The 60948-nt window shown below is 39.3% G+C and overlaps 1 protein-coding gene and 4 long non-coding RNA genes across 15 annotated transcripts; all 5 read left to right on the forward strand.

Annotated features, from left to right (window-relative positions):
• Positions 1-7126: 7126 nt before the first annotated feature.
• On the forward strand, positions 7127-10258 carry LOC133745798 (uncharacterized). 2 transcript variants are annotated; one of them, XR_009863790.1, is made up of 4 exons: positions 7127-7300; positions 7423-9283; positions 9532-9784; positions 9864-10258. It is a non-coding gene; the product is annotated as an uncharacterized LOC133745798 (long non-coding RNA). The 2 variants fall into 2 exon arrangements; XR_009863789.1 differs by having other exon boundaries at positions 9532-10258.
• A 10282-nt stretch (positions 10259-20540) lies between these two features.
• On the forward strand, positions 20541-23273 carry LOC133706948 (uncharacterized). Its single transcript, XR_009844818.1, has 5 exons — positions 20541-20810; positions 21427-21501; positions 22364-22471; positions 22662-22764; positions 23102-23273. It is a non-coding gene; the product is annotated as an uncharacterized LOC133706948 (long non-coding RNA).
• A 15641-nt stretch (positions 23274-38914) lies between these two features.
• LOC133742541 (uncharacterized) lies at positions 38915-39373 on the forward strand. Its single transcript, XR_009862613.1, has 2 exons — positions 38915-39222; positions 39314-39373. It is a non-coding gene; the product is annotated as an uncharacterized LOC133742541 (long non-coding RNA).
• A 3585-nt stretch (positions 39374-42958) lies between these two features.
• On the forward strand, positions 42959-47704 carry LOC133706892 (uncharacterized). Of its 10 annotated transcripts, XR_009844786.1 has the most exons (5): positions 42959-44638; positions 44958-45003; positions 45532-46050; positions 46990-47126; positions 47427-47704. It is a non-coding gene; the product is annotated as an uncharacterized LOC133706892 (long non-coding RNA). The 10 variants fall into 10 exon arrangements; XR_009844781.1 differs by having other exon boundaries at positions 42959-45003; XR_009844782.1 differs by having other exon boundaries at positions 44958-46050.
• Positions 47705-50885: 3181 nt separating this feature from the next.
• Positions 50886-53290, forward strand: LOC133745785 (receptor-like protein 2). The gene has a single exon (XM_062173915.1). The coding sequence runs from the start codon at positions 50891-50893 to the stop codon at positions 53126-53128; it is 2238 nt and encodes a 745-aa protein (XP_062029899.1). The 5' UTR covers positions 50886-50890; the 3' UTR covers positions 53129-53290.
• The last annotated feature ends 7658 nt before the right edge of the window (positions 53291-60948 follow it).

The following is a 60948-nucleotide window of genomic DNA, read 5'->3' on the forward strand; positions in this document are numbered from 1 at the left end:
GAAAAACGTGGTTACCTTTACCGATCTTTTTTCCTTTTAGGGGGTTGTCTCTATTTATGGTATTTTTGAATGATTATGGTCCAAAGATTCCACATTTGTTTATGGAAGTCAATATCACATTGTCTAGGGTTTGGGGGTATTGTGTATAATCAATACTTTTCTCTATTGTCGCTTTTCGCTTTTTCAAATAAACCCCAATTTCATACTATTAGGGTTGGTTGGGAAATGAAATTGAATGTGATTAGGGTTTTGAAACCTGCTATTGGTGATGGTTTAGGTGTATTGTTCAGTTGGTATGGAGGTTTGGGGGTTAATAAGTAGGATGCAGTTGATTTGCTATTTATCCACCAGAAACAGGTAGGTGAAGTGAAATCAGAAGAATTGAATGAAAAAGGGATGAAAAATTAATAATTGACATAGAAAGTAGGGGAAGTAAATGATTACTGTTTTTTTCCTTTTTGGATGGATATGGCTTTTGGGGTTGGATGCTTTGTTGACATTCAATTTTTCTATCCGTCTTTGCAGGACCAGGCGTTTTTACAGTTGCCATCCATCGTGGTGGTAAGTTTCACAGTAATGGTTGCATGAATAGGGGTACAGGGGTGGTTTCCCAGTTGTATATGTGGATGGTGTAGACCCGGATAAGTTGTCACTAACTGGGTTTAATTACTGGGCCGATGATCTGGGCTACACTGGAGGCCCAATAGGCTATTGGTTTAGGATCCCTGGCTCGGAGGAAGGCACTGGGTACTTGCTAGTGACAACTGATGTAGATGCACTAGATATGATCTAGTTTATTCCTGCAAATGGGAGGATCCTGGATGTCTACATTGTCTGTTTGGCGTCAAGGAGAGAGTTCCAAGAGTGGGAGTTGGAACATTTGATGATGTGGTGGACCATATCAGTTTTTTTGGACATTTTATTGAGGACCTCCCTCTAACAAATGATGAGGATGTGCAAGTGGAGGAACCAGTGGCTGAAGAAATGCCAATTCCAAAACAAGAGCCCATCCAGTCAGAAGACCCAATAGGAATGGAGCAGTCTATGCCTACAGCACATCCCACAGTGGTTATGGATGGTGTCTTGGAAAATGAGGACTTGATGGACCAGATTTTTGGTGGAAGAAATTGGCCTTATGGTCATGGGAGGAATCCAAGGTCAGGCCCACAAAATGGCCCAAGGACAAGGTTAAGGGCTGGAATACACATTAATGAGCCAAGTGATGGGCCAGCTCAACCAAGTCAATCTTCTCAAGTGACAAAGGATAAAGGGAAAGGGAAGGAAAGCAAAAGGTCGTGGAGAAACCAAAGAGACAGGTTAGGAGATCAAAGAAGCATGGGCCATATAATACCAGGAGTAGGGGTGACTGTTCTAGGTCTATGCCTGTAGCAGCCTCGGAGGAATCAAGTGATGAGGACTATGATGGAATTGTGGACAGTGACTATAAATTGGCTAAAGAAGATGATGATGCAATTTTTAAACTTTCTTAATTTATTACACATTTCATTATTCAATTTTTATTTTAATAAATTAATAAAGTTTAAAACAAATAAAAAAATAAAATAGAAAAAAGCCTTATTTTGGAAATAAAAATTGAATACTGCAAATGAATTCGTAAATGACACTATTTTGGTGGAAATTGAAGTGAAGAATTTAAATAATGAATTCCTTCGTTTTTTTTTTTTTTCGCAAAGAAATTTAAAGGATTAAATTCAGTTTACCCCCCCTGAACTTTGGGCCTAAAATAAGACTGGTCCTCAAACTTTTTTTTTAATCAGACTGGTCCTTGTACTCTCAAACAACATCACCCAAGTCCAAAATTTGAATCCGGATCCAAAAATGACGTCAGCTGCTGAGTTGGAGCCGACAAGGGGGCCCACACTTCAGATTTTTAAACCCTGAAGGAGGCTAGAATGGACATTTCCTATTTAATATAATTTTTTATTTTTATTTTTATTTTTTCTTTATACGCTCTCTCTCTCTCTCTCTCCCCCCCCCTTTCTCTCTCTCCACTGCGCAGTCCTCATGGCGGAGGCTGCAAAGAGAGACCTACAAACACCTAAGAGATCCTCCAACTCCCGATCCGATCCCAAATCCTCATCGCCTTCTCTCTCCCCTCCTCGTACTCCACTCTCCGCCACTCCTCACCGATCCACGCGCCGCACCTCCCTACACTTCGACGCCCTCCCTCCTCCTCCTCTGACCATGTCAACACCCCCAAATCTGTTGCGCAACACAAGAAATCAAAGAAATCGAAGCACAAGGAGAAGAGCAAGTGGAGTAGATCTGAAGTCGATTTCTCGTCGGTGTCGCCGGAGCGATCAAAGAAGAAGAAAAGGAAGAAAGGCCATGAGAGGAAGGTGGCTACGTGTGGTGGTATGGCTAGCAAGAAGAGGCAGGTCATTTACAAGAAGGTTGTGTATAATGGAGGTGAGTTTGAGGTTGGTGATGATGTGTATGTGAAGAGGAGAGAAGATGCGAGCTCCGACGAGGAAGTGGTTCTGGTGGAGGAATGTAGTTTGAAATTTACTTTTTTTTTTATCTGGGAATTTTTTATTTTGGATCTTGAAATTGCAGATCCAGAGTTGCTTGAATTTGTTGATTTGGGAGGGAGTTTGGGAGTAGATTACTTCGCCGCGGCGTGAAGATCGGCTACGGTGAGGGCGTTGGTGAGGGGTGAGGTCGTTTGTTAAGCTGGTTAAGACTGTGGAGGCGAAAGTTTTGGTTGGGATGAGTTTTGGGGACATGGATACGTGTATGTCGAGATTGAGAGGGAGTGAGAGTGTTGGAGAGCTGGAGTTTGGTTTGGGTGATGAGATGAGAGTGGTGATTTTTTTCGAAGACGAATTCAGATGCAAATGTAGGGATGAGGAGAATGGGAATTGAGTGAGAGAGTGAGTGAGGGAGAAGATGGGCTGGTTGGGCTTCTAGTGAAAAGAGTCTTTGGAGGCAGAATCAAAGAGAGGATTTGCTTCCGGCGGTGGCGGGGAGGGAGGGAGAGAGAGAGAGAGAGTATAGAGAAAAAAATAAAAATTAGAAATTATATTAAATAGGAAATGTCCATTCTGCCCTTCTTCAGGGTTTAAAAATCTGAAGTGTGGGCCCCCTTGTCGGCTCCAACTCAGCAGCGCGCTGACGTCATTTTTGGACCCGGATTCAAATTTTGGACTTGGGTGATGTTGTTTGAGAGTACAAGGACCAGTCTGATTAAAAAAAAAGTTTGAGGACCAGTCTGATTTTAGGCCTAAAGTTCAGGGGGGTAAACTGAATTTTTTCCAAATTTAAAATTTTCAATCTGATAATGCCAAACGAGAGAATTGGCTTTTAGGAATTATGAAATCCTCATTTTCAATTAAATTCCATCATTTTTTTCCCTCATCCAAACACACTCTTAGTTTGTACATTTCTTATAAAAGATTTGATTTGATGTAGTTGGCTTGATTGTTTTGTAATACCTCGGAAATTAGTTATTAATTTTCGAGTATCTTTCGAAATTTATTTTGTTGATTGTGGTGCGATTAGTTGGTTCGAGGGTGAAGTAGAAGTATTTTGGACGAATAAATGCTCGTAACGTTTTTATTTCGAGGGGTCAAAATGTTGACTTTTTATTCATTGGGTTTCTCTTAATACTTCCTTCACGAAATTTGTAGAGCACGTCGTCACGAGTTCGTGGATATGTGGAATGCGAAAATCGGAAATCCTATGAAGAAGTTATGGCCATATGAAAGAGTTTCCATTTTAGTATATATATTGTTTTTCCGGAAATTGGGTCATAATTCCCAAATTTCCATTTTTGGAAACTCTCTCCCTCCATTCTCTCTCCTTCAGGAAACCCTAGACCCGGCTGTTTTTCCCTCCACCTGACCCGGCTTTTTCTCCCAGCTTCGGCGTCCTCCGACCGAGCCACCTGCACAAACGTGCTCGCTACCACCTCCCTGTCCTCCCTCTGGTGCTCACCGTTGACGACAACCATCGGAAGCGGCGGATCGGAGCAGCGTTTTCGACCCAGTCGGACTTTCCAATTTCGGCAGCGGCTGGGCTCAATCCTTTCATTTTTGGAATCTCCTCCTCCTCTAGATCATATCCATACCAGCGTTGAAGGACGATTTTGAGTGTGGTAGTCGAGATCGTGATTTGAAGTTCAACGGTAGAGGATTCTCTGATTTGTACATGTGATTCCGGTCGATCTAGGCTGAATCTGACTTAGCTCCTGGTATGAAAGTTGTTCCTCTCTTCATTGTGCAAGTTTTGGACAGTTTGATTAGGGTGGTTTTGAGTTTGACCGACGGCGGTGTGCCACCGGCTGTGGAGGCACTTGGTGGCGTTTTCGGCCATGTCAGGGGCAGTTTATGGTTTTATTTATCATCTACTCCTCGATACGAGCATTTTGATATTTAATACATAATTTTCGGAGTTCGTATGAAATTGTTAGGGCTTTTACTGTTTTCGATTGTCTCGGTTTTCGATCCGTGAGGATCCGACCCGTGGATTGTCCTTTTGTTTGGGCAGTTTGATCCTAGTAGTGTTTTGGAGCCCTTAGGTGGTCTCTGATGGGGTTTAGTCTAAATTGATGTATCCTTCGGTTTATAGTTCACGTGTTTCGAACTTTAAAATGATTGTGTATTTTGTGTTGTATTGAGTGTGACCTTGATGTGATTAGGTGATTGGCAGAATTGTATGAGCGAAGTTTGGATGATTTTGTGCTTGTCTTGGTTTGTGTGAAGACGCAGCAGGATACTGAGGTGAGTAAATCTCACATTGTTTTGGGTGGTAAATTAGTTGAGTGATAGTAAGTAGAATGAATGGTTAGCTGTAAACTCATACCTGTCGCAAAACAAATATTTGTTTTAAATTATATGAACTAGATCGTCAACGGTTCATGGGTAAGTAAAAATAAGGATTTGTTACAAATGATTTTCGGTTTGAGTAGACTGTGAAATATAGTTGGAATTGTTTGGTGAAGTGAAAAACATTGTGTTGTGTGATTTTATCACTATTGGGTTGAGAGGTGATTTCGAAGAAAATAAATGAATTTTGAAAAGGGAAAATGACGTGTTGTTAGATTTATGTTTTGAAAGGAATATGTACGATTTGTGAAAATGTTGAGGTGTGAAAACAATATTTGGAAAATATTTTGTTATGGTGTAGTAGGACCTGTGTGGCGGAACCAGTGTGGCAATTATTATGAAAAGGATATGGATTATTGTTGAGTGATTGATGTTTGAAATTGTTGATGTGGTGTTTGGTGTTATCAGTAGATGAACGTGTATTGATTTTTTTGTTTATTCTTATTAATGAATTGCTTGTTTTTCTTTCGTAATCTCCTGAATTACACTATATGCAGGGATTACTGTTTTCTGAATTGATTGGTTTTAATGTAATCTCCTGAACTAAACGATATGCAGAGATTACGATGATGTGCTTTTGATGTGATATCCTGAACTAATTCACATGCAGGGATTACTTTTTACTTGATTTTAAATTATCAGTGCTATACATTTTCGAGAAGTGGTTATTGAAATTTCAATGTTTTTGAAAGGTCACTGAGGTGACAATTGTTCAGTTGAGATAAATAGAGGATAATTTTGGATTATTGGAGTTTTTAATGTTTTAAAACGTTACTTGTGTTGATTTGTTAGTTGAACCTTAGTAAAATTAAATGCATCAGTTGAGAGTCAGAGCATGTGGCTTTAGATTTTGAGTTAACGTACGTGAGCGTGATATGATATGATATGATATGAACTTGATGTTTTTGTTATGATAATTGTATAACGATTTTGTTAGGTTGAGATGATTTAAGCATGTGCTTCATCCTTGTTGTTTTGAGTTTACTCACACGAGCTTTCATAAGCTTACCGGGTTTGTTATTTCAATCCGGTGCACTATTCAATGGTGTAGGGGTCTATCATGCAGGTTAGGGTGAACGTGATGGAGCTGTGGTCCCTTGTCGTTGCAGTCATGAGTTTAGGAACTTAATTGTTATACGCACTTGTTAGTTTTCCGCTGTGTAGTGAGTGAGATGGGGATGTTTACTTATTGAATTGCTATTCAATTTAGTTTGTAAACTTAGTGTAATGTAATATAAGACTCTAAAGAATGAGCATGTATTGACATTGTGGGTTCAGGACATCTTTACTTGTTGTTCTTTAAAGAATTTTTTTCCTAGTATTTTGTATTGATGTCTAAACCATCACGCCCGGAGTATTTGTAATTGTTATTTGTTTATAAATTGTGCTTGAAAATCGGGGCGTGACATGTTTAATGAAAATCAACCATGGTTGAATATCTAATAAACAGTTATGCTTCTAGGTTAATTTATTACCTATCGTTAACTTTACTCAGGACCTCATTGCTCTTTCATATTTTGTTAGTAAAAGTGGTTTATTACCTCTTTTTTTTTTTTTGAAAGGGGTTTGGAACCCATCATAGCTGGGAGGCTCAGCCCCACGCTCGGTCCCATTTATTATATTAATAGTAAAATTTTGCATCGGGGGGGACATAACACCTAAACCCCGAGCTACAGATAAACAATGACAATAATCCTCATAGAGAACATCCTGTATAATAGCAGGTGTCTCCCCTAACCAAACATCATCAACTGAACAACTACTAGCAAGATGTGCAAGCCTATTTGCAACACCATTTGCTTCACTGTAAATATGTCGGATTCGAATGGATCGGAAAGCGTCAAAATTCTCTTTACAATCATCCAAAACCCGACTTACCTCCGAGAAATTCTTAACAACATGATTTTTCATTGTTTTTTAAAGTGGCGACATGGTTTATTCCTTTTATTTTCAAAATTGTCGGTCTAAAATCATCCACTAATAAACAAGTAGATTGGACCACAAAATAAAAAAGGAAACAACATCTGTCTAAATTATGTAAGGGCCTAACATGAAATGTTTTAATTTTTAAATTTTATTTTAAGGAATTAATTGATTAAGACCAAAATTCATGTGTGAAAACAATTTATTGTTTCTAAAACCACGTGAGCTCCCACTGTTTTTCAAAACCGCGGCATAATCCATTGTTTTTGCTTTCAAAACTATCAATCTAGAACTATCCACTGGTCTATAAAAAGAGGCTCAAGATGACTGGGTTATGCACTCAAGTATTCATTTCTCACTCTCTAGCTAATTACTTGGTTAAGTTTTATTTTCACAACAAGAATGATGATAGTCGATGTTTTTGAAACCGCTGGATGTCAAGATGAAGATGAAGATTATACAATCGAGAAGGTTTATTATTGTAGCTAAATCAATTATCGAATCAATGATTTACCAGGTTAAAGAGAGAGGTATAGTACATATCTTATTTGAACATAGTTATATACATCTTATTTACAAGAAAAAAAAAAACTAGAAAATAGCTAAAATCTTAATCTTATATACATCTTACTTTGGTTCATCTTTCCTCCAGGCATGTGCCTTTCCTAACCTCCACTATCCATCCGGGTTCCAGCCATTCGTAGTACTCGCTGGTGTTGTTTCCAAAATAGATTCTGTGCCAGGAGTGCTCAGGGTGGTCCAATGCTTGCCCTACCGCACATTGCTGTGTCTAGGGTAGCCTTCGAGAGTGAATCTTTCAGAGGCTCTTGGTGTTCCATGTTGATTTATGGTGATGAAAGAAAATCAACATGCTTTGGGGTTGGTTTGAAGGTTAGAGGCCAGAGAGCTATAGCAGCTAATTAAACTGTCTGGTACTCTTTGTCTTGATATGTTTAATCCTCCCTATATTTCTTCCGCAAATGTCTAGTCTGCCTTAAATGGGGTAATCATTGATTCTCAATTGAAGATTTAGAAATTGATTGCAGTGTATTGGCCTCCCTAAAAAAATAATATAAGGAAGGCATAATTATTATTTTTTCTAGTAAAGAATATAATATTACGAGGAAAACACTTTAATAAGGAAGGCATAATTGTTGATATCTTAAGAATATGTATATTTGTTACTCAAAGTTATTTTTTTCGAGCTAAAATTCATTTTACCTGCTTGAACTTTACAGTTAAAATTGTTTGTTCCACCGAACTTCTAATTTGATCCAATGTGCCTTTACACTCTCCAATATGATCGATTATAGCCTATCCTTAACTATTTCATCAATTTCTACATATAATGTTATGCACTTAAAAACTAACTTTTGGTCTTCAATCATGTAAGAAAACACTATTTACATGACTAAGGCTAAAAATTGACCCTAAGTGAACTCACATCGTCAACAATTTATGAAGAATTTGATGAATTAGTTTACTATCAATCTGTCACACAATCAATTATCGACTTAATCTCAGTTTACAGTTTTTTCTAGTAAAAACATTGGGTTCCTCGAGCACTGATATTCAAGTCATTTGATAATAGTCAACCTAATTGCTAAAGAAAGCATTATATAATCGGATTCGGCTTCTCTGCTAGAATTCATTTTGCTAGGATCTGCTTGGATAACACTCTCAGCTCGCCACGTGTTACTGGTTCAATCTAAGGGCTATAATGCTTACAACACAGAAAGCCTGAACTTGACTAACGATCTCCAAATAGGTCTTTAACGTCAGTGTTGAATCGAACAAGATCTCTACCCCTGGACTCCTCGCATCTCCCTCTCTCTCTTCGCCCAATTTCCTCCTTCCCCTCATCATCTAGTCGTGAACTGAAGCCGAGTCCGATCTCTCGACTCCTCACTTAACTCTCAAGATTTTCCAGATGATGGGGAAGACTCACACCGTGGTGATGAATGATTTGACCTCAGAGTTCAATTTCTTCTTCTTTTTGCCATCTGTGGTGAAGCATATCACAGAATCGTGTAGATATTAGGCTTTGTACAGCTTGCTGTCTTCTTCTGCAGTTTGGGAGTTTCATCAGTTTGTGGAACTGTTTTTTCTGTTCATCAGTTTGTGGAACAAAGATGCTTGTTTGTGGAACTGTTATTTAACTATGTGCTTTTATAGTTTAAGCATTACCTATTTGATAATGAACTGTACAAGTTTTAGTTTTCTGCAGAAAGTTGCAGAACTTGAGTAATTTGACCATCAGTTTGGACTGCAGCGCACGACGGAACTGAGGCACCAGTGGAGGGAACCAAAGCAGCTGCAAGAGTAGTTGCAGGAGCAGCAGGGTATGCTGGTCATGAGGCTGTGGATATTGTGTCCAAGCCTTTTGAGTGATGCTAAAGATGCTCCGCTGTGGTGACTGGTGAGAAAGCTGAGGAGTTCACTGCTCGGAAGAAGGTATAGAGGCGAAGAGAGAATATGAGGCCAAGAAAGCAGCTGAAGCAAATAGGCCCAAGGTAGATATGTCATGTCGCCTATAATATGCTTACTGTTATTCATTCTGCAGTTAAACTTTCTGAAAGAGATGGAGCAAGTAGGGTTTTATCTGAAAATATACGAGTAAAATTCTCAAATATATTGAATAAAATGGTTATCTTCTCTTTTCAAAAAAAAAAAAAAGGTTATCTTCAGAGGCCACCAATTACTTATTTACTGATGATTAATTAGTATAAAACTAATTAGTTTATTGCTTGATGTGAACAAGGGTTCTGAGACTACTTATCAAGGAGGAGAATCCAAATGCTGGGAGCAAGAGGAGACATGGACGAAACCAGTTCAGAGGGAATCTCAGCATATGCAGAGTGGCAGACCAACTGAAAAAACCAACCAGAAACTGCACAGTTAGAGAGGGAGCGCGAGAGGGCAGTACCTGGGTGCTGGGAACAATCGGCAGGACTTGAGGTGTGATACCGAGAGCTGTTAGTGAGACAGGAGATTGAACGAGATGTATGATATAGGTTTGAATCCTGACCACGCCTTGTACATTGCTTTGATTGATGGATTCTTGAAAGAAAATAACGTGGATAAGGCCCTCAGGATCAAAGAAGAGATGGTCGCTCGAGGAGTTAAGTTGTGTGGTGTCACATATAATGTGATTTTTGCAGGGATCTGTAAAATAGGTAAGATGGAGAAGGCAGAATCTCTTTTGAATGAGATGAATGCTATGGGAATTGAACCTAATACCCAGACATATAACTATTCAATTGATGGGTACTGTCGGGAGCAAAATGTAAACAAGGTTTATGCATTACTTAATGAGATGAAGCAAAGGTTGTAAGTTATGGAGTGAGGAGTCTATTAATAACATCATCTTGTAGTTTCTATGTATGAAAAGGTTGTGCAGGACTCCAATTTGGAGTGAATTAATATGAAAAGTTTCTATGTATGAAGAATTTCTGCAGAGTATATGAGAATTTCATTTTTTATCTTAACTTGGTGAATGACCAGCCATGTTATTCAAAGTTCTCAAGCTTCTTTAAGTAAAGTAAGTAGCTTTGTCAATTGGTGTACCAAAGAAGCAGGTTTGAAGAACAAAAATTCCAGTTTTAAGTGATTGTCTCCTTGTTAAGCTACTGATGGTCAAATTACACAACAAATTGAGCAGAAAAGTGGCTAACCAAATTACACAACAGAGTGATTGCCTCCTTCCACTTTGAAACTCAAAAGTGGCTAACCAAAACTCCCATACATACACAACAAATTGAGCAGAAAACTAAAAACTGATGGTCAAATTACTCAAGTTCTGCAACTTTCTGCAGAAAACTAAAACTTGTACAGTTCATTATCAAATAGAGCAGAAAACTAAAAACTGATGGTCAAATTACTCAAGTTCTGCACCTTTCTGCAGAAAACTAAAACTTGTACAGTTCATTATCAAATAGGTAATGCTTAAACTATAAAAGCACAGAGTTAAATAACAGTTCCACAAACAAGCATCTTAATTTGTTCCACAAACTGATGAACAGAAAAAACAGTTCCACAAACTGATGAAACTCCCAAACTGCAGAAGAAGACAGCAAGCTGTACAAAGCCTAATATCTACACGATTCTGTGATATGCTTCACCACAGATGGCAAAAAGAAGAAGAAATTGAACTCTGAGGTCAAATCATTCATCACCACGGTGTGAGTCTTCCCCATCATCTGGAAAATCTTGAGAGTTAAGTGAGGAGTCGAGAGATCGGACTCGGCTTCAGTTCACGACTAGATGATGAGGGGAAGGAGGAAATTGGGCGAAGAGAGAGAGGGAGATGCGAGGAGTCCAGGGGTAGAGATCTTGTTCGATTCAACACTGACGTTAAAGACCTATTTGGAGATCGTTAGTCAAGTTCAGGCTTTCTGTGTTGTAAGCATTATAGCCCTTAGATTGAACCAGTAACACGTGGCGAGCTGAGAGTGTTATCCAAGCAGATCCTAGCAAAATGAATTCTAGCAGAGAAGCCGAATCCTATATAACCAACATAAATATAACCGTCGCTCTAGGAAAATGGATATAATAATAGCATCTATGACACATTCATAGCCTTATAGGTACCAACACATAGAATCAAAACAGATGGTTGAAAAACAATGTCAAGAACTTACTAAGCGGTTTTATCTGCAAAACCAAGTGTCTGACATAATTCTAGAGCCTCTTTATACTGAGAAATCATCCTAAGAAGCTTTAAAATTTCATCAACATTTAGAGTATAAATCAATTCAGATGTAGCTATGAATTTGTGCAAAAACCTCAGAATTTGCAAGGAATTCTCTGTCTCAGCTCTCATATTTGATTTTTATTGAACTGCCAACTTTATTGCACCCTCTTTCACCTGAACTCCAGCATGTGGTGAGAGTCCCATTGGCTGCTCTAATAGAGAAATATGGTTTTGATGGAAGTTACTTTGAAACCAACATCAGCTTTTGTCAAAAATTGTGAGAGATAAGTTTGAATCCAATCCAATACAAGCTTTGCAGGGTCCAACGAGCTTTGTACATTTGAAAAAAAAATTGGTTCACCAGCAAATCATTCCCACTCACAGTCCCCTACAAATTTCTTGCATCTAAGTAGTCACTTAATTGAGGATTTGAAGTGTTGGGTATATTGATGAAATAGGAAAATGGAGAAAAAGAAAATAAAAGAAATAAAACAACAACCTTGAGGTACGACTTGAGTCATTTCTTTAAAATTTGCCCCCACTCAATGAGTTTGCTAAAGAATTTTTGGCAAATGACTTTCAGGACACAACAAAGTTTGGAATCTTTTTTGTTTTTAATTTTTTGTTTTTATTTTTTTATATTTTAAATACACACCTCTACTTTATTAATACACATCCCCTAACTTTTTATATCAATGTCATTTTTCCTTTTATACCATTTCACCGTCACTCTCTTTGCAATTGACGTTGTTCATCATCATTGATGTGCTTTAAAAATACTTGAGGGCCACCCTAAAATTTTCAAGTTCTAAGTCATTCCTCTAATCGATTATTTCCAATCTCTTATTCGATCTTTAATTTTCATTTGAAACTCTTGTTGTTGTATTTGTAATTGATTTTCAATATTTTTATTTGGATTTCTAATCAATCCCCTCCCTTGCCATCACATGCCTCTTGCCCTCCTCCTTGCTGTCAATTTTTTTTCTTGCAAAAATAGCTGCTCCTCATATTGCTTTCTACTATCACAAAATTCAACCATAATAGAAATCCCAAGTTCATAAGGTGGAACATGATTTCAGGATGTATTCTATATATAGCTAGGTATAAAGACGTACCATAGGATGATTTCTTTAATTTTTAGTGTTGGACCGTATTGTGAGGGAAGATCTTATATCTACTATTGCTAATTTGTCTGCTCCCAACTTGATGGCCTCTTTGTTTGATCTGATGAATCTTGAAACATCACCCTTTAGTCCTTTACATACTCATGAGCTTCCTTCGCACTCATCTTCTTGCTCATTCCATAAGGGAAGCTGCTCAAGAAATTCGAAGGAGATTGAACATCTTCTTTATTATGGCAAGGATTGAAGAATGCTCAAACTTAGAATTTGGAGTAGGTCCTTGTGGACCACTTATTACGGTCCCTTTCTTGATCTATATGGAGAGGCCATATTCGTCGATTCGTTGGCACGCGAAACTCAAGCCGATCACACTTGAATGAAGAGTAGGGCCGCCCTTTTTTTTCGAATTTATTTTATTATTTTTTATTCTAGAATGAATGATTCATTTATTCAAAGGAAGACCAGATTACAAAACGTGGGAATGACCAGTGGTGAACATGGAGTCCCACATATATACCTCCCTACTTGGAATAGAAAATAATCATGAATCGGAGACAACTGGAATGAGAGAAGAAATGAATCAGTCTTGATTCCGGAGGTTTTGATTCCTAAACTCATCTCTCCCCTTCGTAATTACAATCCTGAGTATTCAGGAATCGAATCCTAGCTAACAAGGATGTGAGACTTACACTCATTCTGATTCCTTCATGTCTAGTTTCAAATATCCTCATGCTTTGTATTCGTTGTTTCGTTGAATAAAGGTTTCTATATATTCTACTGAATGACTGATATAAAAGAACATTAATTAGATGACGGTCTAACACTTTGGGATTAATCTGAGTGATGATGTTGGGTGGAGTATCGAGTTACGATTAGGCTAGTTATTCTCTTTCAATATTGAGAAGAGAGGATTATCAACCAAACTAAGAATTTAAAATGACTAGCTAGTATGACGTAATAGGGTAACATTTTTCATATTATTGAAAAGCTAGCTAGTAGCTACCATCAAAGTTCATTTTAACGCATTCAGAAGAACATGGTTTGCCAGCGCTCCTCCCTCTTTTCTTTGTACCACCACCGCTCAATGTTCATCTATTTTCATTATCTTTGAAAGGATATTATTGTCTCACTGACCTGCATCCGTACATGCAATTGATGCAAAGTTACGCCAACTAGGTTTTCTCTTATGGTATGCATTTTGATCCAATATTTATCCATCATTTTAATTAGTCTTGAACAATAATGACATTAAATTGGTTCATCATGCAATTTACATGATGAACAATAGGACATTCAGTAAATGACATCTCTAAACTTTACAAGCAATTAAGCATTCAATCTGGAAAAAATTAAAAAAAAAATGAAAAGAAAAAGAAAAAGAGATATTAGGCATTCAAACTACTGGACCCATTTCCTATAAACAGTCGGAAAAACTTTTTCCCTCCATGGTTAGGATTTGGATTTGTATCTTTCGGCTTTCCTTCCACAGTTAGGATTTGGATTTCTTTCATTCGGCATTTGGGCAGTGCAGTCCTCTCTCACAATTATCCTTCAAGTACTCTCTCTCTTCTCAGTTCTTCAATTTGGCTCAGTTTCGCCCCATTCCTTACCACACCCTCTAACTATCTTCCATTGATCGATCTAGCTAGGGTTTTCACTGCTGCCATGGATTCGCAGGATGTGGTGGTCACTTCCCGGCGGGAGGAGCGGTTCAGCGCCTCCGTGGAACAAGTCGAACCCATCTATCCACCAGGTCTGGAACAAGCACCTTCACCCGCTCGACTTCAAGTCCACTTTGTCTACATTACCCAGCACCAAATCTTCTTCAGCTCATGGTCTACCCGGAGCATATACTCCCTCCCATCATCACCGGAAGAAGACTGCCCAACCCTGATCCACCATTATGAGGACCCCGTGATGAAACTGTGCGGTGAATTCGATCTGCAAGTGCTACCATTTCTTTCGCAATTTGAAATCACGCAAGGCAGCGAGGAGCACACCCGAATATTGGGTGAGGTTAAGCGTGTGGGCAGGGAATTTGGCCCGGAGAGGAAGAATCAAGGGTTATTTGCCTTGCAAGTTTCGATTTTAAGAGTATACACGACATATCGTTGCGAGAGTAATCCTAAGCGGGATGTAGAGGGGGAAGAGATGTCGGATTGGGATGTTATAGAGGGGGAAGAGATAACCGACGTACGTCATAGAGGGGGGAGAGATGCCGGTTTGGGACGTTATAGAGGGGGAAGAGATGAGGGTTAGAGTTCCAGGGGAAGAGATCTGTAGTGTGTGCTTGGAAGAGTTTAGGAGTTGCCCGCCTTGCATTGCCATGCCTTGCTCACATGTGTTTCATAGCGAATGCATTCGGACATGGCTGGGACGGAATGAACGCTCTTGTCCTCTTTGCGGATTTCAGATGCCTACTATAGTTGAACCATCCTTCACATATATGTTCTATCTTGGGCTTAATATCCTTGCTTAATTGGATACAAATGATCCGGAGGAGGACGTACTGATGCCGATCGGTCGACTCAGACAATGCAAAAAGCAAAACAAAAGAGCTGAAGATGACCTGCATGCAACTTTAATTTGCTGCATATGCCATGTCAATGCCAGCTCCCATTTCTTATCGCAAGAAAGAAAAAGAGAAAAATAAATAAATAAATAAAAAACTAAGTCAGAAATGCAAAATCAAATGATGATCACTCATTTTATTCATGAAGAAAAGTACCCAAAAAAAAAAAAAAAGATTGGCAAAACGAACATCATATGATGGTTCTATCTGTGAGTTTTTCTCACTCCCAACAAATGGCAGTAGAAGCAAAAATATATTTTAAAAAATGAGAAAAAAATTGATTACGGAGTGCTACTTATGAGCTTATCCTGATAGGTACTCATGCGCATGAACTTGTGGTTAAAAGAGACTTCGGTCGTCGAGCTTAGAATCGAGCTGTAGTTAATTCCATAGAATGATATAAAGATCTGGAGCTTGCATGTGATGATCTGGAGCTTGTGATGATCCTATATGGCTATATGATTACAAAACAGTCTACAAACCATTAAAAACAAGGGGCCGTGACCACTTACCCAATTTCAGCATGAACATTGCCCACTTGCTCCACCATGAGTTTTTTAACCTCATTTACCCAATCTAACATCTATTGACAGTTTTGACCTTATTTTTATTATTAAATTACAATCATCATCATCTCTCTCTTTCTCTCCCTCTCTCTCTCCTCTTACCCCCATGAACCGAGTCCACCTCCATCTCCAAACGGAGGCTTGCTGTCTCAGTCACCGTCGAGCTCTAGGATCACTCTTACGTACCCCCATGAACCGAGACCACCTCCATCTCCGATCGGCGGCTTGCTGGCTCAGTCGCCGTCGAGCGATCTAGGATCATGGATCAGAGCTCGTCCTCCATCGCCGGAAATCTCTTCCTCGAAGCTCTCCATGGATTGCCGGAACACGAATCATCGTCTCTGAGTCACAAACCGGTATACCACCTTCGCTGCGACGAAGATCACGGCCTTGCTGGTCATCAAGTGCAAACCGGAAGGATCCGACCCGGTCATATTGGCCAACGCCTTCGATACCTCCCACTTCGGCTACTTCCAGAGGCCCAGCGTCAATGAGATCATCGTCTTCGTCGGCCGCACAGTTACCAGACGCACCCCTCCCGATCAACACTAGCTAGTCCGTCACCCTAAAACATGCTCCGACGACTCCTGCATCTGCCTCACAGTCCGGTGGGTGCCCATATCAATTCCTGGGTGCCCAGAGAATTTTTTTTTTTTTTTTTGGTATACTGGGTTTTTTTATTTATTTAATTTTTTTGGTATCTGTAATGTATTCATTTTGGTTCATTTGAGGGCTATAATATGATTATTGGAGGGTAATAATATGATTATTGGGGCAATAATGTGATTATTATGAGGCAATAATATGATTATTGGGAGGCAATAATATGATTATTGGGAGACAATAATATGATTAGAAATTGATCAATTGTGCCTGTAGTGTATTCATTTTGGTTTTGGGAGTTCATACAATTCACTGGACGGCAATAATATGATTATTGGAGGCAATAATATGATTATTGGGGGGCCGTAATATGATTACTGGGGGGCAATAATATAGTTACTGGGTATTATTAGGGACCGATCGCCGGATTCCGGTCACTGGTTGCCGGATTCCCGTCACCGATCTCCGGATTTCCGTCACCGGTCGCCGGATTCTCGTCACCGGAGTCCTCTGCCGGCCACTAGTCACCGGAGTCCGGCAAGGTATCCAACAACTTCTCTCTCTAAGTGAGAAAGAAGGAGAGGGCAAAAAAGTCCCAAAAATAAATAAAAAGAATAAAAAAAGAATTAATTGGGTAATAGGGAAATAATCCCTTAGAGTGTTTTGGGTAAATGGGGTTTTTAAACTCTTCGTTGTGCAAGTGGGCAATTGTTAAGTTGAAATTGGGTAAATGATCATTTCCCCTAAAAACAATTGAGTAGTACGTACAAGTGAAACAAAACAAAGACTTTTCCCAAGACTACGATTAAAGTATACTTTGGGGTTACTAACTAAACTTTACTTCTTGAATTAGGAGAAACGAGAATGCCTTTGCATTTATCATTGAAGGAATGTTATAAAAAAGCCAATCACAAGCTGTAAATAAGCCCCAAAAGTAGTAGAGTAACCTTACATTTCAACTCCTAATTAAAACCCAAGACCCTAGGAAAATTATAACATGGTCTCAGATCATGGTACACGTGGTGGTCAGAGTTGATGTTGGCTCATATGACTTGTAGTTATATATTTATGATTAGTCTCTTAATATAATTTTTTTTTTCACTCCCCTGCATGGTCTCCACGAAATTCGAGTGATATTATTGGCTTTAACCACCATATGACAATACCACTTAGTAGTCTGGAACCATAGAATAATTCCTCAAGACCGCAAGTGCACAAAGCAATTAAGTAGGGTGAGTCGAAATACAACCATAATAAAAAAATCATCTATCCCCTACCTAACTAATTAGAACAAAGTAGCCAAACCAGCAACAACCATAGTAACCCCGCCTTCAACCTGTCACCACTAGAGGAAATGAACCATGATCGCTCTCTGTTAAAATTATACATATGGGTGTGTTTGGTATGGTTGTGCTTTTAAAAAAAGTTGGTTTCTGCTTATTTCTGAGAATAAGTGGGTGAAAAGCAAAGCAGCTGAATGTTTGGTAATTAAACTGGTTTTTTATAAGTGTTGTCAGTGGCAAAAGCAATGGCAAAGTGTTTGGTAAACTCAAAGCTGGCTTGTGCTTTTTGTTTGTGGAATGACCAATTTAGACATTAAATATTATTTTACCTTGATTGTTTGGTAATATAATGTTGTTCAAATGCTCTTGTTATCATTTTTAATCTTTATTATGTCGGGAAAAATCATTTTGTTATCTTATTTCAAATGAACGCTTACCTAGCCGCATCTCTTTGCTAGGGTTTCTCGTGGGAGTTTCTTCTATGACAAAACTTCCAAAACTCAACGTAGGAGATCATGGCGAACTCCTCTTCCTGTATCATGGCCGGATCTAATGGATCTGCTCGGGTTTCTTTTGGCCCGGCTGGATCGGCGGCACTGCATGATGACCACTGGTACATGGTGGGTCGTCTTCTCGGACCAAAAGCTCGCTTTCCTGGTTTTAAAGGCACAATCTCTTCCATTTAGAGAATCAAATCGGGGCTGACGATCCAAGATGCAGGTGATCGTTTCCTTTTCCAGTTTGAGCGCGAAGCTGACAGAAATCGTGCTCTCCATGGTGGACCGTGATTCTATAGGAATACGATGCTTATGTTGGGTGGTTATGATGGGGTTGGACCGGTGGAGGCAGTTCCACTGTGGAGTCTGGAGATGTGGGTGGCGGTGAAGGGTTTACCGGTAGGCCTGCGCAATAAGGCTGCTCTAACCCTAATCGGCTCAACCATTGGTCAGGCTATTCGTTTTGATCAAACGGCTCTCCGTCGTAGGGAGGAGGAGCAAAGGATCCGGGTGATATTGGATACTCGTCGCTGGATCCGTTCATGGATGATGGTTGAATTTTCGTCCACTGTTGAACTCGAGATCATCCTGATTTTCAAGAAAGTGAAGGGTTTATGTAGGGACTGTGGCTTGTTTGAACATGATGTCATGGGCTGTGATGGTTTCCTAGCAAAAGAGAACGAGGAGTTGCTGCAGAAGCCGCCGGCTACGGCGATGGCCGGGTTATCGCTGGAGGCTCTGGGGACGGACGCGGGCTCTGCTACTGCTTCGGGTGCGAACTTGATGCAGAAGGGCGTGATTGGTGCTGGTTTGACAGTGGTGATGGCTCCGGAGTTGGGTGGGCTGCAGGTGACCAAATTGCATGGGATGCAGGGGGTCGTGGATGTCCATGCATCTTTGCATGAGGAGGAGTTCAACCCACCTATGAATTTCGATGTACCTATATGCGTTGGGAAGGTCATGGCAGGGTTGACTGAGGTTAATTGTTTTAAGAATTGGGCATCTATGATACCATCCACTCTACCTAAGATGATATCATTGCAGCAAGTGTAGGTTCCTAAGAAGACTGAAAAGAAAATGGAGATGAAGATGGGGTGGGCGGATTCGAGTTTGGTTTCTGTGGGCTCGAAACGTAAGGCCATCTTTGAACTCCCTAAGGTTGGGAAAAGGTATTTGGCTATTCCCTCCACTAAGTTGCAGGTGGATGAGAATACTACTTTGATGCTGCAGCACAAAAATGGCAAAATCATTGTTTCTCCTAAGAAAAAGAAACCTGGGTGTCCCCGGGGAAGCAAGAATAAACCCAAATCTGCTCGAGCTATTGGGATGGAGGAGCATGTGAAGAAGCCTCGTAAATGGAAGAGTCAGAGGGATAAAGCTGGCGAGTTTGATGCTGCAGAGAAAGCCATTGGCACGGTGATCCCTGAATTGGATGGGGTGGAACTGGAAGGCGTTATGGAAGGGGAGTCTCCCCTTCTAACTCCAAATGTTATTTAATTTTATTTACAGGTCGCAAGGATCAACTCCTCTGAGGATTCATTTTACTATTTTGCTTCGGAGGTTTCTGATCTTTGTTTAGAAAAATGGTGCGTACTTTTCCTAAAAAGGTGGGTGTACTAGGGGTTTCCTGGGTCTTATTCTAGTTTTAGAATAGGTTTTTTAGGGTTCCTTAAGGAACGATTCTTTCTGTCAACCCCATAGGGGTGTTTCGTTTTTGTACTGCTTGCTGAATTAATATAATGGGCTGACCTCTTTCTGTCAAAAGAAAAAAAATCTTTATTATGTCCTTATAAATTTTTGTTAACTTTCAATTTTTATAAATCATGGTGATCATATGATTATTGGACAATTTTAAAAATAACTTATACAAATATATTAGTAACATTAATGACAATTGGTTTCTGATTGGCATCAAGTAACCAGAAAAAATATGATCCTCGTAAATGATTCAAACCACTTTCTTCAATCAAATTGAAATATTCGCTGTCTTCGCTGTCAAATGTAGCCCAAACTTCATAGCAATTGAATCGATCTGTACAATATATGCAGAATGCAACAACTTATATGCCTGTACTTATATACATTTCATGCATCACTACTAAAAAGAATTGCAATTGCTTCGTTTTTTTGCTTCAGCAACAGTTGCCGTCGCAATAGAGGCCCTATTGCTACGGAAACTGTTCCGTCGCGATTAAGCCTTGTTATTTGCGACGGAAAATATTTGCCGTAGTAACTTTGTAATCAATTGCGACGGATTTTTATCTTGCCGTCATAAAAATACATTTGTATGATTACTGTACAAAAAAAAAAAAAAAAAAAAAAAAGAGGAAAGAAGACTTGGCAACAAATAAACGTCACCGTTTTACTTTTGGCGCTAATCCAAATAATCTTCCCTCTATTTTTCCCTCTGATTTTTTGGGCAAAATTTCCTACCAACAAAACAGCCCTAATTCTTTTTCCCTCTTTTTGCCCAACCGCTCTGTCTCTCGCCCAGTGGTGCTCTCTCTCGACCAGTACCTCACCACACTCTCTCTCGCCGCCTCCTTCAGCATCAACTGCCGAATCTCTGTCTGCAGTCCAGGTAATTAAGAAATCCCCCAAACACAACCGCTCTCTCTCACCACTCTCTCTCGCCCAGTACCTCACCACTCTCTCTCTCGCTGCCTCCTTCAGCATCAACTGCCGAATCTCTGTCTGCAGTCCAGGTAATTAAGAAATCCTTTTAATATATATCGAATTGTTACTGTTGTTTGTCCTAGTCTGATGATCTATCTAGCCCAGATGGTTTACATAGCGATAAATTAGAATCCAAAACCAGAATTTGAACAAGACCCACAACGGAGAGCTCAGCTTTCCAAGAACTAATCAAAGCCAAGGAATCGAACGAATGATTTTTTTTTTTTTTTTTGGAATATCAGAATTGGGTGTTCAAGTGTGGATGAGAAGGGAATTGAAGATGAAGAGAATTGGGAAAGAAGAGGGTCATAGTTGAAGGGAAGGGGTGAGGAGATAGAGAAGTGGGTGTGGGATAGTTGTTGTCTGTTCATAAACATGTTTGGCTGTTGGAGTTGGCGGAGTGAGCAAATTTGTTTGTTGCTGGTGAAGATGGGGGGTTTGGTAGCGGCAACTTGAAATCACATTCTTCTCCATTTAATTTAGATTGCTTTTTTTAGCATGCTCATTTTAGAGAGTAATGTTCCTTATTGCTACACATAGAGGTTTCTGCAGCAATTTATTTCAGTCCTTCCCTTCCTGTTTCCTTCATTTTGTTTTGGTATTTGGAGAAATTGTGGTGCTAATGCTCTGGCTCTGATTGTGCAGATGCGCTCAGTTTCTCTGGAGCTTGAGATTCTTGGCAGGCATCAGCACCCTGAATTAACGATTCCCTTTTTAAAGGTAATCTTATCATTAGTTTTCATTGTGTTACTGGGAAAGCCGGAGGAAAGAAGAGGATATTAATTACATTTTAGATATTTTTTTCCCTATCTTTGATTTGATCAAAATGATATTCTTTATTGGTACATTCATATTTTTATTATTCTAATTTCATGTAAGCAGATTTCTGATATTCTGATTCATTAATCGGAGACATGAAAAGTTAGGAACTCATTGGAAAAAAATTGAATAGTTTTGCACAAAGTGGGCATCTGTAATGCTATTGTAGTCTTTCTCTTTCCATTTATTTGATGCAGTGCTTTTGTTCCTGGGACCCAAATCCAGCTAGCTAAATAGGGGGTTATAAAGCCATTTGAGAATGGGTGAGATGGGAGTGTAATGAATTGGAAGATGATATTTTGGTCCAATTTCTTCAATTAAGTAAAACGTAGTATAGAAGCACTGCATGAGCATAAGTATTGCAAAATGTGTTGAGCTATAGTTATTTTTCTCCATGTATTTGTTTATTCATTCAGGCAGAAATTTTTCTCTTACTGGGTATTGTTCTGTGAAGCTCTAGCAGCCTTTATACAAGGTGACAAGGTTGGGGTTGGACTTGTATCTTAGTTTGGGTGCATGATGAAAGCTAATATGAATGTAATTGTTTATTGCAAATATGAATGTAATTGTTATAGAGATACCTTCTCTGACCAAACTACATATATGTTGATGAGATCATAGATTTCATTGCATTCGCAACTTCATTTATACATTCAATCTAAGATGCATTTTTGTCGTTCTGATATTTTGTTCATATATTAGTTATTATTCAATAGTCTTATGTTGTACCTGACATTCAGTTCTTGTGGTTCAATGTTGATAGGCACGCAGCAGCAGCGTTTCTAGTTTGAAATCGGTTTCTTTTTCCATTACTGGGAATCGCTTCCCATCTCTAACTTCAAGACCTGGACCCTTTCAAGTTTCCTAGTCGGTAGGTTATATCATTGTAATACTACTGTGACTCTTCTTCTTTGTTATGTTTGCCTCAACAATCTCATAGATAAATTTTTACATTATTGGATTTTAATCAATAGGTCCAGTTTAATGGTATGGGCAGTAGCTTTTTGTTCATTGTGCTTCTCTAATCACAAGAAACACTCATATTTTAGTTTCTGCTGCAGAGAACACCATCCATTATTTGAAAAGACTACTCATCTTCAAGTCAGCAGTGACGGATTTGGAGTTAATTTTGGAAATCCAAAGCCAAGAGCTTGATATTACCGGGTTAGTACTTCTTCCCCATTTTTATATTTCTGTTGTTTTCATTTATTATGGAAGAAGTACTAAGTTTGTCTGTGGCAATGGTGATTTTTTATATTTTTTATTTTTGATGTACATTAGTCTTTTAGAGTCTCCACTTGTTTATTTTAAATAAAATAACATTATATAATTTACGTAAAATATAACTTGCACAAGACATACATATTCTGATGTAGCTTAGTGAAACCAAGACAAACTTCTAACTAATGGAAAACTCAATTAACACAAACATGTAGCTTTGATAAACCTTTAGCCTTTGACATACATAATCTTGACTCAATGTTTTGTTTGATTGATCTAGAAAACTTGCATCTCACAATGGATAAGAGTTGGATAAACTTAGGCAACAGATGGTCAAAGAGGGTTATTGATGGTTATGAAGACTTTTTGAAGTTTGCATACACCAATAAGAATGAAAGTGAACTAATAAGCTGTCCATGTAGAAAATGTTGCAATCGGCCCATTTATTTGCCCGAAGAAACTGTGTGAAAACATCTCAAAGATAATGGGTTCTTGAGAAAATATACGAATTGGATTTACCATGGAGAACCTCCAGTAAACTACAGTTTTTGAGGCTATATATATATATATATATATATATATATATATATATATATATTAGATTCTGTTAGAGAGATTTGTGTAACTGAAGATCTGTGCAATCAAAACTGATCATCAGTTTGGAATCTTTGTATTTATAAAATTGAATAGTGTTTATAGCTGATTGTAACAGTAGCATAACAGTCAATTAGCTTAGCTATATAATTGTACATTGTAATCGATTGAGAATATAGAAAACACATTTTCTACATGGTATCATAGTTTAGGTTGCTTACCTCTTTTCGATCCAATATCTCTTCCTTAGTCGTTCTTCCTCCTCTGCGCCTCCCCTCCCTCCCTCATGGCCAACCCCACTGCTTCTTCCTCCTCTCCAAACACTTCTAGCTTTATCAAACTCACTGAAACCAACTATCTCGTTTGGCTTCGGCAAATCAAACCTTACCTCAATGGCAATGATCTCTGGTGCTATGTTGACGGTTCCAAACCTGCTCCCCCATCTACCATCCTGTCCACCCCCTCTGAGGGCCAACCTGATGTTCCTATCCCCAACCCAGCCTACACCAAATGGTTCAAAGAAGACCAAATCATCGTCAGCACTCTCACCACCACCCTCACTGAAAATATTGCTCAACTGACAATTGGTTTCGAAACCTCTAAGGACATTTGGGATTGTCTTCAGCGCCATTTTTCCCAAAAATCTGTTGCCAGTGCCTCTACCCTCAAAATGCAGCTTCTGGATCTCCAGAAAGGAAACCAATCTGTTGATGCCTATCTCCGCCAAGCCAAGGTCATTGCCGATTCTTTAATCTCCATCAACAAGCCTGTTTCTGACGAAGACTTGGTCATTGCTACTCTCCACGGCCTTGGACCGGATTATGGCATGCTCCGCACTGCACTCACCCAAAACCCACCTCTCCCTGACTTCTCTGAGCTCCGAGCTCGCATCCTATCCTTTGAAGCACAGCAGCTTGGTACATCTGCCACTGGAATGGCCACTGCGCTCTTCAATCATACCGCTCCTTCCCCACGCCGTGACCACCGCTCCTCGGCCCCTCGTCCTTCTCACTCCGGCGGCCGGTACTCCACAGGCCGGCATCGTCGCAGCGGTGCGCGTCCGCCCTTTTTCCAGCAGCAGCAGTATGCGTCTTTTCCACAGCACCAGCAGCAATTCGCGTCCCCGCCTGGCCCCTTTTCTTCCCCTGCCTGGGCCGCACATCCTGGGCCTCCTGGGCTTCTTGGCCTGGCACCTCAGTGGTGCCCTAATTGCCACTCCAACCAACATGGGCTTCCTCAATGCCCACACCGATTCCCTGGCCCAAGCACTGCTGCTCCGTTTGCTGGAGTCCACTATGCACCTGACCCCACTTGGTACCCAGATACAGGCGCCACTCACCACATGACATCCATGCCTGTTACTAATCCTCTATATTATGGGGGGCCTCATAATGTTTATATGGGTAATGGGGACTCAATGCCCGTTTCCCATACTGGTAATCTTCCCTTGTCATTAGGGTCTTCCAAATTCTCTTTACAAAATGTTTTTCAAATTCCATCCATCCGTAAAAATCTCCTTTCTGTTGCTCGTTTCACTAAAGACAACCTAGTGTTCTTTCTTTTTGCTCCGGATTTTTATCAAATCTATTGCTTACGTACCGGTCATCTCTTGTTTCAGGGCCCTTGTAAAGATGGTCTCTATCCGCTTACTCTGTCCAGCGTCTCCACTCCTCCACAAGCCCTTGCCTCCATTCACTCCTCCATTTGGCACAATCGTTTGGGCCATCCCTCTTCAACTGTCTTAGCTCGTCTAGGTTCAATAATTGGTTCAAAATTATCTTTTCATTCCTTCTGTAGAGATTGTGCACTTAGCAAATCTCATCAATTACCTTTTAATTCCAATAAAGAGTCTGTTCCTTTTCCATTTCACATTATTCATAGTGATGTTTGGGCTTCATCTACTCTTTCTGTTAGTGGCTTCAGGTATTATGTTCTTTTCACAGATGAATTCTCCCGTTACACTTGGATTTATCCCATGCGTCGCAAAAATGAAGTACTCACTCATTTTCAAACCTTGGTAGCCATGATTCAAAATCTTTTTCACCATACCATAAAGATTCTTCAAAGTGACAATGGGACTGAGTATGTTAATCATGCCTTCTCTCTTTATTGTAAATCCTTGGGAATTCAACAGAGATTTTCTTGCCCACATACACCACAACAGAATGGACTTGCCGAGCGCAAACATCGCCATATTGCCACGATGACTCGTAGTCTTCTCCTCAGCTTTGGTGCTCCCCATAATCTTTGGGTTGAAGCAGTCTTGACCTCGGTTTATCTTATTAATCTCCTTCCCACTCCCATTCTCAATTGGGATACCCCTCACACCCGTCTTTATGGTAGTCCTCCTTCCTACTCGTCTCTTCGAGTTTTTGGTTGCTCTTGTTTTCCTCATCTTGGGTCTTATGTTTCTGATAAACTCTCCAGTCGTAGTATCGAGTGTGTGTTTTTGGGTTACAGTCCTCAACACAAAGGTTACCGTTGCCTAGATCCAACGAGCGGTCGTGTCTATGTCTCTCGGCATGTTATTTTTAATGAAACAATTTTTCCCTACAAGACTTTGCAGGTACCATCAGTTTCGGACCCTAGCTCATTGGAATTCACCCTCTTGACCAGCCCAGGTATTCATCACTCTCAGCCCAATACACCTGGCCCAAATCCAATTGATGAGCTGATCCCTTCTTCTGCTGTCATCCACGACACCTCGGCTTCCCAACACCCAGCGCCCGACATCGCTCCACCACCGAGCTCCCCTCCGCCATCTTCACCGCCTCCAGCGCCCAGCGCAGCTCCGGCGCCTGCCTCCGCCCCCATCCGGACCTACCAGCGCCGCCGACCCGTTGTCCCAGCTTCACCTCCTTCTGCTCCACCGTCCTCTCGGCCAGCCGCTCCTTCCCCGGCGTCCCCACCTGCTTCGGCGGCTTCCCTTTCACCACCAGATCACCCAACTCCACCACCGGATCCTCCCAGGCGAACCCGTCTTCAAAATGACATTGTTCAGCCTCGCATACGAACAGATGGTACAGTTAAGTATCCCATCTCTCGTGCACTCCTCACTGCTGTTGCATCTGCCGAACCTACATGCTACACTCAGGCCTCCAAACACGAGGTATGGCGTGCAGCAATGGTTGAAGAGATAAATGCTTTGCTGAAGAACAATACCTGGACTCTCGTTCCCCCATCTCCATCCCAGAACCTAGTTGGCTGTAAATGGGTGTTTCGTGTGAAGCACAATCCGGATGGCACAGTTGAACGTCACAAAGCTAGGCTTGTGGCCAAAGGATTTCATCAGCACCAAGGTATTGACTACGATGAAACTTTTAGTCCTGTGATTAAACCTGCCACTATTCGTGTTGTGCTCTGCCTTGCTGTGTCTAGAGGCTGGTCCCTCCGTCAATTGGACGTTAAAAATGCATTTCTTCATGGCTTTCTTAAAGAAGATGTGTATATGACTCAACCACCAGGCTTCATTGATCCTACTCAGCCGTCCTCTGTTTGCAAGCTTAACAAGGCACTCTACGGTCTCAAGCAAGCTCCGCGTGCGTGGTTTCACCGTATGACCTCCTTCTTGCTCTCGGTTGGGTTTGTCCAGAGTTTGGCTGATTCTTCTCTGTTCATTTTCTGTTTTGGACAGCATACTATTTATTTCCTACTGTATGTTGATGATATTGTGGTCACCGGTAGTGATGATAGACTTCTACAGAGCTTTATTGATGCATTGGGACGTGGCTTTGACATCAAAGACCTTGGTACTCTACACTACTTTCTCGGTTTACAGGTTACATCTCAAAACCGCGGCATTCATGTTAGTCAATTCAAATATGCTTATGATCTCCTTGTGAAGCATGATATGTTGCTTAGTCAACCTGTTAGCACACCGATGTCAGCCAAGTCCATTCTCACTACTCATGAAGGCGATCCCCTTCACAATCCCTCGGCCTTCCGGGAAATTGTTAGCTCTTTACAGTATTTGACCATCACTAGACCTGACATTGCCTTTCCTGTCAATTCTATCTCCCAGTTCATGAGTCAACCACGCACCCCACATTTGGTTGCTGCCAAGCGCATCCTTCGCTACATCAAGGGCACCCTTGATCATGGCCTTGTATTTCGGTCCTCAACGACAACCTGCTTCCCTCGCTGCCTATGCTGATGCTGATTGGGCTGGTTGTCCAGATTCTCGTCGTTCTACTTCTGGCTACCTTGTATATCTTGGCACCAACTTGGTCTCTTGGTGTTCTAAAAAGCAGCCCACTATTGCTCGTTCCAGCGCCGAGTTTGAGTATCGTTCCCTTTCCCATGCCAGTGCTGAGTCCACGTGGTTAGCTTTCTTACTCTATGAACTTGGTGCTCGCATTCAATTCCCCATTCTCCTGCATTGTGATAACCTTAGTGCTACATACATGGCCTCTAATCCGGTATTTCATGCCCGCACTAAGCACATCGAACTTGATTATCACTTTGTTCGTGAGAAAGTCGCCCTTGGTAGCCATCGTGTTTGCTTTATCCCATCCGTTGATCAGCCGGCCGATCTTCTAACCAAACCTCTTCATAAGAGTCGTCATGCTTATCTTACTAGCAAACTTGTTCGTGCAGGCCCGTCCAGTTTGAGGGAGGGTGTTAGAGAGATTTGTGTAACTGAAGATCTGTGCAATCAAAACTGATCATCAGTTTTGAATCTTTGTATTTATAAAATTGAATAGTGTTTATAGCTGATTGTAACAGTAGCATAACAGTCAATTAGCTTAGCTATATAATTGTACATTGTAATCGATTGAGAATATAGAAAACACATTTTCTACAGATTCATTGTGATTATTATTAGTTTTAGTTTGTCAGTTCAGTTCAGTTACTTACTTATATTCAAATGTAATGCAGAAATCATATGAAGAGAAACTGAGAAAGGAGTCGGAGGAGGATCAGAACTTGACAAGTGTTAAAGACCGAATTTTCCACTCTTTGATGGGAAATGATGGTCATGGGTATTGTCGTACTTTTGGAGCTGGTGTACCTCGTAGTCTAGTATATCCAAAGGAGTCAAATATATCTCAAAGCACAGATGATCTCGTACAAAGAATCACTGAACAAGTGCGTCAAGAGTTTCAAGTGCAGCTTTAGCAACTGCATTCTCGAATTGATTTTCTGCAGAATAAGGACACTAGTACAGAGTCTCCTAGACAGGTTGAGTACAAACTTCATATGCAAACTAGTGGTTTATAAATTGGACTTTTGTTAATTGTATGTATTACTACTTACACTAACTTAAGTTTATTATGTGTATATATGTATTATATATTTCCTAGATTGCTGATGCAACTAGTGGGCATGAAATTTTGAGGGAGTCTATAGGAGATGAAGTAACTCCGAATGCAAATCATGACCAGCCCTCATTGGAGCAGAATTCTCCAGTAATATCCCCTTCACAAAATGGAACTCAAAGGGTAATTCTCCAGACTTTTGTGACTTTGCGCTTTGTGTTGCTAATGTTTGATTATTGATGATGTATTTGTGACTTTGAACTTTGTGATTTGTTCTGGTTTTAATTGAAGGATATTAATGAACTTGTATTTGCCGTAAGGTTTTAACAATTGCATTTTGTAGTTTTTGACCTAGTTGCCTTCTTACTAAAAACTGTACATTTTGGCTGGGTATTTGAACTTGGTGTCTTCATGAAATTTTCAGTAGCCATCTAGAAGATCATGTCAAAATTGAAATCTCATGAAAATGAGTTTTCTAGAGTAAGTTATGATTTTTCGAAGTTGAGGGTCTGCATCAGGAAATTCTTCAATTGATACTATGTTTCTGTTTGTACCCAGGGAAGTTGGGACTTCGTGTTTCTATGTTTTGTTCATGTATTGATGCATATTGTGTAAGGTGTTTACTGACTAAGCCTTTCAAAAAGTTTATTGTATGAATTAGTCGAACCTTGTTCAATTGCCTAGGCCTTTTGGCTGGTAAATAACAGTTGAATTTGTAAATGGAAAACCGGTTAAACTTTCTGCTTTAGACATTCGTGTTGAAAGCTTATATTTTAGGCCTAATATCTATATAGTTTCATACAGTTTCATTTAAGATTCAATGGTTAATTTCGAGGCTAAATGACAGAAGTCTGCATTTTGTAGTTTTTGACCCAGTTTCCTTCTTACTAAAAACTGTACATTTTGGCTGGATATTTGAACTTGGTGTCTTCATGAAATTTTCAGTAGCCATCTAGAAGATCATGTCAAAATTGAAATCTCATGAAAATGAGTTTTCTAGAGTAAGTTATGATTTTTCGAAGTTGAGGGTCTGCATCAGGAAATTCTTCAATTGATACTATGTTTCTGTTTGTACCCAGGGAAGTTGGGACTTCGTGTTTCTATGTTTTGTTCATGTATTGATGCATATTGTGTAAGGTGTTTACTGACTAAGCCTTTCAAAAAGTTTATTGTATGAATTAGTCGAACCTTGTTCAATTGCCTAGGCCTTTTGGCTGGTAAATAACAGTTGAATTTGTAAATGGAAAACCGGTTAAACTTTCTGCTTTAGATATTCGTGTTGAAAGCTTATACTTTAGGCCTAATATCTATATAGTTTCATACAGTTTCATTTAAGATTCAATGGTTAATTTCGAGGCTAAATGACAGAAGTCTGCATTTTGTAGTTTTTGACCCAGTTTCCTTCTTACTAAAAACTGTACATTTTGGCTGGGTATTTGAACTTGGTGTCTTCATGAAATTTTCAGTAGCCATCTAGAAGATCATGTCAAAATTGAAATCTCATGAAAATGAGTTTTCTAGAGTAAGTTATGATTTTTCGAAGTTGAGGGTCTGCATCAGGAAATTCTTCAATTGATACTATGTTTCTGTTTGTTTCATTTGATTTTAATAATTTCCCTTATTCAGACTTGTTCACGAACTGAACATAAACATTCTTAACTTCCCTACAAAAGTATACCAACATTTCAGACTTTATTTTCAGATAGTTGTGTCATTGTGAAAGTAGCTAGCCATATCGGTTCGCACGTAAGAACTGATTTATAACCTTAAGGCTAGTTATCGAGGTCTATACGTATGATTTTTTATGTTCTTTTACATGGAATTTGGTTATCTGTGTGTTGCAAATGTTTGATTATGTATTTGTTTGTGACTTTGCGTTTTGTGATTTGTTCTAGTTTTAATTGAAGGATATTGATGAACTTGTATTTGCCGTAAGGTTTTGACAATTGCACTAATGGCTTTCAAACAAAGATAGAGCTCCAGCCATTAATTACACTAACAATTCCAAAAATTTTATTGGAAATTAGTATGTATTGTTACTATTGATTGAGGTCCATCAATGTCTTAATGTTTTTTTTTTGTTTGTATAGACACCATCACGAAATAATATGTGCATTTTGTTGTCTATCTTGCTTACTGGACATTAAGGTAACATTGGTTTTTCTATGTTTATATTACAGGTTCTCATGGCAAAAAGAGCAAAGCAAATGAAAGCAAGTGCAAAGCTCACAAAATGACAAAGTAAAATGGTGCACTTGTGATTGTTGTTTTATTTCAAGTGTGGTTATAATTTTCAATACTTGAAAATGACAACACATTTATTTTCATTTTAGTGTTTGTGTTTGAATATGGTATGATGACTCAATAGATATGTTTAACTATATTTTTCATGAATTAATGTTAATTTCTGAAGATATTTAATTGCTTAATTATTATTATTATTATTATTATTTATTTGTTTAATTTTGTGGAAATAGGAAAAAATAATAATAAAACAAAATTAGTGTTTGCGACGGCCATTTCAGCGTCGCAATTGGTATAAAATTATATAGTTTTATTTATTTATCAAAATATTTTAATAAAAATTTATAAATATATTTGCGACGGTAAACTAACCGTAGCATCAATTTTGGCGGCAAGGTTTGGCGGTTCAATTTTGGCGGCAAGGTTTAGCGGTTATTTTGTAAATATTACACTTTGCGACGGCAACATAACCATAGCAAATACCTCCACCTGGGCTACCCTAATGGATATTTTGCGACAGAAGCCTGCGTAGCAAATAGCCGTCGCAAAACAATAACTGATGCGACGGCAAAAGAATACCGTCGCAATTATCTTTTGCGACGGCATTTTACAGTCGCAAATGGATTTTGTGACGCCACCTATTGCAACGCCAATATTTTCGTCGCAAAAGGCTCATTTTTCCGTCGCAAAATAGGCGTCGCAAAAGCAATTTTTTTTAGTAGTGTGTGTATATATATATATATATATATATATATATATCATTAACATTATTTAATAGGCATGAACCTTATAAAATGCAAGCATATATGACACATATTTTGAACTCTAGAAGAGAATCATAGGCAACATATTCGGAATTCCAGTTCAATACTGCATTTACAACATTTGAAGTAGTTAATAAATGTCAGCACCAAAATTGAACCACACACAGAGTTCATGAGTCTAAATTCAACAGATGTCCACCCATTCATAATATCCTCCACTTCTCTCAGCAGCTTCAATTGAGATCACATCTCCAATTCCCATAGATCCTCCACTTCTGGGAGAGTCGGGCATGTTTGAACTGAGTGAACAGAGAGAGGAAGAAGAAGAAGAAATTGAAGCTACTGGAAGAAAACTGCTCGATGTGGTTCCCATTTTCCTAAATCAACCTAAACCCACATTGATTCAGTACCCAAGCATAATTGATCTAAACGAATTATACTCAAGCATAATTGATCTCATATCCGTCAAACCCAGAACAATATTATCTCAAACATTCATCAAATTCAAAGAAATTAAAACTAAAATAGATACAAGACTAACCCTGAATCAAATTGCCAAGCAGCCTGCAATCAAGGATTGAGGCTTCGATTTCGAACACGGATGAGAGGCAAGATAAAGGCAGTCAGAGAGAGAGATCAAACCACAGTCATTGTAACGTCCCGTATCTTAATTTACCCGTTTACTAGTCATTTGGACGGTAAATGACAACTATTTTCACTTTTTACTTTGTTTCGATACTTTTAGTGGCCCTAAAAATTGACTTTTTTGTTCGAGTCAAAATTTGAGAAAATGTTCTTCATGAAAGTCGTAGAGGACGTTAAACCAAGCGCGTATGTGGTACGTAAAAATCGGAGTTCGTATGCGAAAGTTATAAGCAAAATACTAAAGTTACTGTTTGGGGTAAATGGTATAAATTTGAATTTTTTACTGTAGAGCTTGGTAACTCTCATTTTTCTCTCTCTCTCTCTCCTCCTTCCCCGCGTCTCTTCTCTCTCTCTCTCTCTTCTACAACTCTCTCTCTCTCTCCGGCGTTTCTTCGCCGTTCTACCACCAACAAGCTAGCTACCGGCCCCCACAGACGTGTCTCCTCCTCCCCTTGAAGCCTGTGACGGTTGCCTGTGACGATTTGGCCGGAAAACGGAGAACTAACAACGAGAAGCTTACGGTTACTGTAGCAGAAGTGGTCAACGCCGGTTTCTCTCTATTCCGGCCACCTACGGCCATAAACCCAGGTCCATTAGAAGCACCTTGAGCCACTATTCATGCTCTACAAACCTCTTGCGCTCAGCGATTCGAAGAGTGGAGGAAGAAAGCATAATTGGAAAATTTCACTGTACAATTGGGTTGCTTAATTGTTCGACCGCTTCGAGGTATTTTCTGACTTTGTCACAGTTGAGAAAGTTGTTAGGCTTGTTGAGTAGGTATTGCTGCCAAAATTTGGTGGCCATAGGAGGTGATGGCAGGCAGCTCGTGGGCCCATGTGCCGCCACTGTGGGTGGCGAGTAAAGCATGTTTCTTGCTTCGATTTTTGGCTAGTTAAATCCTATAATTGTTGTAGAGGTTGAATAAGTGATTTTGGTGAATTTTGGAGAAGTTTGACATTGATTATGAATGTACATACTAGGGAAGTCTCCACTAGGTTTGGCACTATCGATTAAGACCCTTCGGTACTCCTCAGTACTATACCATGGGCCGGGTTCACGACCCACCATGGCGGGACTCGTATGGGATGTCACCCCGACCACCGAGGGCCCGGGGCAAGGCTGGCACAGCCCACCTAATTACACAAACAAGAGAGCTGATATGGCATCAGAAGAACAACCTGTGTCCCACATCGAAGATAGGGGAGACTCCTTTCCCATGCTCGAGTATAAGGCCATTAGCACAACTACCTTTTACGGGTAATAACTCATTTGTCCACTATTTACTTGATACACTTATATATTAGTTTCTTACTCAGGCATCGGAGAGGCGTAAACCGTCCGGTACAGTTTACCCCTCTAACGCTGTGTTCTTGATTCAGGATCTAGGAGTTGGATCGGTACCCCAGACGGTATAGCATTCTGTGTGAGGTACCCAGAGAAAGCCACTAGAAACAATGAATTTATGAAGTTTGGAGTTTCGGTTGTCGATTTGTGGGAATCCGACCTTCGGATTTCCCTTGTTCCGCTATGGGATACTTTAATCGATTGATTGATATTAGTAGTGAAGTTTTGCTTGAATCCGAAAAGAAATGGAGATGTTGGTTTACGTGGGGTTTTCGGGTTTCGTTTTAGAATCGTATTTATTTGTCGAATTGTTGTTTACGGAATATAATTGTGTACAGGACGAGGTACCGACCCATCGCTTGACGAGGATCCTTACGCTTGGGTACCACGTTAGCCGTATACTGTAAGTGGACTTTTGTTTTAAATAATGATGCATGCATTTATTTCTCGAATTAATGTTTTACTTATTTATCATATTACTTTTCGAGCATATGATTTGATTTCGTTTTATCTCGTGGAATTGCTTTCAATGATGATTTTCAAAGATTGATTATGATTTATCCCGGTTATGAATTTCGGATATGAATTTGTTATGCTCTGTTTTGGATTTATGATTTATAATGATATTCGACGAATTATTTTCCGATGTGATTTCCGGAATTATATACTATATTTTTATTCGTTGATTTTGAGATTTCTAAAAGATTTTCGAAAATGAGATTTTTCGTTGGAAATATTATTTATTTATTATTTCTCGCCTATTTGTTTATGGATTCGAGATTATTCTTTTTGACGTGTGGGACACGTCGTTGTTGCATTTGAATTATTATGAGATTCTCCGAGCGCGGTTGGGAACCGTACTCGCGCCTTTATTTTGAGAGTCGGGGAAGCTTTACTGATTTTGGTTTTCTCATGTTTTCCTATGCCGTACCTAGGGTGATTATTTATCATGCTAGCATGTAGTCCGCCTTTGTGGTGACATGATGGGATCACGGAAGCCTGTCCGCCTTTGTGGCGCTGGGTTGCTTCCTTGTGGGGGTAACTCTGAAGCCCAGTACCTTATTCACCGCACTTAGTGGTGTAAGAGTATATACGGGAGTATGGGAGTACTTTAGGCTGGGAGGCAATCACCCGAGTCTGGGAGGCTCACTCGTATGGCCATCATCTTCCCCTACTTATTATATTATTTTTGACTAGCGGGGCTAGTCTGATTTCCCTTAACCAGCGGGGCTGACTTGTCTTTACGAGGTTCTCGATTTTAAAGATAAATGTTTTACCATTGTTGCATGCATCGAGTTTTTTTTTTAAGGAATAAATGTGGGAAAGCATAAAGTCTCTTTTTCTTTACAATTACTTATTTTTGTCCACTCACGTTAACGTTTTTATATACTTTCCCCCTGGGCCCTTCAGTTTCATTTGCCCAGTCTGCAGAGTAGCTGGTTCGGCATAGTAGGGTTCGGGGCATAGCATATGCTGCTGTTATTTTCATATTGTAGGTTAATCGTTGAACCTACTTGTATTATGAATTATTTTTCTCTTTTAGATTGCTCTGATAACCTGTGGGACGAATGTTGTAAAGTTTGGGAGTTACCCTTGTGTAATTGGATTATGTTGTATTGTTCATATTTTAGTTGTTAATTGTGGAGTTGTTGTGATTTGGGGAGCAGGGCGGCTCCAGAAGAATAATGATGGCTTATTAGAAGTGTGAATGTGTTTCTACAGGTTTTGGGTAGTCCATTTTAGAGGTGACTTTGCCGAATTTTTGGTAGAGTTATTCCTAAGGTGGGCCCCACAAGGCCACCTGGGATTTCAGGGTGAAATTTGGGGCGGGTCCTGTCAGTCATGAAGCGGTATTTCCGAAATGAAGAGAGGTGAACACGGAAGAGAAGAGTTTCATGGCATTGTGTAATTGCTGAAACGAAGAGAGGATAGAAATCGGTATTTCTGAAAGTTCATTAAACTACAGTAATCACCGCCACAATGACAAAAGCCATCTCTTGCTTCTAAAAGCAGGGAATTGGCGGCTTTGGCTTTTCCAATAAAGAAGCTCTGGCTTCTGGAAAAAGTAGAGGAGAAGCTGGTTTACCAAACGCGAGATGTCGAGGCGCTTATAAGCCGGTAACAGTAGCGGCTCGAGGCGAGCCGATTATCGAATTACGGTTCTGTCCTTATTTTGTAAAAATTTACATCGTTACCATTCGTCCTGGGTCTTTGCGTCTGGAAGCCTCTATCTACACTTCTACGCAGGACGAAACAAAAAGAGAGAGGGGGGGGGGGGGGGGAGAGAACGGGGGAAGAAAGAAAAGAAGGAGAAGAGAGAGACGGGAAGCTCTTGCTTAAAAGACAGGTTTGGCCCCTTCTTTCTTTGTCTGTAACTCTTCAAAGTTCAAAGCTTCATTGTTCATTCTTCCTTCATAAACCTTTTTAGCTGAAACACGAATTTGTGGTGAACTTGAAAAGGATCTCTTTTAGCCGGTGTACGTATTGTGAAGAACTCTTGAATATCCTGTCATAGTCACATACAATAATTGGAGATAATTACAAATCGGCATCATCTGAAGCACCGAGGCATCTCAGAGAATTCCAATCCTCCTTCAAAAGGTAAGAGTTTTCCTCCCATGATCCATGTATTATTAATATTATTAATGTTTAAGTGGGTATAACATGATTATGAAATTTGAAGATAAAATTTTATTTAAAGGGATAAAAGATAAAGTTAAATCTTGATAGGTTATGGGTTATTCATATGTTTCTGATTCTGCAATTTCTCTATGTCTATGGTAACAGCAAGACAGGCTATCAAGTCCTAGTACCAAATTTAAATGAATGGGCGTGCCTTTGTTGAAACAGTAGCTCTACTACTTGGTTTCCTCAGGTACTTTCTTCTTCCTCAAAATTGATTCTCGGGTTGTTTTTCTTTCTCTGGGTGTTTGACGTTTTAGTTGTGCTAAATTCTGGGTTTTGGGCAGTGAATTATTTGTCAATTATAGAATCAATCATTGGGTTATTTTAGATTGAAGTTGTCTGCATTTTGTAGTTGTCTGCCCTTGAAATTGATGCTTTGAACTGTGATTTTGTGGGGAACAAGACGGAAGTAGGTTAGTTTGTTTGTTCTCAAAAGAAGGAACTTTTTTGTTGTTCAAGAGAATTAGGATTTTGGGTGAGTTGCTATTTGATAGTGAGCTTCCAGAGTTTGGAGAGGTATATTGGTTTTCTTTTAGCTGAAATGCTGAGTATTTAGAGATGTGTTGATTGTTCATGGCTTCCTCGAGTGTGCTTATTCGGCTTTGTTTATTTGTGTTCTGATTAATTTGGCAACTGTTCAGTTGAATGTATCATTTGGTGGCTCTACAGGGTGACATGGTACAGAAGCTGATATATCAGATATACAAGAAACCTCATCCAAATATTGTTGTTTTAACAGTTGGAGCAGGTATTTCGTAGTTCTCTAATTAATGTCGTCTTATCATATTCCATATACAAAGGGACAATTCTGAATAAAAATTAGAATCATTGATGATTTGAACTACTCAGGTGATGGAACACATATACAAGGGTAAAGAGAATGTAAAAACACATATACAAGGGTGGAACCCAAGGAATAAAGATCAAAACCATATCCATATGAATGAAATCCAATCACAAATCGTATAGTTGATTTTCTATGTCATGAGAACTAAGTTGACCATGTGAAACGTTAATAAGCAAACGATTTCCCATTTTTTACTTTCCTTCAATATTTAATCTAAGTGAAAGCATCTAAATTAAATCTATTGAACATGCAATCATAGTCTAGAAAGCTAGCTACTCAAGAACACATTCAATGCATGAAGAACAAAGAAAGGATGTCAACCAAAGTGTACAACCTAGTATGAAAAAGTTCATCTATTTGCAATCCTCCTTAATTGATTTCGACTTTTGTCCAAAGCCTTTACTACTTAAATCTAGCTTCAATTACATGCATATATCCTAAGTTGGCCACCAAAGAACACATACATATAAAAGTTTTCTGTAATCCAAAATCAATTAAGCAATCTCACATAAGCAACATAAAAATCAACATATAGAAATTACAAATTTATTTCAAAACATAAAAATGGGCTTTAAACTTTGCCCTTAACGTCATGTTAACTAGAATTCATAACTCTACGAATCAAACAAAGGAAAACAAAAGAAAGTTTGAAATACACCGTGAAAGATGAATGACGAAGCCTTGAGACGAAGAACTTGAAGATCCTTGAAAGCAAGCAATCTTCTAGGGACGACACAAGGGTGGATGGTGGCTAGGATCTTGATGTATTGCATGACTTCTTCTCCTCCTTGGTTGAGACGCAGAGCTTCTGAAGACTAGAGAATGGAGAGAATTTTTCTGATGTTTATTTTCTGAGGGAGAGAGGTGTTGTGGTGTGAATGATGCTCCTATTTATAGGAGGATGGCAACTTAGTCTCCAAGTCTTCAAGATTGATCCACACAGCATCAGCCAATCAGATAATGCCACGTCAGCTCTGCCATGTCACTCAACCAATCAAAAAGCTCCAAAATAAATCCCTAATATATTGTTGCTGATTTTCCCAAGATTTTATCTGATTTTTCTCTTAATTTTCGGGCAAAATAATCTTGAGTGAAAATATGAATGAATCTGGACCTTTTTTTCCCTTAAATCTCTCCATGGCATCATCCTTAACATCCTCCCCTTGATTTTCTCCTGATTTTCACATTAAAATTGCAGATTTTATTCTCTAATTTCAGCCAACATATCTGGAGGGAATTAAGGAACGAATCTGGACTTGTTTTGAGCCTTATCTTGTTGCACAATCCCTTGAAACTCTCCCTTGATATTCTCAACGTAATCTCCTTGATTCTTCACATTATCTCCATTATTTCCCATGCAAAAATCAGATTTAATCTCCCATAATATCTTCAAGACATGTGGTCTCCTAATGCCTTCAGGTTTCCTAGCCTCATCAGGATTCCTGCGTTGACTGGGATTCCTAGTCGGACCAGGAAAACTCTATTTCTTCATTTCAGCTCATTTCTGCATCCCTTCTGCCTTTAAGCTCATTTCTTCTCCATTTATTTGATGTACCTAGAAAATAGAAACTAAATTAAAAATGATTAAGTAAAGGAAATAACTAAGCAAAATATGGGGAAATAACTATTAAAACATCGCATTAAAATGCTCCTATCAATGGAACAAAAATATGCTCAAAGCTGCCCAAACTGGAGATAGAAAATATGGTAACCCCATCAATGACCAAGTCTTTGCATGACGTAAATTCGGTTGGATAGAAATGTCAACTAGAACAAAAGAAGGCAGTTTTGGAAGTGGTTTGGGGGAAACAAAAGGTTCATCTTGACTGCAAAACATTGCCATCTAATGAGAATATATTGTCAAGCTTCTATACAAAAAGATAAAGTTTATAACAGATGGACTTCAAGTCATTGATTCCCGCCACAAAAATTTTTGTGCACAGATGAGGAAAGACGATGACTAAATTCGAAATGACTGGGTAGAAAGTTACAAGTTCATTTGGTTGCAAATGCATATGAGGTAAATATCTTTTAATTTGTAGATATATTGTCTTTAGATTGCTGTGAATTCCTATTACAAAACTAATAAACTTTGTATTGAACTTCCATAGATTAACAGGTATAAGCATAAAAAGCCAAATTCATCAAATGGTACAACAAAGATCAGGCAACTAAAAATCAACATATCGTTTCTTGGTTAATATCTTTAAGCAAAAGGATGGAACTGTTTATTTGTAATTCAAATCAGTTGCTAACATATTACATTGTACAATCTTAATCTGCAGTTGGGTTCTGGAATGGGACGTCTAAGACGGTCAAGATCAGATTGGAGGTACAGGCCATACTAGAGATATATTTCTCAATTTGTAATAGATCTTTTGTAATGTCAAGAAACTGCCATGCTTTATTAATAGAATTGTATAAGATTAAAAGATCGATCCTATCCTTCGGTTAATAATATTTTCAAGGGCTAAATACTAGTTAGTACCCTGTGGTTTAGGTCCAAAATCAATTCAGTCCCTGGACTTCTAATTTCATCAAAAACACCCCTGCACTTTCAATTTTGATCTAATAGGTCCAATTCGTTAATATTATGTTATGGGTTCAAGTTGTAGTTGAATTATTTGTTGAAAAACTAATTATTTTTAATAGTAGGACTCACTCCTAAATTGACTATGCAGACCACCTCGACACCACATCATAAAACATAGGCTATATATGAGCCACATTAACAAGTTAAATAACTCAATTGTCGGAAAACTAACAAATTGGACCTATTAGATCAAAATTGAAAGTGCAGGGGTGTTTTTGATGAAATTAGAAGTTCGGGGACTGAATTGATTTTGGACCTAAACCACAAGGTAGTAATTTGTATTTAGCCCTATTTTCAACTTAGACCCATCAGTCTTTGCAACGTAATTTACAAAATCGGCTCTAAAGTTTTGGCCAACAAAGTAAAGTCGTTCATGGATTCTTTAATCTCTTCTTCGCAGAGTGCTTTCGTCCCGGGTAGGTTGATTTCAGATAACTCACTCATTGCCTTTGAGATTTCTCATTTTTTGAAGCGACGTAGAAGTGGGAAGAAAGGCTATTGTGCTCTTAAGTTAGATATGAGTAAGGCGTACGACAGAGTCGAATGGAATTTTCTGGAAGCTGTGTTGGTGAAAATGGGATTTTGCAGTAGATGGGTGGAGTGGATCATGTGTTGCATTCGATCTGTATCCTACTCTTTTTTGCTGCGGGGGGAACCTCGAGGGAGGATCAGGCCTTCTAGGGGGTTACGGCAAGGTGACTCAATCTCACCATACTTGTTTCTATTCTGTGCGGAAGTTTTCTCTTGGCTGCTCATAAAGGCAGAAGCTCAAGCTCTTATCCATGGGGTGGAGATTTGTTCCGGTGCACCAAGTGTCAGCCATTTGTTATTCGCGGATGACTCCTTTGTCTTCTGTAAAGCGGAGATGGAAGAATGCATGGCCTTAAAAGATATCTTGGGTAATTATGAGAGGGTCTCGGGGCAACAAATTAACCTTCAGAAGAGTCGCATTTCTTTTAGCCGGAATGTTCCAAGAGTGTTTCAAGATGAGCTTGCTTCGGTTTTGGGGGTTGTTAGAGTTGAAAAGCATGACAAATACTTGGGTTTGCCTACAGAGTTATGCTACTCTAAGGAGGAGGCGTTTAGTTACTTGGTTGAGAAAGTTCGCAATAGAACTCATGGGTGGAGGGAGAAAACACTTAGCTTGGCTGGAAAAGAGGTGTTGGTGAAGACGGTTGCCCAATCAATACCCACCTATATAATGAGTTGCTTCGAATTGCCTCTACATTTATGTTACTCCATGCAACAATTGATGGCACAGTTTTGGTGGGGAGGATCGGAGGATGTGAGGAAATGTCATTGGCTTTCTTGGGATAAGCTTTGTCTTTCTAAGAAGGAGGGAGGGTTAGGATTCCGTAATATGCATGATTTTAACCTTGCCTTACTTGCGAAACAAGGGTGGAGATTTATTTGCTTTCCAAACTCTCTGATTAGCCGTATGTTGAAAGCAAAGTATTATCCTCGTACTTCTTTCATGGAGGCAAAGGTTGGTGGTGGGGCCTCTTATACTTGGAGGAGCATTATTGCTGGAAGAACAGTGTTAGAGAGAGGATTACGGTTCCAAGTAGGCAGGGGTGATAAGATTTCAATTTGGAAGGATCCATGGTTGCCTGTTCCATATTCTTTTCGTCCCTTTTCGGTGCCTATTGTGGGAACGGAGGACTGGAGAGTTGAGGACCTGATCGATGTTGAGGAGATGGAGTGGTAAACTCACCTGTTAGAAGAGTTGTTCACAGTTGATGAAGTGAAGACTATTGCAAGTATACCACTGAGTTTGAGACAGGCCGACGATCGTTTGATATGTCATTTTGATAAGAAGGGGTGGTACTCTGTGAAGAGCAGGTACCATGCACTGAGGTCTTGGAGAGGGGCTAGTAATATTGCGTCTACATCGAGTACGATAATTGGTGGACCGCTGGGAAAGTATTGGAACATTGTATGGAAGACTAGGGTACCACCCAAAGTTAGGGTGTTTATGTGGCGCTTGCTTCGAGGTGTGCTACCTACACGTACAGCTTTAGCTGCAAGAAGAGTAGAGTTACTTGATTTAAGGTGTGTATTCTGCATGGAGAGCTTTGAGACAGGTATTCACCTATTTAAACATTGCCCAGCTTTAATTATGTTTTGGTCTTCTTCTTCCTTAAGTTTGAATGTTGTTGACCACCATGCAAGTACGTTAAATGCATGGGTCTTTGATATGTTGGATAAGTTTAGGGGGGAGCAGGTTTGTATGTTCTTCATGTTGTTATGGGCTCTGTGGTCCGAGTGTAACAATATTATTTGGAAAAAGGCTTCGTTTAGCCCTCTATTCATAGTGGATTGGGTGAAGAGGTATTTGGAGGAGTTCCTAAAGGTACAGGCTAAAACGAGCTGCAAAAAGAAGAGAGCCCTAACCAAATGGCAGTGTCCTCCTAGTGGTAGGCTCAAAATTAATGTGGATGGTGCCTTCCATGTGGAAACAGGTTGTGGTGGTATTGGGGTTGTGGTTAGAAATGATAGAGGCTTGGGAGTTGCGGCATTGGCTAGACCGTTTCTACATGCTCACTCAGCTCTTAATATGGTGGTTGAAGCGTGTAGAGCTGGCTTGTTACTTGGTATTCACCAAGGATGGACAGAAGTTGAAATAGAAAGTGACTCCACCCTCCTTATAGCAGCCCTGAAAAGAGAGGGGAATGACTTCTCTGATGTTGGTCGGGTATTGGAAGATTGTAAGTCCTATATGACGGCTTTCCAATCTATTGAGATCCGATATATTTATAGGGAAGCAAATGGTGTAGCAGATTGTCTCGCTCACCTTGCTAGCTTGTTTGCACTTGATGATGTTTGGTTAGAGGAGACTCCTGCTATTATTCAGGACGTTCTCTACAAAGATTATTGTAATTGTTCTAATGTAGCGCGGGATTCAGGTTTTATGTCCCCCCGACGCAAAGTACTACTTTTAATATAATAAATAGAACCGGGCGTGGGGCTGAGCCTCCCAGCTAGGCTGGGTTCCAAACCCCTTTCAAAAAAAAACAATTCCAATTATTTTTAAGAGTGAGTAAACTAAATTATTATTTATCTATAGAGTACATTACTACAAATAGATGGATTGATAATAAAACCGGCGGGAACGCGCAGACGCTTTTTCTAGTTATTATACTATATACTAAAGTTGGTGGATTGGTACTGTTAGCCGTGTAGCGGAGCCAGTACTGTGAAATGACGATTTTGCGTTTTTTTCCTCCCTAAGGTATAAAAACTCTCTTCAGCTTCCGTCGGATATAGCGCGCTCTCTCTCTGAACTCTCAAATCTCTTCACCGTCTACCGCCTGATCTTTTTCTTGTCGCTTCTGGGTTGTTGGCTCCAGAGAGAGTGAAGAGAAGAAGAGTCTGATGTCATACTCATACCCAAAAGATCAGGTTGCAACTGGCGAAAGGGATCCTCCTTCGATGACAAGCTTTATTATCACCCAACATCATTCCAGTACTGGGTTTTCAATTTTGATCAAGAATTGAAAGCTGATCAAAACTATCAGTGGCTTTGATATTTGAGGGATCATGTTGCCAATGGAGTGAGTTGTCGTCTGTGTATTTAGGTTGCAGTTGAAATTGCTGGTACTCTTTCTTAATTGGACACTGTTCTGATTGATTATGCATCTTCCATTGTTGATATTTGGTTATATGCTTGACTCTTCCGGTTTCTGGGTCTTGAATCCTTTTGAACGAACTAGGAATATGCTCTTCCGGGTCAGGAACTTTCCTTGAAATTGAGAGCTTTTGATTGTTAATTGAGACGAAAATTCATATCTTTGTCCATTTAAGAATCAGCTTAGGTGTGGAGTTGTATGATTATGCTTGTACCCAGACATCTTTTTCCAGTTACCCATAATTCTTCTTCTGATGAATTTCATCATTGTTTCTTACTTTACCTTAATTTCATTAACAATGACTTTGATTAATCCACTTCTGACAGAAACCAGACTCAATATTTCTTCTTTTTAATGAAATCCACATCTGAAATTCTGAATATTTCCTTGATATTATATTACTCATAATTTGATCATGTATCTATATTGATATGCTATATACTAAGTGGTTATAGTTTTACCTTATCTTATCAATATGCCTATTCACAAATTCTTATACCCTTATGTCCACTGCAGGTAATGTCTTTGCATTTGTGTTTTTTGTCTCACCAGTATAAGTTTTTTATGGAGTTTATAAGAAAAATGAACACTTCAGAAACTTTTCACCTCGCCGTTGATTTAAGAATCTTTTTTTATGTTTTCCGGACCAACATTTAAGAGAATCATCCGAAACAAGTCCACGGAACAATTCTCAGGATTGCCTTACATGTATGCCTTTCTGAATTGCTTGATAGGCCTCTGGTATGACATGCCTATCGTAAAGACTGGGATCATATTGGTGGCTACAGTAAATTCATTTGGGGCAGTTTACCAGTGGACTTGCCTGACAAAAAAAAATTAAGGTAACCATTGCCACAAGTCTACTTTCATTTCTTATTGACATGCCTCTTAGAACTCTAATCATCTGCTCTTTAAAATGCTTGTTGCAAGTGAGGATGTTCACTGATGAAGGAGTGGAATACAATTGGGTGCATTGCGTTTCAAAAGTTTCCAGTACTGGGTTTTCAATTTTGATTAATAATTGAAATTATAAGATTATTTTCGCCATAGGGCTATCTGTGGTTTTGATAAGGATGTCATCATGCTATCAGGGGTTTAGAATTGTGTGATAGTAATGGTTTCATTGAGGAAACAGATCATTATGGCCAGAGAAGTAGGAGTGCATTGGTTTAACATCTTCTAGAATTGCGCTGAGAGAAGTAGGAGAGCTCCAGGTCAGACACCCTTTCCTGAATTATCTTTCCATGTGTTAATTTCTGAAAAGATCCCGATCTTTTTTAGATAATTCGAGAAAGATAAAATTGAACCGATATTTCATTTCTCCCGAATTGTGTTGGTTCAATTTTATGTCGGTCTGAGAAATGAAAGATACCGATTTTGTGTTTCTACGGTCTCAAATCCCTACCTTTGTCAATCCAACGGCCCTGTTTTAATTTCTGAAACTGGTTCAATTTTATGTCTGTATATTCGTTTGTTTCCAAGACAATCACGGTTGTCTAAAGAACAGCCTTTGCTTCCTTGCTTTGTGCCTAGAATTTCCAGCTCTGTCAATGGCCACCAGCTCTGTCATAGAAAGAATGTAAGGTCTCCTATTAGTACGTTTAGCCATGATTACTGCTGTTTGGTTGTATCTGGATTTGTTTTTCCGTAGACATATGCTTATGTTTATATAGAGTTTAGGGTTTAGGGTTTAGGGTAAAGAAGAAGAAATAGAACAATTGAGGGAGGCATAGAAAAGAAACAGAGAAGAAATGGAGTTCAGATTGTTAGCTTGATTGAATTATTATAAATGGGAGTCAAAAATGATATTGATCGTAAAATTTATTTGTTGTTGAATCTAAGGTTTTAGCTTAGCAAGATTATAGAAACTTTTGATCAATTCTTATATATGGCATAGGTTTGTCAAGTGTGAAATAACCTGAGGTTTTTGAGGACAGAGAAATGGAAGAAGTCAGGAAACACATGGTTCCTATTTAGCTTTGCTGATAACATTCTTGCATGTTAAGCGTTATTTTTGTAGTTATATCAGTTGTAGATGTTTGTCAATACTAAATTAAGTCATTTTTCCTCAAAAAGAATGGACTAATTTGCATATTCTACTGGTCAGTGGAAGCGTCGCAAGATTGACAAAGAGCGTGGCTTGGCTGCACAGGCTGTTCGTTGGCACAAGACCAGCAAGACCAAGGCTATAAAAAAAAATGGAGTTTATCCGGGCTGTAAGAAGATCATGGTGCTGTACAAAAGTTCAAAAAAGGGTCCAAAGCAGATAAGGCTATAACCAATTATTTCTTTTTTAAGATTTAGAAGTTTTAAACGGAGAAACTTTTATTCTATAGTTATACACTTATATGATATCCCGTGTTTGTAATTGCTATCTGATTTAGACTTACACATATTATGCTCTATACTAAAGCTCTAGGGGTGGATGAACAGTAACAGAGCTAAGTGATCGGACCATTTTGCTCCTCCTCTGTGGTCTCTTTTGCTGTTGTGCCCCTGACTATCTCATTTATCCATATTGCACCGCTTCGAAGTGCCGCCGCTTCATTCTTCTTCGATTTTCATCCATCACTGCTTCACTCTTCAGGCTTGCGATCGCTGTTCAAGTCGAAAGGACAAGTCTCATGTAAGTAGATTTCATTAGTTTTTCTCATTTAGTTGATGGGTTCGGTAATTTGGATCGGATTCTACACTAATGTTTTAGTCTTGATTTCAATTGGGTACTTTTGCTTTTGTTCTTTGATTTCTGCTAATTTTATTCAGTCGGGTTATCTAGCACAACAAGTTTAAGCATATTTGATTCAGTGCAATTGTGTATCATTGATTTCCTATTATAGTTTTCATAATAGTGACTTTTGGGTTTTCAGAGGGTAAAACCATTTGGGTTCTGCCGACAGAGAAAGAAAGAGAAGACGAGAAAAAAAATGAGGGAGAAGAGAACAGGGGAGAAAGGGAAAGAAAAAGAAATTCAGAGGAAGAAACAGAACAAAAGAAAAATCTCTCTCTCTCTCTCTCTCTCTCTCTCTCTGTAGCATGGTATAGCCATGAATAGTAGTTGGAATTGGCTCTATAACTGGTGGTTGGATGTCTCCGTGCAACCAAAATTTTAGTTATTTATATATGATTTGTATCCTTTTTCCCCAGGGAATATTCTATGAGTTTATCACTATCCATAAGAAATGTTTTTGTCTCTGGTGCTGTACGAAAGTTCAGTGTTTTAATTTGATGGACTATGGTATTGGTTTTTAATAGCTTTAGAAACTAAAAAGATAAATCACTTCTCTAAATTAATATGTTCTGTCGAAGTTCACATAAATATACCTGAATGAGTTTATCCATATAAGAAAAGGTTTTGTGATGTTGTATGAAATTTTAATACCTTACTTTCATTGACTGTGGCTTTGTATCATCAATAGGGTTGTTCTATTGTTTACTATGTTGATGGAAATACTATAAAAACAAGTATATGTGATACATGAATAATCAATAGTTCATGCAAGGTCTATGGAAGCTCTATTATTATACAGTAAATTTATTTGACTGTACGTCTATCGTGCCACTTTAGCTACTGAAGGGATCGTTGAGACAGTTGAGGCGGAGTCAGGGTTCGTTAGTGTTGGTTATGTTGCCCATGTCCGTGAGCTTCAAGGAGAGATTCGTGTGAAACCTAGCACTGACTTTCCTGAATTGTGGTTTGCTGAGGTAAAACAATCAAAACTGATTTGCCAGGCTTCCTTGAATATTATAATTTAATTTATTAGGGTAAGCTAAGTAAACTTAAATTTTTTGCTCAGTGAACTTATTTATGTATGATTACCATCTGCCTATCTCCTGCTCATCAATTAACTCTTAGATGTCATCACCTTCCAAATCAGATCATAGATTCATTGGAAATACATAACTATCTTTTTCTATTATTATTTAAATCATACAATCTAAGGGTTTCTTGGTGACTTGGAAACCAAATGAGCTTCATTTTTTGTTTTTGTTTTTTTGGGGCAGGTGTGTATTATAGGCATTGTTTGGGACAATATTTATGTTCTGGTATGCGAGTCCGTGTTCTTTTTGAAGTATTTCGAGTGAACCCAGAAGCTTAGGACTGCCAGCCAAGATGACGGTGGCAACTAGAAGATAATTATGTTTCTGTAGAATTTGAAGACAAAAAGCTCAGCTGGCTAGATGTTGCAGTTTACAGGGCAAGTATTAGCTTGGATCATTTAAAATTTTTTGCTGGACTTAATAACAGTTTTAGTTATATGACATATCCAGTGATTCCAGTCTGCAATTTATTACTAATAAAATTTAGGAAGCAAAGAAACCCGCAGCATCGCACGGGCCTTTACACTGGTATATATCTATATGCATGTCTTCATCAAAATGTAATGAAGTTCAAGAGTAGTCAACACAAAACGCTACACCACTTGCTGAATAACTAGACTACATGTTTATCACAAGATGAAAGCTAAACCACGCACGTCCAACCACACAGACCACAACAACCAAGAAGACCTAGGAGACCCTGTTAATGACTTGATGGTTCTTGCCTGCTCTGCAAGTCGCAAAGATAATAAAATTCTGGTTGCATGTCTTTATTGTTATTAATGATCCAATTAAAGTCCAAATCTATCTGCTCGACTTTTAAGCAAGCAAAGCGGTCAGTCTGGACTAGTAACTGCTAAAATTCAAGCAGAAAACACACCCGCAGCCACGCGCGGGATAATGACTATTTGTCATTCATATGTAGCTTCTTTACTTTGTTTTCTGAGATAATTCCACAAATGGTCACTCAATTATGACTCATTTGACATTTTGATCACTCAAGTTTCAAATATATCACTTTGGTCACTTAACAATAACACAGTCAATTACTTTAGTCACCCAATGAGTATTTTTTTCTCACTTTAATCACTTCTCCCAATCATTCTAATACATATTTCTCAATTTTTCACAATTGGTTGGATGAAAATATCATTAATATTGTGGCAAATAATTTTTTTTTAATGAAAAAAATTAACAAATTGACAAAAGTGATTGACAGTGTAATAGTTGAGTGACCAAAGTGATATATTTGAAACTTGAGTGACCAAAGTGTTGAATGAGTCATAGTTGAGTGACCATTTGTGGAATTTTCCCTTGTTTTCTAGCTCTTTAGTCTAAAAGACTGTGCATGTGTGTTGACAAGCGGCATAGACCAATGACAAGATTAATATGGCTCTTGCTGTACGTATTCTCATTGCTTGACCAGATCAATACATACACTAGGATTTAAAATTTGATTTATATGAAGAATTCTAAATAGGTGTAAATGGACCGGATTTAGATCGGATCGACCTAAATCCAAATCCGTTTACTTAAAAAAAAATTCAATCCAAACCCGCTCCGTTAACCCAGCGGATCATTGATAGTTCGATCCAAATCTGTATAGGCTGGATTAACGGATACTTGATCCGCTAATCCGACCCGTTTATAATTTCAAATATTTTAAAATTTTAAATAGTAATATTAAATTTATATCATGATACTTCATAAGATATTAATAAAATATTAAAACAACATGAAGAGTATCACCAAAAGTAGAGTTACATCATCAAAATTCTTAATGCTTCTTGGAATCATGGGTGATGGACTGTCCCTTAAATTTCTGCAAAAAAATTGTATTAAAAATTCTTAATATTTTATATTTTATAAAAATAATAATATGTTAATAAAAAATAATATTTTATTATTGCGAAAACGGATCGGATCGACTTAAATCCGTATTTGATTAGTTAAATAAACGGGTTAACGGATTCGGATCATTAACGGATCAACGGATCAAAATTTTCGATCCAAACCCGTCCAATAGCCACAGATCTGGAGCGGGTCTGGATCAAAATCCAGTCCATTTACAGGTCTAATTCTAAAAGTGAGGACAAGGAGTGATCGTCAAAGGTTATAGTGTAGAACCTAGAAGATTCCATTCAAGTAGGAAGGAGGGACAAAGAAGTCATATCAATAAGACGTGGTTAGACTGGCAAAATCTGTGAACAATAACTCAAAACCACACAAAATAAAAGAGAAAGAAGAAAAAAAAAATTATGCACTAGCAATGCAAGTGAACTAGCAGATCCAGGAGATTTTGACAGTTGATATTTATAAGCAATATTTTCTTTACTAACAAAAAGAATATTTGATATTATCCAACTGTTTATTTCTATTGGTCCAAGTGCACATCGGTGCACTGAACACTCTCTTGAGAATGAAAACCAAATTGGAAAGAACGATCCATTTTTGACTGGCAGTATCATCCTGGTAGAAAGGGCAATATAGTCGCCCCTGCAATGAATGATCTTCACACACTAAAAGTAGTCAAAGACGTCGATGTAGAGAATAATTCAAACACCATTAATATAGAGGGCTAATTTCTGTAAATGCAATCCTCAGTTGTCTGGACTCGATGTTCTTGGAGTACTCCTAATTTCAAAGTCTATGTAGAAATTGATACAAATCAACAATAAGGTGCTTGAAATTTCTATATATGCCTTTACTTTCAGCAAGTATAATTTGCATGTTAGTAGTTTTGCTTTTAATAATCCTTTTCTAGGGACTATGCTTGTTAGTTTTTCTTTCAGGCACTAATGAGTATAGTTTTACTCGGTCTATTACTATGTCCTAGGTTATCGTAGTAATAGGCTTGCTTTCTTAAGTGAGCACTGGTTGTATAATGAATGGTCTAGTCCCTATATATGTACCATGTGGTACCTCCACAACCTCTTGTCTATCTGCAAATGGTAGCGGAGGGGTATGTAATGGTCATTCTGGACTGAGATTTATAATGACAATCATTTATCGATTGATTCAAAAAAAAAAAAGTATAATTTGCATGTTTATAACTTTGTATTACAAACACAAAGATAAAGTTGAAATGAAAAAATATTTTAAAATTAAATATCTATTTTAGGAAAATGGATGCAGAGAGAACAACAGAGAGTTTTGGGAGAATGAATTGTGTATTCCATTAATAATACGGGCCTCTTTATATAGAGGATTACAAACAGATAATCTGATTCTTACAAGGAAAGATTATCGAACAATGATTATGATATCATGGAAGATATCTATAATGATTAGGATATCTTGTGTGTGTAATATTTATCCAGAGCGGGGCCTCGCTCTGAAATTAAAGTGTGAGGTTAGAGTTTAGGCTGAAAATTTGCAGAGATGATCTATACACTAGTACCTAAAAACTGAACGGTCGAGATGTGGATGTGCGACCGAAAAGTGACCAAAAACTCGAACTTCACACGTTAATTTCAAAGCGGAGCTCCGCTCTGGATAGGATCTGTATATATATATATATATATATATATATATATATATATATATATATATATATATTCCGCTTTGTTTTACTAGTTCTCTATTGGTCCAAACCAAGTCTGACTATATATACACGAACTAATCAAAGCAATCTTACACAAACCAATATGAGAACCATGGTAGAGCAGACTAATCATCTGTCTCCCAATTTCATCCTCTTCATTTTCTTTATCTCAAGTACTCTCATTTCTGCAACCCCTACATGCAACAAAATAGATCAAGCCTCTCTTTGGTCCTCTTTTAATATGCCACCTTATTGGTCCTCCAATGATTGCTGCAAATGGGAAGGGATCACTTGCGATACAGCTGGTCGAGTTAAACATATATCGCTTCCCTCGAAAGGGCTGAAACTCGAAGGAGGTTTTTTTCTCTCATCATCACTTGGAAATCTCACACATCTCACACTCCTCAATCTCTCCCACAATTCACTTTATGGTTCACTGGATCAAATTGGATTCTTCTCATCTTTGAGTCGTCTTGAAATCCTAGATTTGAGCTATAACTTTCTTTTTGGAGAACTACCATTTTCTCTACCGTCCGGTAATATGCGGAGACTGGATTTGTCCAGCAACCACTTCAATGGTTCAATTCCGTCTTCATTCTTCCAACAAGCTTGGAATTTGACCAGTTTTAATGTCAGTAACAACACCTTCTCAGGTTCTATCCCATCCTCTATTTGTCTTCATTCAATTCCCTTGATACATATATTGGACTTTTCCTTCAATAATTTCAATGGTAGTATTTCTGGTGAGTTAGGAAAGTGTTCGAAACTTCAGATTTTTCGTGCTGCTCACAATAACCTCTCAGGAATACTCCCAATTGATATTTATAATGCTACCAAGCTTGAAGAAATTTCGTTACCTCAAAATTCACTATATGGAGACATTAGTGAAAGAATTGTCAACCTTGCAACTCTCAAAACCCTTGACCTCAACTCTAATGGATTCAGTGGCATGCTCCCTATTAGTATTGCTAAGCTCTCCAAATTGAAACTCTTGCTACTTCATTTCAACAATCTAAAAGGTTCTTTGCCCTTACATTTGATGAATTGCACCAACCTGATAGAATTGAATCTGGGATACAACAATTTGGAAGGAAATATTTCAGTGCTTAACTTCTCCAAACTTAATCAGCTTACTAAACTAGATCTAGTGGGAAATTACCTCACCGGTACCATTCCAAGAAGCCTTTACTCATGCAAGTCCCTAAAAGCAATTCGGATAAGCCATAACAAGCTAGAGGGAGAAATACATCCTGATATTCTATCGTTGACATCATTGTCATTCTTGTCGCTTGGTTATAATAGATTGACCAATATCACAGGGGCAATGAAGATATTGATGTATTGCAAAAGCCTAGTATTCCTTGCGTTTCCAGCTAGCTTTGTAGGCGAGGAAATGCCCGATCTTGACATGGTTGATTTTGATGGATTCCAAAACCTTCGATTTTTAGCTCTTGAATACTGTGAGCTCATTGGTCATATACCTACATATCTATCTAAGCTTGGAAAGCTAGAGGTCTTGCATCTCAGCAACAATAGAATCACAGGGTCAATTCCTAGTTGGTTAGGGAATCTTTCAAGGCTTTATACTATCGACTTGTCATCCAACCTACTCTCGGGTGAGTTTCCCAAGGAACTTTGTAGATTGCCAATGTTGGTATCGAAAGGAACTGAAGATCAAGTAGACGGTGATGAACTTGAGTTACCTGTCTACGTGAACCAAGGTGCATCAGTTTTACAATACAAATGGTCTTACTTTCCTATAGCAATATGCATAAACAATAATACCATTAGTGGGAGCATACCTGTTGAGATTGGTCAATTACAGCATCTCCATCGCTTGGATCTTAGCAACAATAACTTGTCAGGCAACATTCCAGACCAAGTATCTAATCTGAAGAGCTTGGAGCGCTTGGATCTCTCCATGAATAATTTGTCCGGAAAAATCCCATTATCATTTACAAGGCTTACTTTCTTGAACTTTTTTAATGTGTCATACAATAATCTGGAAGGTTCAATACCAGCAAGCACCCAGCTCCAAAGCTTCAATGCTTCTGCATTTGAGGGGAATACAAATCTTTGTGGTGCTCCACTTCCAAAAAAGTGCCTACTGATCGAAGACAAGGATGCTAATAGCAGGAACAGCCGAGATGATGTGGGGAATGATGATGAAAGTCAAATTCCATGGCTTCATATTTTCGTTGCTCTTGGGTTCATTGTAGGATTTTGGGGAGTGTTTGGGCCTTTGGTGCTTAAACAAAACTGGAGATATGCATATTTTCAATTCCTAGACAGAGCTCAAGTTAGGCTCTATGCATGTGATGATAATTGCATACGTGACTGACTTGTGGGGACGACTTAGAAGCTAGACTATTGTACTAATTTCTTTTTATTTGTTCTTTCCATACTCGTAAATTACGAGTCGTAATCTTTTAGTCTTGTAATAAAATAATGTTCCCAGTTATAATAAAAGCCAAAACATGCAGTAAAAAGATTACTGAATCAATTTTCTGTAAAAGTCCCAATATCACTGGCATGCCTTAATTTCCTGAAATGTTTTGATGTCTCACACAATAATCTTGAAGGATCAATACCAATTAGTAGTTTAGCACCCAGCTCCAGAGCTTCAATGTGTCTGCATTTGGGGGGAATCCTAAACTTTGTGGTGATCCACTTCCAAAGAAGTGCCTAATAGTCAATGACAGTATCCAACACCATGAGGAGAATGGGGATCAAAATCAAATTTCATGGTATCCTGTATTTGGTGTGCTCTTGGGTTCATATATAGTTGGATTTTGGGGAGTTTGTAGCCCTCTGGAGCTCAAGGAGAAGATTTCAGATTTATAAGCACTGCTCAAGATAGTGTATGGCCAATCTGCACGTACAGGAGGCTTGGAAAGGTTAGAGTATTGTACTCTTTTTTTCACTGTTTATTTTGTTAACTTTCTATTCTTGTGATACAAGGCTCGGCTTGAATTCATGTTTATATATAGGGGCTGTGACCAGTTACCCATTTTTAGCCCAAAAAATGCCCACTTACTCTACCAAGAGTTTTTTAATCCCATTTACCCAATCTTACATCTATTGACATTTTAGCCCCTGTTAATTAAATTAAAACCCATCCATCTCTTATCAGTCTCTCTCTCCTTCCCAAACTCTCTCTCTCTCCCCCCGATCTCCACCTCCACTCTCTCTCTCTCTCTCTCTCTCTCTCTCTCTCTCTCTCTCCTCCCCATGATCTCCACCTCCGGTCTGTCTCTCTCTCTCTGATCGCCGCGCCGGAGATGCAGTCCAAATCTGAACACGACGATGAAGCTCCAGTCGGCGATCCAACGTTCTCGTCGCCGTTCGATTGATCGGCGATCCAGCCACTCCAACGTCCTCGTCGCAGTTCATCGGCAATGTGTCTACTGCCCCTAACGCTGCCCTAAACCCTAAACTTAACACGAAGACATTATTTGGGGGCAGTAATGTGTCTACTGCCCCCCACTAAACCATTATTACTGCCCCCCACTAAACCATTAAAACTTGCCCCAGTTTTGTGAAGGGTTCTGACTTCGTATGAAGACATTATTTGGGGGCAGTAATGTGTCTACTGCCCCCCACTAAACCATTAAAACTTGCAGCAGTTAAGTGAAGGGTTCTGACTTCGTATGAAGACATTATTTGGGGGCAGTAATGTGTCTACTGCCCCCCACTAAACCATTAAAACTTGCACCAGTTTCAAGGATTCACAGTGTATTGCACTTTATCACAAACAAATCAACAAGAGATGATTACTGTCTCCTAAGAAAGACATTATTGGGTGGCACTAATGTGTCTACTACCCCCCAATAGACCATCAAACATTACACCGCTTCCTATGTTTCGCAGATTATACAAGTTATTCACACTCAAAACAACAGATAATGTCTAAAAACCCACATTATGAGGGTCAATATTCTGTCTACTGCCCCCCACTAGACTGACACAAACAACACAATTTTTTTCATTTATCAACTACTGCAATTTAACACTACATTTACTTTGGAATAGCAGTTTTCAGTCCGTCAATAAATAAAGCAGTCATCATTGGCCCCCAATACAAAGTCTACTGGGGGGCACTAATGTTACAACTTTTATGGTTATGACTGCACAATAGCAGATAGCCATTTTCAGTCCGTCGTTGATTCCTTCAGAAGGTCAACCCCGGCCTCGCCGAGCTTCTCAGCGACGAGGACCGTCGGCTTGGCGTCGAGCCTGGCAGCGGAGAGCACGACGACGAGTTTCGGCGCGGCGATGGCTAGAGCAGGCGTCGTGGGCGACCTGCCGGAGGGATGGAGGGAGGGAGAGAGAGATCCGACGTCTTCTGGAGAGAGAGAGAGAGAGAGAGAGAGAGAGAGAGAGAGAGAGAGAGAGAGAGAGAGAGAGAGAGAGAGAGAGAGAGAGAGAGAGAGAGAGAGAGAGAGAGAGATAGAGAAATCGGTGAGGGGGGAGGAGAGAGAAATCGGTGAGGGGGAGAGAGAGAGAGAGAGAGAGAGAAACTGAGAGTAGAGAGATTGAAGGAGAGGGCAAAAAAGTCCCAAAAATTAATAAAAAGAATTAATTGGGTAAAGGGGAAATAATCCCTTAGAGTGTTTTGGGTAAATGGGGTTTAAAAACTCTTAGTCGGGCAAGTGGGCACATTTTAAGCTAAAATTGGGTAAATGAGCATTTTCCCTTATATATATGTGTTTTTTAATTACCTAAGGGGGAGCCTTTCTAATGAGGATTACTAAAATGAGAACTAGTTGAGGACTTTTTTCTGAGACTCACTTTTCAATCATATTTCCGCAAATCAACCGTTAGATGTTTATATATTTATGTTTAGATCATTTATGCAATTTTTCAACCAAATTAAAAATCGTTTAAGGCATTCATAATCGTGATTTATTAGTTATGAACATGAACGGTTCATGTTTGAAAGATTTAGTTTGTTCATTGATTTGATCTAGTTTGGTAACTTAACGATTAGCAATTTGAAAGAAAATTTATAGAAATGATGTACTCATGCATACATAAAAATCTAACAGTTAATTTGCCGTAACGTAATCGAAAAATGGGTCTTTCAAATCGTTGATTAGAAAGTCCTTAACTGATCTTTATTTTAGTGGTTCTCATTAAAAGAGCTCCCTTACCTAAGGTTACGATGAGGAATTTAGCAATAGACCCTCACCAAGTAATTTGAAATACCAAAAGCAAACCCATGTTTTTTACTCCTTACATTTTTTTTTTTGAAGTATTTAATTATAGGTCCATTTTCACCCAATAAAATTGGATGTAGTTCACAGACAATTTGCTTACTACTCACGGTCTATCTAGTTAAAAACTAAAGGGGAAATGCTCATTTATCCAATTTTAGCTTAAATTTTGCCCGCTTGCTCCACTAACAGTTTTTTAACCTCATTTACCCAAAACACTCTAAGGGATTATTTCCCCTTTACCCAATTAATTCTTTTTTTATTCTTTTTATTTATTTTTGGGACTTTTTTGCCCTCTCCTTTCTCACTTAGAGGGAGAAATCATCCTCCACCTTGCCTGACTTCGTTGACCAGTGGCCGGCCGCCGACTCCGGTGACCGGACTCCGGTGACTAGTGGCCGGCTCGGACTCCAGTGACCGGAATCCGGTGACCGGTGACCGGAATCCGGCGACGGTCCCTAATAATACCCAGTAACCATATTATTGCCCTCCAGTAATCATATTATTGCCCCCAAAAAATCATATTACTGCCTCTCAAAAATCATATTATTGCCTCCAATAATCATGTTATTGCCGTCTAGTGAATTGTATGAAATCCCAAAACCAAAATGAATACACTACAGGCACAATTGATCAATTTATAATCATATTATTGGCTCCCAATAATCATATTAGTGCCTCCCAATAATCATATTATTGCCCCCCAATACAAAGTCCAATGTCTCTACTGCCTCCCAATAGACCACCAAAAATGCACCATTTTGTAGGATTCACAGATAATTTGACTTTAATACATAGAAAACAACATGTAACTTATCAAAACACCACACTATAGTGATCCCTGTCCCTCGTATCAAAGTCTACTGGGGGCCAATAATGTGTCTACTGCCCCCCCAGTAGCCAGGAAATGTAATGGGTAGCAAAAAAAAAAAAAAAAAACCAGAAACTGATTTGGGCCCTCCCCCCTCTCCTCCTTCTTTCGCTCGCTCCATTTGGCTTCACCCAAAGACCCTCTGTAACATCCCGTATTTTCACTTACCCATTTACTAGTCATTTGGACGGTAAATGACAACTACTCTCACTTTTTACTCTAATTCTGTATTTTAGTGGCCCTAAAAGTTGACTTTTTGATCGGGCCAAAATTTGAGAAAACTTCCTTCTTGAAAGTCGTGGAGGACGTTAAACCGAGCGCGTGCATATGTGGTACGTAAAAATCGGAGCTCGCATGCGAAAGTTATAAGCGAAAAAGGAAAAGTTACTGTTCATGGTAACAATTTTTATAAAAAGGGAAATTTACTGTGGTAGGTTTCCAAAACCGGAAACCCACCATTTCTCTCTCCTCTCCCCCGACTCTCTCTCTTTCCTTTTCTGTCATTTGGCCTCTCCCCCGATTCCTCACCTTCCGGCCATCAACCGGCGAGCAACCGGCCACCACAGGAGCGCCTCCTTCCTCCCTGCATCCTACCGGCCTTGGGTTGTGGCGATTTGGCCCAGAAACCTCGAATTGAGGCAATATCGTTCCCGGCTACAGTTTGGAGTTTCGCCGATTTCCGGCGATTCCGGCCACCTCCGGTCACCAGACGGACATCGAAGGCCGGGTTTTTGACAAGGATCATTTCCCCTAAGGTCTTGCAGTCCGATTTGCAGTGTGGAGGGAGAATTGATCGAAACCCAATTCTAGGGTTCTTGGAATTCTGGGTTTTCTTCACCGGTTCGATTCGATCATTTAAAGGTAAAATTGTGAGATGTTGTAGTTGAATGAATGGTTGGGTTTGTTGAGTAGAAGTTACTGTCCAAATTTGGCGGCCGTCAGAGGTGGTGGCCGCCGGCGCGTGGGCCCCACTCGCCGCCACTGTGGGTGGCGCGTGGTGGCGCGTAGGGCTGACATTTAATTCCAATTTTTAGCCCATTAAATCCTATTAATTGTGTAGAGCTTGTATGTGAAATTTGGTAATTTTTGGAGAAACTTAGAATTATTTATGGATTTTGAAATTTAAGGTTTCGATTATCGAATTACGAGAATCCGACCGTCGGATATCTCTCGGTTCTGCCTTGGAACCTTTAAATTAACGAATTGGTATTAGTGGTATAATTTGGGCTAAGTCCGAGAAGAATTGGGAGGTGAAAGTATGAGGAGTTGATTTTAGGAATTGTATTAAATTATTGAATAATTATTCACGGAATATAATTGTGTACAGGACGACGTACCGAGCTATTGCTCGATGACGGAACACGAATGCGTGATCGTCGGAATAGTACTGTGAGTGGACTTTTATTTTTAAATATTGATGCATGCATTTATTTTCTTAAATAATGCTCTAGTTTTATTCATATTACATTTTGAGCAAATGAATTAATTTTCGGAATTTGATTTCGATTTATATCGTGGTTTTGCTTTCAATAATGAGTTCAAAGGTTGGTTATGATTTATAATGTTATTTGACAAATTATTTATTTCTGAGGTAATTTCCGGAATTAAGTATATTTCTAATCGCCGATTTAAGCTCCTGGAAGATTTTCAAGATGAGTTTCGATGGAGTTGGATTTTTCTCATTTATTTTTCGACTTTCAGTTTTGGCATTGGGAGTGCCTAATTAATGATTTTGGATTTGGTTTGTTTCTTGGAGATATTGAGAGATTTTTGTTGGAAATGGGATTTGCTTTTACTAATTTCCGGTTTTGGTTACGGATTTGAGAATATTTTGGCGTGTGGGACACGCCGTCGATTTATTCCTATTTCTCACTTATCCATTTTGAGATTGAGAGTAATCTTGGCGTGCGGGGTCACGTCGTTGAATACATGGTTTCTATCTCGTGTGAAATGTGGGGAAGCTACATGGATTTACTGGTTTTCGATGATTTTTCCTCACCATACGCGGGTTATGTGATTAGGTCTCCTCCTCACTGACTTTGTGTTGGTGAGTGGCAGTTGAGGTAGCTTGTTCTCCTCCTCACCTACTTTGTGTTGGTGAGTGGCAGTAGAGGTGATTTATTCTCCTCCTCACGTGGGTGGCAGTCGAGGTTATTTGGTCTCCTCCTCGCACAATCTATGTGTGAGTGGAAGTTGAGGTTATTAGTTCTCCTCCTCGCACAATCTATGTGTGAGTGGCAGTTGAGGGTAGGTAGAGCCTGGGAGGCTCCATTTCCCGTATGGTGATATCTCTTCCCCATATCCTATCATTTCTCGACTAGCGGGGCCTAGTCTGATTTCCGTGTAACCAGCGGGGTTGGTCTTATCCTGTTGAGTATTGGAGTTTCGATCTTTTTTCTCAGTTGTTTCTGACTAGCGGGGCTAGTCGGTTTTTCTTGAGCGGAGCTTCTCGTGATTTGTTTTCTAAATCATTGCATGCATCGAGAGTTTTTAAGGAAATAAATGGGAAAAGTATAAAATCTCTTTCGTTTAGAATTGTTTATTTTTGTCCACTCACACTAACGTGTTTCCAATACTTTTCCCCTGGGCCCTTCGGTTTCAAATGCCCAGTTTGCAGGCGAATTAGTTGAGGTCGGGCGTACACGAAATTGAGGCATAGTCAGCAGCATGGCTTCCGCATCTGCCTTTGAATTAGGTTTTCCTCATATACCTTCCTGTTTGAATTGCTCTGATTACCTATGGGATTTATGTTTTCAAGTTGAGATATGTGTTTTGTGAATTGGAGATTGATGTTGATTTGGGGAGCAGGGTGGCTCCAGGAGCATAAGGATGATTTGATTGAGAAGTGTAAATGTTTTTCTACAGGTTTGGGTAGCCCATTTTAGGAGAAGTTCCGCCAAATTTTTGGCAGAATTTCTTCTAAGGTGGGCCCCGCAGGGTCACTTCGGATTTCAGGGTGAAATCCGGGGCGGGTCCTGTCTCCCTCTCCAACTCACCCCCTTCATTACCCTGATCCCCTCCAAGACCCTTACCACCAACACCAACACCGACAATTACTCCCATCTCCGCCTCAATCATCATCGCAGGTCGTCCCGCACCGCACTCGGATGATGGATCTCAGCAGACCCATTTTGAATCTTAAGAGAAACCAAAGGAATGAGGTCGCCGCTCGATGCCAGGTCACCCACTCCAGTGGTCGAATCCTTTTAAACCTTTACTTTTCTATTCACCGCCCCCACCGCCTCAATTATCGGTCATCACGGATAAGTGTGAGTTGACCGGAATGGTGAGTGTGAGTTGCTCGATGGGGATGTTCCTCACCGGAAAAGAGATGAGAGAGAGAGAGAGACGCGTGGAGGGAGGGAGGGAGAGAGAGATCGGTCTGCAGAGAGAGATAGAGGGGAGAGAGAAGCTGTAATTTTTAAATAAATTGATGGATTAAATTGTCATTTAATATTGAATTGGGTAAAGGGGGTTAAAAAAACTCTTAGTGGAGTAAGTGGGCAATTTCTAGGTTAAAATTGGGTAAGTGGTCACGGATTAGTAGCTTAATTAGAGCCCAAGCCCAAGATGTAGCCCATAGTACAATAGGGTTACTTCATACCATAGACACCTACCCCACTACAACACTGCGTTGTCGCATCACCAAAGTCCTTGCACCCCAACCGTCATCGTACAAGTAAGGACAACTACCCGCCCTAGCTAGCATAATCACAGTCTCATCCATTACAGATATGGGTCGACCTCTATACAACAATAGCTCTCTTCCCACCCGCGACCCCAGCAATCCGATCTGAACAACCACCAACACACCGTGACTAGTAGCACCATGATATGACCCAACGACGGCCCCTCGCTTCTCCTTTACAACCAAACCAACCTCAAACCCAAGCCAAGTTGACGTGTGAGGTGAGATTCTACTGCCTCCATCAACGTCATTGTTATAAACATAAACCCAGTCACTGAAACCCCTTCCTGAGAAGCCAAAGAGGAAAATGAATATTACCTGTCTAGCTGCACTCGCTGTAAAGTCAGTGTGGAGCCGGATAAGAACCAGTCGAGGGAAGAAGAAAA

Source organism: Rosa rugosa, chromosome 4 (genome assembly GCF_958449725.1).
Source record: "Rosa rugosa chromosome 4, drRosRugo1.1, whole genome shotgun sequence".
In the NCBI taxonomy this organism is placed as follows: domain Eukaryota; kingdom Viridiplantae; phylum Streptophyta; class Magnoliopsida; order Rosales; family Rosaceae; genus Rosa; species Rosa rugosa.

Excerpts from the sequence above, each read along its gene's own strand:
- LOC133745785 (XM_062173915.1), top strand. The coding sequence starts at position 50,891 with ATGAGAACCATGGTAGAGCAGACTAATCATCTGTCTCCCAATTTCATC.